This window comes from Diospyros lotus, chromosome 9 (genome assembly GCF_014633365.1).
Source record: "Diospyros lotus cultivar Yz01 chromosome 9, ASM1463336v1, whole genome shotgun sequence".
NCBI classification, from domain to species: Eukaryota; Viridiplantae; Streptophyta; class Magnoliopsida; order Ericales; family Ebenaceae; genus Diospyros; species Diospyros lotus.
In genome coordinates this window covers 10835065-10907153 of record NC_068346.1, presented here as the reverse complement: position 1 = coordinate 10907153, position 72089 = coordinate 10835065, and the positions used below count along the sequence as shown (strand labels likewise).

Sequence of the window (72089 nt, the reverse complement as noted above, 5' to 3'; positions counted from 1 at the left end):
CAGTCCCGGTGTGGTCATGGGGAGCCGGGGATGTGCTTGCATGTTAGTAGTATTTAGATGGGCTTAAGAGGAATACCTCCAAGAGTGACGGATTGCCTATGAGGCACTCTAGGAGATGGTGGGCCTCACGACGGGCTGCCGAAGCAGGGTCCTGGCCTCTATGTAGATTGCCGGGCAAAGCCTAGGGTGGACATGAGATACCTCGAGACACTGTCCCGTAGATCATGAACATAACTCACATAACACAATTAGATTGAAGCAAGACCTCATATAATATTCATGTAACCATTGTATAATAGACATTTCAAAACATGCATGTCGTGTGCCAATTAACATACATGTGACATAATAGCATCATGCTTTGGGAGATAAATAACAGAGATGGGCTCCTTACATTGCATCATGTCTATAATTGTCCAAATGTCATACAGTGGGTATTAGCTCATTAAATAGCCAAACGTATAACTTATATGCTCAATGGACCTAAGGCTTTGGGAGACAATCCTTACAAGAGGAGGGACACATTATAGACTTGGGGAGAAAGATGGGCCTTGTTGCCCATTGTTCTATATACATAATATATGTATCTATGTATTTATGTTACGTGTTGCAGATGCCGCCATTGGAGTAAGAGGAAGCTCACGGAGAGAGGGAGACTAAGAGAGTGATCTCTCTTGAGAAGGATTATTCCCAAGAGGCTTCGGCCCAAAACCTTCCCGAGTGAAAGGTCTCTCTGGAAGGACTTCCCCGAGAATTACTGGCCGAAGGCCTTTTCGAGAGAGAGACTATTGTGAGGGGCACGACCAAGACTTGCTGAGAGCTTGCAGAAAGGCATGGCGAGGGCGCCGCCGAAGGATGGAATTGCCATGGTTACTTTCAAGAGCTCGGTCCTTGCGGAGAGAACGCAACTCTCTCTAAGAGAGCTTGTTCCATTGCTGAGGACCACCGAGAGGGCTGCAGAGAGAAGACGATGCGAGGCTTTGTTGAGAGGCTGCAGAATGGAAGCTTTGTCGAGGGAAGACTGCCACCGCGAGAGAGTTTGTGCCACTACCGAGAGAATTGCAGCTCTCCCCGAGAGAGTTGCTGCCATAATGCTTTTGGGGGCTCGATGCTCATTCTCCAAGTGAAAATAAAAGCTCTCCGAGAGGGACTTGATCTTGCCGAGAGAAATGAGACATCTCCGAGAGGGTGAGAAACCTCTTGGAGAGAGAGGGATTCTCTCTGAGAAAGATCTTTCTCTCTCGGAGAGAGTTTGACAGAGAGCGGGCTAGAAAGAGGGTGCATGAGGGAAAAGGGAGTCTCCCATATACAGTGCCCCATTTGCTTTTGTCTTCTTCCCCTTTTATACTCCTTGGGCTTTTCCTTTATTGCACATTCACCCCTCCCCTAAGTTTGGCCTTATGCCACTTTGGCCCTTTAACTTCTATATTGTTCATTTGAACTTTGATTTAGATAGTTGCTTTTCTGTTCCACCACGGTTTCTTCTAGGGGTTGAAACTTAGGATTGGGACCACTTTCAGGGATTCGCTCGTCTAGATCAAATGACCGAAATGCCTTTAGGTGGACGCTCAGGAATTCTATGGCACAACAACAGCCCCCCAGTCTTTGCTTTCATGACTATTAAGTTGAAGGGAAGAGTAATGCCACTCTCGCGTCCACCTGCCCTGATGGAAGAAATTACTCTCTTAGGATTCATGGCCCCGCACTGACACTAAGATGAGATCACTTACGGAGGTAAGTCTCAACAGCCATACAAAGGCACAACCCACTATACCAAGCGGGTGGTGAGAGATACTAAGGCGCAACTTTAGGCATCTAAGACAAAGAATGCTCCGCTCGAAGGAAAGATTCCGGCACGCCTCTAAGGCGTTATTGAAAGGGCTTGCAGAAGCACGAGCTTTATTGACAACAGGGCACCCGGAAACTAGTCCCAGGGCTTGAGCTTGAGCTAAGGTGGATTTTTCTTGGATCGAAGTGCCTCAGTGGGTCTATCATGAGATGGTGCATTTGCCTATGGCGACTCTCGTCAATGCCTTAGATCCTCGCTCATTCGAACTTGATTTTCTAAACTCCTACAAGTGTCTTATATCGAAGATGAGAAACGATGTTGCCAACCTAAAATCATTGTGCCAAGAGCGTTTCTCTTTCGTGCCATCATCAGTGGCTCTACTTACCCTATCCCAGGGATTCCCTTGGTATTCTGTCATAACAATTGGTGAAATATGGCTGTCCATCTTTAGCCATTCTCCCTGATTTAAACCAGTTCCCTGGGTAGTTGACACCAATGCCTTCTCCACAACGGCCATCTATGCCAAGACAACATTCCATTTTATCTTGCATCATAGGCTAGTAGCTACTGCCTCTTCTTCTCTTACCTAAAGATGTCTTCGAATACATTTCCACATTAGATCCATTCTCTATTCCATTTCTCTTCAGAGAACTGTTATCTTCTGGTCTTTTGACATCTCTATACGAGCTCTTGAAACTCTTAGCATTTATTCCTAGGACATGACTATTTTCCTCAAAAGGAGTTTCTAGTTCGTGTTTAAGATCAAACCTATCTTCATCTCCATGGCTGCAACTTGCAGTCCTTATTGAGATGTCAACTTTTCTTCACTAACTTGCTCCAAGCGATTTAGGATTTCCACATTACCAGCCTCATAGGATAACATCTCCTTCATTGTCATCAGCCTACTCTTTCTATCTCTCACTTCATCTAATCGTTGTTGTCCACTCCATCTTCCTCACCATCATTGTCGGTGTCTTGCTCCCATTAATGGCGGCCACATAGGCTGTTGATCGGAACAAAAAGAATGAAGGGAAAAGACCAAGGTTAAACGATTCAACCGGTCAAGAGGGCGATGCCATGGCCAATGACGCGACAACCACGATCACGATGACATAATGGCCGCAATCACTGGAACGTCAGCCACTGCCATGGCTAGATCCGTGACTTCCTCGTCGCCGCATATTCACTGGTGACACCATCTCCATCAATTTCCTTCTATCTTCATCATCTCCATGCCGAACCCACGAGGAGAAGGAGGCTTCGTCTACAATGTGCAAGTCCGATCGCTAGTTGGTCACGAAAACTATGACTATGACCCACGACAGAAAGGACATCAAAGCCCACGGACATGGCTGATTTCTAATCTCAGCCGGCAACACCAACATCAACCCATGCTCACCTGCGACATGAATGGCGACAGCATACACGGTCGCTAGCGACAGGTTTAGTGATAGCTGGTTAGACGACGTCATTTTACTATCGTGTCTATTATTGGACACGTCAACATACTATATTAGTCGCCACCTAGGGTGAGGTACACGATTGGTAAATTGAGAATAAAATTGAAATAAATGATCAAATTAAAATAAATGTCAAAACTAAATAAAATTAAAAATTAACCTTTTTAAGTCCAGAATGTTGTATTAGCCTATTCCGCATATCCTAGTTCAATTTGCATGAGGATGTGAAGGAAATGTACTTGAGAAGTAGTATTCTGTCTGGTAGTTAGAAAAACAATTAGTTAGTATTATCTCTAAAAATATAGAGTTATTAGTAGCTTTTATGAAATTTAAAGAACAACATATGAGATTTACACTTACATATAAAAGTTGAAAATAATATATTTTTACACTGCGGAAAAACATATGAATTTTGAATGAAAAAATTCATGACACATGCCAAATGTAATTTGCAGCGTCACATTATATGAACGGAGGTGTTGCAGGGTGATTGACACGTCCAAGTGAGATATACAGCCGACTGCGGGTTAGGCCCCATGATCCATGCCGTGGGCTGTGTCGTCGAAGTCGGTTATTAATGGCAATGCCACCACGTCAATTCGGTCTTCTAAATGGCGAGTTAGTGACAGTGACAGACCAGTCAAAGGAGAAAACACTGTACTGCCTGCGCATTGAATACTCTTAACCATAATAATAATGATCTTTCCATTTACGTTTTACATTTTACACTCTCTCTCTCTCTCGTCGCTGTTTTATTACACGTGTATTGGCAAAGAATACAAAAAGTGATATATATATATTTATATATAATCAAGAATCAGCCCTTTTCTAGCTACAATCATCCTGTGCGCAGATTACTTTTTATCTTTCAATTCAAGGCCCCCACCGTGACATAGCTAGAAATGGCAGCCTTTTCATTCCATCATCATTTCCCTTACGTGTTTTCAGACTCGGGCTCCGTGCCTGACACCTCGAACGAAATGCCTGGTGAACCATTGCCGATGCAGCTAGACAACATGTTCTACGACACATTTAAACTCCCCTCCTCCTCCTGCTTCTCCCGCGTCTATTCTCCAATTTCCCAAGCCAAATTTCTTGCCCCCGGCCCCTTGCATGCGCTCATACTGGAAGCCAGCATTTGCATAAAGCGATATTGCCCAGACTCTTCATCCATGGTGGCTGAGCTTGGAGATGGCGATCAGGCCGCTCAGCTGGCTATCCATGTGGGGAAGAAGAGGAAATCCATGGCTTCCAAGGTTGTGCAAAGTAGTTATGTCTTTACATTGAGTTGCTACTTTAATTGGCTTGAAGAGTGCTATGTTCTCATCTTGAGAGCAGACGCTTTCGCAATTTGAGTTCTGTCTCTGGTCCCGTCATGTGGCATCCAGCATTCTGTCATTAAAGCTTGTAGGGGTTTGATCCCTAGCTTTTTGAGAAAAAGAAAGGAGTTTCATGTGGAATTTTAGTGGCTTTCATTTCACGGTGCCTTAATTAATCTCCAGCTGCTTTATATATATATATATATATACATACAAATATATAGGTGGGCAGAGAAGGCAAATGCAAGAATGGAAACAAAAACGGGGAAGGGGTGATGAAGAAGCCCAAAGCTGCAAGGAAGGAGAAGAAGAAGGTCCAGCTGGAGGAGCCTCGAAGTGGTTATGTTCATGTGAGAGCAAGGCGGGGTGAAGCCACAGACAGCCATAGCCTTGCGGAAAGGGTATGATTAAATATTAATTAAATTTGCTTCAACTGAGGAAGCAAAGCGCAATTAATTGCTTTGTTTTCCTGTTGTTGTCTTCTTCTCCTCTTTTGTATCCCCCTCTCAGGTACGAAGACAGAAAATCAGCGAGAGAATGAAGCTTTTGCAGTCCCTTGTTCCTGGGTGTGACAAGGTGAAGCTTTCAAATATCACGTTAATTTGTGAAGCTAGTTAAGCAAAGGCTAGTGGTATTAACACGAACTCAGAACTCAAATGTGAAGTTAGTCCACTAATATATTTGTAAACACAGAAACGCTCTTCTCCTTCTTCCTGCGGCTGTTTTCCCTATGAAAGAAGACTATTTTTTTTTTCAAATATTTTAATACGTTTACATCACTTTTTAATGGTAATAGTGAACCATTTTTGAGGGATTTGTTTGTTAAATGGTGATGGGTGTAGATAACTGGCAAGGCTCTTATATTGGACGAGATTATCAACTACGTGCAGTCCTTGCAGAATCAAGTTGAGGTAATTGTGAGGTTCAAAAGAAAACAAGCAGTAATGTGTGTGTGTGGGTGTGTGATCATAAGTTGTTTAATTCCCTAGTGTTTATTCTTGACTACAGTTCCTCGTGATGAAGCTTGCTTATGTGAACACCCACCCAGTGTTGAGTGATTTAGACGCTAATGCCCCCGGATCAGAGGTGCCTTCAATGCTTTTCCTACTTCTGTTTGTTTGTTACAGTTGGTTTGGGAGAGTGCCATGGAACGAAATTGAATGCAAGATTAGTAAATGGTTATACAATCAAAGTAGATGGTCATTTGATAACATGAATCTTAATAATTTTTTACAAAGTTTGAATTTGCACTTTGATAATTAATATTCTTCAATCATATATATATATATATATATCCATTTCTTTTGCTCCGCTCTTCTATTCCTTTCATTTTCTTTCTATTTTAATACTAATTAATCTCTCCCAAACAAACGAAGCCTTAACTACATTGCATTTGGATTTAGATAACTCTTTCATCCTCATTGAAACTCGAGTTTTATTATTTGTTATATGTTTTTGGGTTTTGTTTGAAGAACTGGTGCTACATGGAACCGCCGCCATTGCCATCGGCCCCACAGCAGTCTGAGTCCATGGAGAGGGGCATCTTTTTCTCTCAGGTGCTCGCCATATTGCCGTCGTCTTCTTTCTAATTTGTGTTTTTGGTCATTCTTGATGGTCCGAATTGATTAAAATAATGATATTAGATATGAAAAAGAAATGAATTTATTCACCATTTTATTGAACTGTGAATTTAGAGTATCAAATAAAACAAAGTGGGATTACGTGGGGATGACGATTTGACACATTGTGTCGTATCTAGGATGATGGAGATCTATCAGGGAACATGGATGATCAGACACGAAATATTGCAAATTATTACGCCCATCATAGCTTGTGATCTTGATTTCCAGTACAGTACAAACTGGTCAGTCAAGCCAACTCAACTCAACTCATTTTGCATCTAATTAATTCCCTGTTTGTTTCTTTTTCTTTTAGCCTGAATTTCCAATCAGAATTATAAAAATAAGATTTTATTTATTCGTTAAAATATCAATTGATAAAATTTGTAAGCTTTTTGCACGGATAATGGAACTGAAATTCATTGAAATAATTGGAGTTAAAAAGGCACGGGTGAATGACTAATTACTGGTTTTGACATAATTCATTGCTAATTAACTAGCCCCTGCTATATGCCTTTTATTTTATTTTTTATTTATTAATAGCTCATAAATTATATGGAATAAGCAAGGACACACATTATTTTATTCCATATAATGACTAATTACTGCTTTTATTTATTCCATTCCCCAGTCAACTCTGAATGGAATCACATTAAGATTTTTATATGTTATATGTAAGTATATCTTGCTTTCTAAAACCTTAATCGATGGCATTAATATTATTTGGCTGCAATATTTTATGAATTTTCTCTTTATATTTTTGTTTCTGCAATGGAAATTAGTTTGTTGCATTAATTTATATGTGTTTTGTAGGCAATGGAAGATCCATAAATTTATATATATATATATATATATGTGCGTGTATGTGTAGCCATGGGGAAGGGAAAGCAGAGACGACAAGCAGGAAGATCCAAGATTAGAACTGCGTGCCTCTTCCAGCTTTCTTCCTCAATGACTATGACTTGTTGATCTCCATTTGTCTCTTTGATTGCAAAGCTCCAAAAGGAGAGAGAGAGAGAGAGAGAGAGAGAGAGAGAGAGAGAGAGAGAGAGTACATGCATGTGCCATGTACTTGTAATGAGAGAGAGAGAGAGAGAGAGAGAGAGAGTATGTATGCATGTACTTGTAATCAGAGTATATATTATATGGTATTGCTTTGCATTGAATGGAGAAGTCTTCTCCAAGTTTCAAGCATTAATTCGTCATTGTTGCATGGGCTGAGCTGATCATGGATGTGTTTACACTTGTCGTTTGCACGTACATTTATACATACCTGTTCACACGGACAATAGATATATAGAACGTCACGGAATGATATTGGGTCGCATCGACTTAACAACCATTATTTTAGCATACTACACGCATGTGACAAAATGCTATTCTTCTATTATGATTGTAGACGCATTAGAGAAACTTGATTAATATAAACTTTGGACTTGGTGAAAATTCCTCCACTCTCTTAAAAATAAGATAAAAGAAACCACTTCTTGCATTAGTTGGATAGTAAGATGTCAAGGCATTGGGACACTCATTGTAAGTTTGACAATCAAGGTGGCCCTTGAGATGCAATGCAATGGGCATGTAGGACCAGTAGTCACGTCCAGCAGGTCCAGGGGCATGACAACACACCCCCAGGAAGACTTCTGCAGCATTTTGATTAATTGATCACCCGCGCCACTGGTTAGCCTTAAATCCCAAGAGTACAGCCAACTGCTGTGGGTTGATGATTTTAATTCTACGACAAATCACAGTCCATGCATGTATTTAAGTTGGCCCGAACCAACCAATGGGCAATAACAGCGACGACAATATCGCAATTCGCAATATGCCCAAGTTAACGATGCACAGACACTGGTGGTCCCAAATGCATTCAAGTTGTTATCCCCAAATGTCTAGTGTTAGAATCCATGTGGAATACGCCTAATCAGATTGAGCTTAGTGTTGCAAATCACAATTATGAATACACAAACAAATAAAAAAGGTGGGTTTGGGTGGGAATCGATATCTTGTCATTTAGTATTGTGTGTGGCATTATGAATTTGGGTACTCATCTACTATATTAAGGTAAGGTGGTGAAATTAATGATATTGATGGCCCATTATTATATACATCATAACTAATGAATGTCAAATTAGCACAACAAAATATATCCTTATTTGCAGAGCCAGCCCAACAGTAAAGTAAGGTAGGCGCCGCCTAAGACCCCCAAATTAGGAAGGCTCCCAATTAAAAAAAAAATGTAATTTACATTTTTTTAATTTTTAATAATAAATATTTTATTAAAAAATTAAATACAAAACACAATATAACCTTTTGTCTTCCGTTCCCCATTCTTTGCCCAATTTTTTTACTGTTGTTGTTCCTATAATAATCGCATTAAACCTACTTTTTCCTTTCCAATTTTTTTCACTTTCCCCTCCCCTTCTTTCTCTCTCTCTGTCGCGTGCGCGCACACTTCAGCAACATTTGTGGTCTTCTTACTCTCGGCCACATATGACTAAGTGGGCACTCTATCATAATAGAGTAGTGGTTCTTCTCCTTTGCTCTCTTGTGTGGTTGATGGTATCTATTCTTTTCTTGTTTTCCCTGACTTGATTTGCTTTATTTTTGGCTCACCAATGAACCATTATCATAACTTTTGATGGCCATGACCAAATGGGGCTTTTGATCTTTGTGATTGAGTGGGCACTCAGTCATGGCATTGCCTCGACTCTTGCTTATTTGGCTCCTTTGTGAGTTTTGTTTTGGGTTGTGTGATGATGCTTCGATTTAGCTAGTTGCTCTTCAATACTGGACTAATGGCAAGCTTTCATTGTCGTGAGCCTTCCATGATTGAGTGCCCACTTGGCCATAGTTTGATCTTTGTGCTTTATCCCTTCTTTGCTCATCTTCTCTTGTATTTTTTATTTTGACTCATTTAGGTATGTGTTTGCCACAAATGTCCTTTTATAGATTTGACCCAATTTTGTCACCTAGATCTGCTCCATCTCCAGGGCATATAAAAAATGTACTGCTTAGTCTTTCCAGGGCATATAAAAAATGCATGTGATAATTTGATTTTGTTGCCTAGATATGACAATAGAATTTAAATATTAGGGAATTATCTTCAAGCCATCAAAACTTTGGAAGAAATAAAATAATTAGAGAGTGTAGGGCATTTTCTAAACAAATACTCTGATATTTAAGTCAGATTTCAGTATTTAAAAGAGATAGCAAAACTCGTTTATGAATAGAAGTGACTTACCTTTAAGGAATAAAGGTCTATCTATTTATGGTTGAGTTGGTGGGTTTGTGATATGCATCCTTAGTATTCTAGGATCAATTAGGATTTAAACTCTTGTGTATAATTCTTATCCTTCGCGAGATTATTGAAGAGATTTTTAGAGTTATCTATTTGCATTTTCTTTACTAGGAATACCCCTTGGGAGACTCTTTTGAAGCTACTTTTGTGAGGGGCTATTGAGGCTCTTTTAGGGACCTCTCAGGTAAGAGTTTGCCATTGCTCTCTTGGAGACCTCGAGTGATTCAAGACTTTCCTAACGAGTTCATGATAGGAAGGGTCTCTTGAGAGATTTGGATCTAAGACTCTTCTTTTGACCCTTATGTTTTATATCTAGCTTTTAACTTTGTTCTTCATAGGCTTCATGATTGATGTGTATTCATTGGGTGGATATTTTTGTCCCTAGTCTTTTTTTTTTTTTTGGGTCTTTCTCTGGATTTTCCTTAAAATTTCTTGTTGGATCTATTAATTGGGATATGGTCCATGTGATATATTATTTATATCACGTTTAATAGATATTCAACCAACATCCACCCATTTGTTTATTGTCTTCATTTAATGTACATCTCATACTAATCAGAGGTAGTAAACCATCTGCTTGTTCATAATCGATAAATCAAAGTCATAATTTGAGAAATTTAAGGACTATGAATATTTTAAGAAATTTTGTATTAACTAACTTCACAAAAATATTCTTAACAACTTATAAATTATGTCTTTTAAGAAGTGATCTAAAAACTTGTTCATTTAAAACTGGAGAAGTATGAATTAAGATATGACCGTTTTATTAATTTGCAAGAATAAATCATATTACCCAACATATGTCATCTAAACCTAGTATTAGACCATATCACTAATAATCTCCTTTGCACTAATGTTAATTTATACATCATTGTTGCATTATCTTCCTTTATCTAATACCCATCTTCTTAAAATAGCGATTTAGTTGCAACTATGTTATGACTTTAGTCAATGGGTTTGCAAGATTCTCCATTGATGTAACTTATCTTGCTATAGCACCCCCTCTCTACCTCTAACTTTATTATGGTGGTTTATTTATATCTATTATGATGGTTTATTTATAATGACAATAACTAACAACCTTGATGGGATTGGTTTGATTGGTTATCCTCTATCTCTATTCATTATAATATTTTAAACTTAATTTCTAAACCTAACGCATAGTCAAAAGAAGTCCGGTTTATGACATAGACAAAAATGATGAATCGGTAGAGATGTTGTTCTTGTATAATCTTGATTGACAAGCTAATATCTCTTGGTTTTCTTTTTTTCTTCTTCTTTATTTTTACCTCTCAAATCATCAATAGGTGTCACTTTTCTTAACTTAAGGATACATGTGGTATTTTTATTTTTAATTAATTTATAATATTAGAATTGTTTATAATTGTTTAAGATTAACTAATGCATCGTTGTCATTTTCTTTTTCTAACATATAAATATAGTTTTTTTTATTAGAAAATGACGTTAAAGAGAGTTTTTGATAAAAATAAAATTATAAAAGAATTAAGTACTTTTAGAAGTTTTAGTAAATTTTAATCTTTTTTTAATGAGGTTGACCACACACTTTAAGTATTTGTTGTAACCATCTTTTTTTTTTTCCTGTAAACTGTGCTCCATATTTCTCTTAGGCATAAGTTGGGTGGTTCGCTTTCTATGATAAACGATTTTTAATTTTCAGAATCGTTCTGATTGTTAAGTTTTCTCCTATAAACAGGGTCGAACACTGTATCTAAGAATTTAAAAAACAATACCCTGGAATATATTCCACATTTCTCTTAGGGGACGTTTGGTATATGAGAAATTTTAAGATTTCTAGGAAAGTAAGGTTGGGAATCTGTATTCCTATGTTTGGTAAAACTTTTTTATAAAAAGAATCCCGAGAAATAGGATTCCAGGAATGATTTTTATGTAACTTTTCCACAAAAAGATTTTTATGGGGGTTGGGAATCCAAGTTTTCCATGGATTTGAGAATGTTTTTAACAAATAAAAAGACCAAAGCACCCCTTACTCTTTTATAACCCCATACAAACATATTATATATATATTATATATGTAATATATTTATATTAAATATATTATATACATATATGTATATATATTTATATTATTTATTATAAAATATTATATATATTAAAGTAGATATTCATACAAACATATATATTATGTATATATATTGTATATATATATACACATGCATATATATACATAATGTGTAAAAAAATAATATTTTTTTATTTTCTAAAGATATTGTGGGTCATAATATTTTATATAGTAGAACAAATTTATTATTTTTAAATAAAAAATTAAATAAGGGTAATTTTGAAAAAAGAACATAAATTTTCAAGAATATTACATTTAAACCAAACATAACAATATAAGATTCTCAGAAAAGAATACTCAACATTCCTGAAAATGTTTAAATCTATCCAAACATAGAATTGCATAAATTCTGAGAATCAAAGATTTCCATGAGCATTTCTAAAAATCATGAATTCTAAGAATTTAAAAACTTCTCTCGTGCTAAATGCCCCTTAAGTATAAGTTGAATGGTTCACGATAATGGTAGTGGTAGTTGCATGTTTGATTGTGGGAGACCACTGTCAAAATATGAAAGTTGCTCTAAATTTGGATAAACATTGAACAAATGAATAGTTAAAAATTAAAAAACAGAATCAGCCCAGCATGGCCCGTGAGAGCAGGCCCTTGGCCCAGGATATCAGGATCCGACCCGATTGACATATATATTGGAAGAATTAATCACGTAGCGCCATGTATAAACGAGCGCACCGCAAACTTCGAGAGAGGGAGCGGAGCAGTGACGGAAGGCCCAATTACATTTTCACTCGTTTTTGCCTACTCTATCTGCACTACATTTTTATAGATTTCCGCTTTCGGATTTTCCTTTGCGCCCTCATTAAATGGCGGAATTACATTCACCGGAAGGCCCAATTCACGATGCTGCCACCCCCGCAGTGACGCCGCCCGCCGCCGCCGCCGCCGCCGCAACAGCAATAGCACCACAACCTACGAACGAGAGCAACCCCGCTCCCACTGGTAACACCAACAATCTCGGCTCGAATTTAGGCCCAAAGCGCCACCGCCGGCCCAGCGTCCGTCTGGGCGAGATCGGGGACCAACCGGCGACTCTCTCCCATGACTCGCATCACCGTCGGCCGAAGGCCTGGAGGTTCCACAAAGACCCTGTTCTCGCTGCCAAAGCTTCCAAGACGAGGCCCCTAACCAACCTTGTCAATGGCGGAGCTGATTGCCATGAAACCCTAGAAACCGAGGACAATCTCGATTTCGGCCACCGGAAGCCTAAACCGAAGCGGCCAACGGCGAAGAGAGTGAGGACGAATTGGACGGTCGCGGCGAAGGTCGACAATGGAGGTGAAGGAGAAAGTAGAGAAGAGAACAAGGAGTTCAGGGATTTCGAACCCGAGGGTTCGGAGAGTCCGATGAAGGAACAGAGTCCCATTCAATCTATTGACAATGTTGCGCTCGATTTCTGGCATGGGCATCGGAGAACGGCTAGGGCTAGGGTTTCAATGAGCAGGGACGATGGATTGCCAGAGTCCGATTCGCGGGATCGGAAGTGGGCGGCTAGTGGAGATAGGAATTTTGGTAGTGATAATGGGGTGAGGAACTGGTTGATTGGACTGGGGCTGAGCCGGTACGCTCCTGTTTTTGAGATACACGAGGTGGATGATGAAGTTTTGCCAATGTTGACCTTGGAGGATCTCAAGGATATGGGTATAAATGCTGTTGGGTCGAGGCGGAAAATGTATTCTGCAATTCAAAAGCTTGGCAAGGGCTATTCCTGAGATTTTGCATGGGTGTAGCAGCTTAAGATTGCGGCCATGGCAGATATGGAACGAATGCATGTCTCGGATGGTTTAAGTACATTTTGTTTTTCTTTAATAATACTAATATTGCATATGGTACTTAGTTTTGGAATTGAATTGTTTCCTTGTTTATTTCTCTCTGTTCCCTCTCACATATCGTTGGTCTCACTTATTTGTGACATAAACATAAAAATTAGTGAAGAAAGAGGCAAAATTTTACTGTCGTTTGGGTGATTGCAATTTTTTCAATTCAACGGTAGAATGCATCTTAGATTGAATGAGCCATGTTTTCTGGATTTGATGCTGTAAACTTCAAAAGACAGAATGCAACTTTTTTCTTTCTTCCCCTCGGTTCTAATAACTTGTTAGAGATTGTGTCCTCCATTAGATTGACAGTATAGTCGAGTTACAACTTCTTCATAACTATGTAGCTAGTTAGGCCTCTTTGTGCTTTTCTCCTTAAATTCTTCTAAAATTGCTAACTCATGAGCTGAATTGGGGATTTCTTATCAATCACTTCTAGAACAAATTATTTTTTCTGTTTCAAACCAACTCAATATGGAAGGTTGGGTTTACATGGGTTCTTGAATTAGTATGTCTTTGTAACTATGTTGTTACTCGAGCCTTTATGTGCTTTCTCCTTAAAATTCTTATAAAACTGCAAAAATTGTCAGCATTCAAGCTGACTGTTGATTTTTTATCATTCTATTAGATATCTAATTATTTTTCTGTTTCCTAACAACTTAATGCAGGATGCCTCCTTTTCCAATTATACTGGTAGGCCTAGATTCTTAACATTTTATCTGTCTTAATGTGCAAGGCTTGCATCACTAAGTGGCAGTGTGTGTTAACATGACCAAACTTGGTAAATATGTAGATAATAGATAATAAATAACTATGGCAAGCCATAATTTTGACACATTAAGCATTTGATAGCTCTGTTCACATCCTTGTAGGATTACTTTCTTTAGTTCTGTTCACATCCTTGTAGGATTACTTTCTTTTAGCACCTAAGCGGAGTTCATGGCACTCCATGTGTAGTGAGTTAACCTAGTGAATTAATGTGCTTTCATTCCTAGTAGCTTTAATTCTGGGTATGAAATGATTTGTTTATTGCAAGGCAAAGTGATATACACATATGCTTTCATTCCTAATCTGGAGTTTTTTTGTTTGACTCTCCTAGTACCCATCAATCCCCATTAGTTTGCCTCTTCTTCCACAATCCAATCTCTTCTGCCATATTTTTTCCATGAAAATGGCTTGTTTTTTACACCTTTAAGCCTAATCATTTGATTCTTTAGTTTCATTTTCTATCCTACTTCATTTTTTGATGTGGACGTCAGGGACCACAAGTCTATGTTGAGTGGCATTTTCTTGATATAATGTTACAGTTCTTGCAACATAAGTTATCTTATAAGACAATAGTCTATTTAGGTAGTTGATAGTCCATTTGTAATGTGACTAGTATTAATCCCATTTCTTAAATGTAGTATTAGCTATGACAAACTCATATCCTGTGGAAAAATCCAAAATAACTTTGCCCCCATTATTTTTCTTCAAATCCATAACTTCCATTTATAACTCTATACCCATTCACTTCCCTACCCACACGAGCAATTAAGTCTTCTCCTATAATGATCTCTGGTCTAGGTATTCATTGAGTCAACCATTCTAAATCCTCCTCAAATTTTCTATATCTATTCTTCCAACCCAACATGTGGTGCATATATACTAACAATACGCATAATTTCTTCTCTTAAAACAACTTTAGCTGCAATATTTTGTCTTCTATTCTCTTCCCATCCACTGTATGATCCGTCAAGTCCTATTGTTAACAATCCTTAGATTCACAACTCCATTCCTTGTCGGTTCCTTCCCTAAGTACCAAAGTTAATATGTAGACTCTTATCAACATTTCGGCCCGTTCTCCAATCCACTTCAATAGATTTCCTGTCAATAGTAAAATTTCTCCTAGTTTTTGCATCCACCACTTCAATAGTCTTTCCTCGCATTCTTCCATGAAAATGTGAGAATCTTTATAAATTTAACAATCAATGCAACGCCCCTAGCTCCACTGAACTTGGCCATACAATGTGTTGCTAAGAACTCTCATGCCTCAATGGTATTCTCATTTGTTTAGAATTCATGATGCTTTATCCAATGAGTCTTATGCTGACTAGTTGCCAGCTACCTACATACGCCCCTCCTCTATCTGGGCTTGAGACTAGCTGTAAATATGAGGAACATCTTCAACACTAGAGGGGATTGCTCAATCCCCAATAGGTGGGAGTGGGATAAAATATTTTTTCTCACTCCATTCCTTGATTCCAAGATTTCCATTTGTTATTTTTTTCTGCTTAAAATGCTGAAATGGAATATAAATTTTAATTCTATCTCTTCCTCTTTTTGGTTCTGCCTTTTTCTTATTATCTTCCCTTTCTTTTTTCTTCTTCTCTTAAATTATATCATATGGGGTTCATGGTGGTGGATTGCATGCGAGTGTGGCTGTGGAGTTGTGGGAGAAGCTAGTTTGAGATCTGGTGGCATTGCATGGGTGTGACACTGCAAAACAGGGCATTTTCTGACCTTGAGAACCTGGTGCTTTAGAAAATTAATCAAATGTTTGCATTTAAGAAAACATAGGAAAATAAAATGGACATCTGGCATCTTGAAGACAAATGCGTGAGATAGGATTAAGATGGTTTGATCATATGATATTGAGACCATAGCATCTCTATAAGGAGAGTAGATGAAATGGAACAAGTCTTTAGTAAAAGAGGTAGAGGAAAGTTTAGAAAAACTTGATGGGAGACTCTTTTGGTATGGTATGAGTTATCTGGACTTCATAAAAACAGGGTCATAGGTAGAAATGATGGGTGAGCTAGAATTCATATGGCTAACCCCAAATGGTGTGATTTAGTTCCAATCTGTTTTTTGTTGTTCTCTGGTTTCTTGAAAAGGCAGGATACCTTGAGGGCCAAAGGATGTTCTTTTGACCTTAGTGCTTATAGAAGTTCCTTTTCCCCCCTTTTTCTTTCTTCTCTTTTCTTTCTCGTTTTTCCTCACGTGTCCCCTCTAGCTGCACCATCTTGGTATGTCAATCTGCCTCATCATGAGTCATCGGATGCCCTCTGTTGATGTCAAATCTTCCTACTTGTGAATGTCTTTCTGTTCTGTTCTTTTTACCCTCTCTCTCTCTCTCTCTGAGCTCTACTAGTTGATTGGTTTTTACTGTCTCCTTGAGTTTTAGATCCTTAGCCCCCCTAGCCAGGAGAGTTACAGACATCTAGAGGAATCGTAGCTGGTAATGAGATACACCCTATCAGATGAATATCTGTGATTTTCAGTTAGCAAATAAGAAATTAGTTTAATGCTTTTCTAGTTGATGCTTTTTTATTTATTTTTATATAATTACATGGATTTTAATTTTGTGTGTGATTAATTGGCCAGTTTTTGGCAATTGCATGTTTCCTGTTGGATAATTGAGTTTGTATTTTTCTTACTAGAGTGGTAAATGCTGTCTGCTTTAACTGAGGAAAAGAAAAGAAAATAATTAAAATGTAAATAGAGGTACAAGAGGGAAAAATGATAGTCTTTGTGCACAACCCAATTTGTTCACCAGCACTGCTTGGTTGAGGAGATGTGCTTGCTTCCCTAGCTTCTCATTCTCTTGCATTAGGTTATAGTTCCCTGTGTACAGCTTTGAGCTCAGCCTTTTCATCGCTGTTCAGCATTCCTTTTATAACCCTGCTGAAACCAAAAAGAAAACCTTAATAACAGAAAAGGATAATTTTGATTGCATTCTCTATATTGCCCTGAGAATTGTAATGCAAAGACAACTTGAGACAATATCAGTATATTTGTACTGTTCAACTGTAGCACAAACCTTATTTTAACTGCAAAATAAACTACAATAAGCCCTATGAAAATTTAAATGCATACATGCACTAACAATGAAGACTAAATTTCAATAATGCAATTAGTGTAACAGTGGTGAAAAATCTATGTTTTCTGGTCAACTGTATGGTTTTATCAAAAACCATATTAAAACAAAAGAGGTAATGTATCCATAAGATTCCAAACTCAAGAGAACCAGATAATCAACCACAGTATGAGCAGAGCCAAACAAATCAATAATAAAAGAGCTGACAACAAATTTAGAAAATTCAAGAACTCAAATTTTCTTCATGTGGGTGTCCTGCTATTCCTCTGCTACCTTTATGTCGAACAGAAGAAAATATTGGTCACTATCAGAAGTGAAGTGAAAATTAAGAAGAAAGCAGGTTGATGGTTGCAGGCAGAGCATTATGCTCTTCTGAACTATAGGCAAAGTAAAAATATATGGGTTTTCTTGATAAGCAAAGGGCTAGTTTATTAGCATATTTGTTGATTTAATGGAGGTGAAGTCAGTGTTCAAAAAGGCGGCCGCCAAGGCGCTGGGCGGCCTTTGGTTGCCACGATTAAGGACAAATCGGCACCCTAAGCGGTTGGTCGCCGCTTTCCCGTTCTTTCTCTCTCTCGTCCTAGGCGGCTGGTTGCCCCTCTCTCTCTCGTTGTTACTCTCTCTCATCGGTCGCTGCTTTCCCGTTCTCTCTCTCGTCCTAGGAGGTCGGTTGCCCCTTTCTCTCTCTCGTCGGTCGCCGCTTTCCCGTTCTCTTTCTCTCGTCACACGTCGCTTGGGTCGTCTCTCTTGGACTACTGATCTCGTCGTTTCTCTCTCTGGTCGCCGATCTGTTGTTTCTCTCTCTCTGGTCGCTAATCTCATCGTTTCTCTCTCTCTGTCCACTGATCTTGTCGTTTCCTTGTTGCTCCATGCTACTTGTTGCACCATCTTCCTCCTTGCAACATTTTTCCTAGGTGCCGCCTAGACGCTAGGCCCCCATCTGGCGCTTGACTAGCGCCTAATGCATTTTAGAACACTGGGTGAAGTACTTGTACTCTAATTGGATTTATTGAGCCTGAAAGAGTGGAATAAATGGACATTGACCAATTTATCTGCATATGTGCCAAGTTGCTTAGGCAGAGTTGGTTATCATTAGTCTACAAGTGCAAGGATTTTGTTTTGTTTTGTTTTTTTTTTTTTTTAAAGTAGAGGTTTTCTTTGGTTCATAATTCTTTGCATTTTGATGAACATGTGCCTGTGCATCAGTGCATGCAATGATTTTGTCATGTGCAACATAGTTCATTTCGACATTATTATTTGATCACCTGTACCTCTCCCTTTTTTATCCCATGGCCAAGCTCTGAGGTATAATTATTTGCTTACATTTTCTTTTCATTTATTTTATATAAGTAGATATGTCAATTTGGTATTTGAATAGGATTATGTAACTTGGAGAGCCTTTCTAACCCTGTGCTTTGTTGTGTACCTCAAGTCTGAGCTGTGGCCAGGTCTGGTTCTGGTAGCAATTTTTTTGTGGGTTTATTTCATAGTAAGGTCTGCAATACTATTTTGTTTTTAATTAATTGCTTACCACATTTGTGGCGTCCCAAAAGAAGCTAGATGGTGGAGGAGCTGGATTTAATATAACCATGGGTGTGGTTGGTTGTATGTAAACTGAACTGGTTTAATTGGAATCATTGGATTCAGAGGTAGCTTAAATTTTGGTCAATTGGAGCTTATAAGCTCTTTTCAAGAGCTTTTTTCTTTTTTTAATCTATTTGGAAAATCATGAAGAGCTTATAAGCTCTTCTAACAGCTTATTCTGTTTGATTTTGATCCTATTTGGCTTTTCTTAAATCATGGGAGCTTCTAAAGCTCTATGGGCTTCCCAGCCAAAAAAAAAAAAAAGGTCTATGAGCTTTTTTGCTAGTGAGCTGTTAAAAGTGTTTGGATAAATTACCTTATTTTAATTAGGGTAATTTGGACATTTAGTCGGTTAACATTAGCTTATTTTGATGAATCTTATAAGCTACAAAAAAAGATTGGGTACTAGCGTAAAAAATAAGCTGGAAGAGCGTACAAGCTCTTCATTATTTGCCAAAAGTAGAAAAATTTTACTCTCTTGAAGTGCTTAAAAATTTCATAATACCAAAATTTAAGCTAAGTTGTATACCCCTTAGCTTAAATTATAGGAGCTTATAAGCTCTAGAGCTTATTTGCTAATAAGTTAAGGTGTTTGGAGGCTGTTTGGCTTACCATTTTTTTATAGCTCATAAGCTTTTCTATTTATAAGTCGTGTAGAGCTTAAAAGCTAGGTAGTGTTAAGTTGATAACATATTTGGATAAATGTATTTTAAGTTGTCATTTATGTAGTTATGTGTTTGATTTGAAAAAGTTAATAAGCTATCAGAATTTAGTAAAAAGATTAAAATAAACATGTTACTGAATAATACAAATAAAATTCTTAAAAAAATAATTTTTAATAAAATAAATTATAAATTGATGTCTAACTGATAAATTGTTACAATTAAATATTGATAAATTATACATAATTATTAAAAAATATATATTTTAAATATATATAGATATACATAGATGGCAGTTGATGGAGGAGGAAGTGGTGGACGATGGAGACGTGGGTGGTGGACGACGACGATAGACATGGAGGAGGCGGCGGATGGGGATGGGTCTAGAGGCAGCAGTTGACGACAACGGAGGAGCTGGAGGCAGTGACGGTGATGATAGAAGCTAGAGGGAGGTGGCGACGGCGACGGAGGAGAGATGAAGGAGATGGGAAGAGGTTAGAAATTAGAAGTTGTTTGAGGGCAAATTTGTTATTTATTTGGTCAACAAAATATGCTACCAAGGGCTTATTTGGAAAAAGGGGGGAGCAGCTTATTGAAAACGCTGTTAAAATAGCTTATAAGCTCAGTAGTTTTAACGAATGTGTAACTAAATAAACTTGATAGCTTATAGGCTGAAGGAGGATCTTTTAAGTGGTCGACACGGAATGCCAAACTCTCTCTGGATACAATATACTATAAGTTATCAGTTATATAGTTACATGTTTAGCAAAAGAAAAACATATATGTTGTAATAATTGTAAAAATGACCAAAAAGAACATTATTATTTTAACAAATAAAGAAATTTCATGCAATTTTCAAGTAACGAGTTTAATTAACTATATTTTGAGACAAATTATAGCATATATTAGGTTTAATATAATACATTTGGTATTTAATTCATAAATTTGTTAAAATTTTAGTTACACGTGTGATATATTAATTTCAAGTATAAAAGATAAATACATAATATAATCCAATAAATGATGAAAAAAGGCAATGAAAATGTTATAAAATATGAAATATTCAAAATGTTAGTCCAAAGTAGATCAAATCTACAATTTTAAGGAAAATAGTAATCATTATTAACTAATGTCTATAGTTATAGTATCATGTACTTCCATCTAATGAATATCATTTTGGTCCATACCATTTTCCACCTAATTGTGAGAACACATTGTACGGTGGGGAGAGACTAGGGATGGATGCCTTTAGGTTAATTCGAAAAGAAATTTGTAACCATGTTCGACGGACATGGTTAAAAATTAACTAAAATGGACACAGACATCGCTAACATTAAAAGAATAGAAAAATAGTCGGTTATGGTTATTAAAAAATAACCATAATCGTAACCGACCATTATATATAATATTAGTTTTTATATATGATATATTATTAGTTTATAAATAATTCGTTTAAATGTATATTCCTTTATAAAATATCCTTAAGTTGTAATTTATTTGCAACAATGCTCACTGAATAAAATTGTGACCTTAGATATATTATAACAATATCCAAAAAAATAATAAAATCATTTCCATAAAATGTATAACATCTATCTATGACATTTTAGAGATATTACTACAATTTTTAAACTATATTATTGCAAAAGTAATGAAAACAAATATAAGCTACCACTTTTAACTGATTATAACGTTCATTGGTGATGGCCTTTTCAGCTAGTTTTTTATTCCATTTTATAAAATATTTGTTTTTGTTTGTTGGCTGCCCATTTTTTACATTAATAAAATTTTTGATTTTTATTGAAAATTTTATTTAATTATGTAATTTGTTAAAATGGTTACAGATTAAGACCATTGATTGGGTTAATCCGTCTATTACCAACGTGTTTATGAAAATTCGTAACCATGTGATTATAGTTACGGATGTGGTTATGGACATAGAAGGACGATTATAGTTATGCTTATCCTAAAAACCATTGTTGAACCAATACGTGCCATCCCTTGGAGGGACAAAGCTTTTAGTCTTAGCTGTAAGGAATGCACTGTTTGCAACACCTTTCTTCCTTGTATATTTATGGATTGCCGTAGTTGCAAGAATTATTTCAAATTGAGTGTGAAATCTATAGTAAGGCATCTCTCCCAAAATTAGAAAATTATGTCTTCCACACTTCAAAAGTGTGCTCAACAATATTTCTTCATGAAGAATGCAAGTAAATTTGTCCTTTAGGTGCATGCAATTGTGGTGTTACAGCATTGTGAAAATCTTTTACACTATATCTTACATTTTTACCTTTATGTGGACCCATTAATGCAATTATATGAGAATAGCCTGCATCAACTAAAACAACAACAACAACAACAACAACATATCCAGTCTTTATCCCACTATGTGGGGTTGGCTACATGAATTCTAAAATTCTATATATTTCTGTCTTTTGTCATATCTTCATTTAGGCCCATACACTTCATATCAAACTTTAATGTCTCTCTCAAAGTCTTCTCGGGTCTGCCTCTGTTTCTTTTTTTGACTAATTGTTCCATTTCATCAACTCTCCTCACATGAGCGTCTCTTGGTCTTCTTCTCACATCACCAAACCATCTTAGTTTAGTTTATTTCATCTTCTCATCGATTGACACTACTCCTACCTTATTACGAATAACATCATTTCTAATTTTATCTTTTTTGTATGATCGCACATCCATCTTAGCATCTTCATGTCCGCTACGCTCGTCTTTTGCTCATACTGGTATTTGACTGCCCAACATTCTGAGCCATATAACAAAACTGGTCTTATAGCTGTCTTATAGAATTTTTCTTTCAGTTCTAATGGGATTTTACCATCACATAACACTCCCGATGCATTCCTCCATTTTAGTCAACCTACCTTAATTCTATCCGTGACATCCTCGTGAATTTCTCCATCTTTTTGAATATTGATCCCAAATATCGAAAATGGTCCTTTCTTTGTATGATTTAGTCTTCCAATTTTATTATAACATTCTCCACTCTTGCATTCTTACTAAATTTACATTCTATATATTCTGTTTTCCTTCTATTTAATTTAAATCCATTAGATTCTAAATTGTTTCTCCACAACTCAAGTTTAGTGTTCACTCCCTCTTTTGTTTCATCCACCAACACTATGTCATATGCAAATAGCATACACAATGGTACCTCTGTCTGAATGTGTTTAGTGAGTTCATCCATTATTAAAGCAAATAAGTATGGACTTAGTGCAGAACCTTGATGCAGTCCCATTGTAATTTTAAACGGTTTAGTGTCCCCTTCGCATGTTCTAACCCTTGTCTCTGTACCATGATACATGTCCTTAAGGGCTTGTATATAGGCTATTCAGACTCCTTTATTCTCTAAAACCCTCCATAATATTTCTCTAAGGATCCTATCATAGGCATTTTCTAGATTTATAAACACCATATGTAGGTCCTTCTGATGATCCCGATACTTTTTCCATTAAGCGCCTCAATAGGTATATAGCTTCCATTGTTGACTTACCAGGCATGAAACCAAACTGATTTTTCTAGACGTCTGTTTCTTTTTTGAGACTCTGCTTTATTACTCTTTCTCAGAGTTTCATGGTATGGCTCATTAACTTAATTTCTCTGTAATTTTCACAGTTTTGAACATCTCTTTTGTTCTTGTATATAGGAACCAATGTACTCTTTCTCCCCTCATCTTGCATATTTTTTGATTTAAGGATTGCGTTAAATAATTTCGTTAGCCAAGAGATGGGCTCTTATCCCATGCATTTCCATGTTTCTATTAGTATATTATCTTGTTCCATCGCCTTATGATTTTTCATCTTTTTTAATGCTTGCCTTATTTCTTTTGAACTTATGCGTCAATAAAATGTATAGCTCACGTTCCCTTCGGAGTTACTAAGATGTCCCAACCTAACTCTTGTGTCCTCACCATCATTGAATAATTTTGTGAAATACTACTTCAATCTCTCCTTAATTGCTCCCTCATTCACTAATACATTTTGGTTTTCATCTTTTATGCATTTCACTTGGTTTAGATCCCTTGTTTTTCTTTCTTTTGCTTTAACTAATTTATATATATTCCTTTTTCCTTTTTTTGTATCAAGTCGTTTATATAGATTCTCATATGCTTTTGACCTTGTTTCACTAATAGGTCTTTTTGTTGTCTTTTTCGCTTTTATAATTCTTTAGGTTTTCTTCATTGCTGCACTTATATACAGCCTTATAGCAAGTTTTCTTCTTTCTAATTTTCAATTGTACCTTTTCATTCCACCACCAAGACTCCTTAAGGTTTATAGCTCTACCATTTGTCTTTCCAAGGACTACCTTTGTCATGCTTCTCAGGGCAATAGCCATTTCCCTCCACATTTGGTTTGCCTGTCCTTCTCTATTCCATTCCCTTCTACCCCTTAATTTTTTTTGAAGATTAATTGTTTCTCCCCTTTTAAATCCCACCACCTAATTCTTGAATTTTGTTTTATGTGATTTTTTCTCTTCCAATTTGTTACTTGGACGTCAAGTACCAAAAATCTATGTTGAGTAGTCAAACACTCCCCTGGTATCACCTTACAATCCCTACAACATAACTGATCCTCTTGTCTCATGAGGAAGTAATCTATTTGGGTGCTTGATGTAACATTTTTATATGTGATTTAAGTGTTTGTCCCGTTTTTTGAACCTAGTATTGGTTATGATGAGCCCATATGTCATAGCAAAATCTAGAATAAACTTACCCTTATTATTAATTTCCTCAAATCCATACCCGCCATGTACCTTTCTATAGCCGCTTTCGTCTCTACCGACGTGACCATTTAAGTCACCTCCTATAATCACTCTCTCCTTTGGTTATCATTTGTATGAGTCCCTCTAGGTCCTTCCAGAATTTTGCTTTTATCTCCTCACTTAACCCCACTTGTGGTGCATATGTACTAAATATATTCATTGTCATTCTTCCTAGACCAACCTTCACCATAATAATCCTATTTCCTATTCTCTTTATCTCCAGTACCTCATCTACTAAGCTTTTATCCATAATAATCCCCACTCCATTTCTTGCTTAATCATTTCCTGTGTACCATATTTTATATCCAATTTTTGATAAAGTTTTTATTTTTTACCTATCCATCTTGTCTCTTGAAGGCACATAATATTAATCTTTCTCTTAATCATCACATCTACCACTTCTATAGTTTTGCCTGTTAATGTTCCTATGTTCCATGACCCAATCCTTAATCTATGATTTTGATTTTGGCTTTGACTTTGACTTTGATTTTGGTTTGGATTTTGGATTAGTTTCTTTACCCATATCCGTCCAAGCAAATGCGAGGACCCTTACTCATTTGTCACTACATCCGGGCACCGATGTAGTGGCCCTAACTCACTTGACACTACATGTGGGCAGTGTAGCGCGTTGCTATGAATGGTTACGCCTCAACGATATTTCATAGTTTGTCTAGAGTTTATGTTTTGGATCCGACTAGGTTTTACGTTGGCTGTCGGCTACCTAACACAATCCTTCTCCTTTATCCGAGCTTGGGACCGGTAGTGGATAATATCCCCAGGCAGAGTTGATAGCCTGCATCAACTAGGTAACTTTTTTCTCTTGGAAGGGGAAAATTCAATTATAGTCCTAGAATGGCTTTACAAAAGATTCAAAAGTATTGTGAGAAGCTCTTTCCTATCCAGCCCATGCAAATGTAAAAGACGTATTAAAATCTATCCCTGCTAGAATATTTTGAGTTGTGTAGCCTTTGTGTCTTATAAATGGTATAACTTGTTTTAGTGGGAATTTAACTTTCGTATACCATCAAGAGCTTCAATACAATTCTAAGAAAAGGTAGTGTCAAGAAAGAGTGGAACAAGGCTATCAATCTTATTTTCTTTGAAGGATTACACTAAGTTATATACAAAACTTCCTGCTACATTAGGAAGTTTCTAAAAAACAAAATTAGAAAGTTTCCAAATATGATTTTGGAAACTGTTCAATTTAGGGTACAACAATTATTTAGAAAGATACAACAATAATACACTCTTATTCTAGGAAGGAAAGATCAATAATTAATGCTGATTGCTAATCTAATCTTGCCTGAGATGCTGATTGCTAATCTGATCTTGTAATCAACTCCTTAATCGTTGACACTCCCCCTCAAAATTGTGAGTGGATTTCATCCATCTCAATCTTGCTCATTAACCTGTGGAATACAGCTGGAGGTAATCCTTTTGTAAGCACATCTGCCAATTGATCACTTGAGGAGACTTATGGGGTACAAATTACGCCACTGTCCAATTTCTCCTTAATGAAATGTCTATCCATTTCAATACTTATTGCTGTCTTGTTATCATAGTAAAGCCTCATAGGAAATTGTCCACTTGATTTTAAGATCATCCAACAATATTTTTAGCCATAATAACTCACACATCCCTAAGGCCATAGATCTGAATTCAACTTTTGCACTTGATCGAGACACTACACTTTGTTTTTTGTTTCTCCATGTTACAAGATTGCTTTCTAGAAAAGTGCCATAGCCCGATGTGGACCTCCTATCCACTATGGATCCTGCATAATCGGAATTCGTGCATGCCTCAAGAGTCATAGTTTCTCATTTCCAGTGTTCTAAAAATCGACCTAAGCGGCCGCCTAGGCGTCATCGAGGTGTTAGTCGTCGTGAATATAGGCTAATCAGCCTCTCTAGGCGCTGATTTGATTAATCGGTCATCGGTAGCGCCTAGGCCTATTTCTCTCTCTCGTCGTCGTCGCCAATTGCCTCTTCGAAAGCTCTCTCTTATCGTTGCCGCTGTCAGTCGTCTCTCTTGGCCTCTGATTTCCCTATTTCCTTTGGCCGTCGCTCCAGTCATCTATCTTGACCTCGATTTCTCTTGGTCCCTTGCCCGCCGCCAATTGTCTTTCTTGCTATTGGCTGTTCTTCCTCCACCTTAGCCATCGCCCCAGTTTTTATATATATATATATATAAGTTTCTGTTTATATATATAAATAGATATATATAAGTTTTTGATTTATATATATATAAGTTTCATTTGTCTTTTTAATTTTGATTTACCTGAAAATAACATGAAATTACATTAAAAACTTAAAAAAAAAAAAGTAGCCTACCTAGGCATCCTAGGCTCTAGACCCCAGTGTGACACCCAACTAGCGCCCAACGCGTTTTAGAACACTGCTCATTTCTTAAAAAATATACCTTTCCCGGGTGTTCCCTTCAAGTAATGTAGTATCCTATATACTGCCCTATGAGCTAGATAAATCAACTTCCCAACCAGCCTTTGATAGGATCTCTTTTCAACCGTACTATCTATCGGAACTTCCCCTAACTTGTGATTAGGTTCAATAGGAGTGTCCACTTCCTTGCAACCAAGCATTCCCGTCTCAGTCAGGAGGGCTATTATATATTTTTGTTGGGAAATAAAGATTTCCTCTTTTGAATGCGTCACTTCTATACCCCAAAAATACTTCAATCGCTCCAAGTCTTTAATCTCAAACTCATTGATTAAACACTCCCTTAGCTTATGCATGCCTTCCTTATCATTGTCGGTGACTACAATATCATCAACATATACTATGAGTACTGTCACTCCCACTGTAGCTGAGTGTTGGATAGATAAGGTATGGTCCTCTTGGCATTGCTTATATGCCAAACCAGACATGGCTTGTTCAGTTTGCACACCACCTTCTCCTGTTTTGTTGGGTTGTAACTTGGTGGTAATTCTATGCAGACCTCCTCTTCAAGATCCCCATGCAAGAATGCATTCTTTACATCATATTGTTGCAACGACCAGCCTAGGTTAGCAGCCAAAGATAAAAGGACCCTAACTGTATTCAACTTAACAACTGGTGCAAAAGTGTTTAAATAATCTACCCCATACACTTGTGTATATCCTTTAGCTACCAGCTTTGCTTTGTATTTATCCAATGATCCATTAGACTTATATTTCACTGTATAAATCCACTTGCATTCCACTGGGTGTTTCCCTTTAGGCAACGGAACAAGCCATGTCTGGCTCTTTTCTAGGGCTGCCATCTCAGCCTCCATGGCATGCTTCCAATTCTTATCCCCTATTGGTGAGAAAGGCTTTATGTGGGGATGATAATTTAGAATAGGATAAGAACAAGTGTAGGGGATGTTTGGTGCAAGCCCTAACGCTCTTTTTGATTGCAATAGGCTAATCATGGTCACATTTAGAGACTTCTATTTTAGGTATGGGTTCAATAGTCTCAGTGGGCTTATCATTAGGTATTAAAGGTTTAGCAATTGGATTACCTTGTGATGCATGAGGAAGGCTGACTGGATTTTCAGTGCTGTCAGTAGCAGGATTAGGGCTTGATTCAGATGTTGTGACTTGCATAGGGGAAGAGGCTAGCCTCTTTTTCCTTGAGTAAACTTGCAGTGGACGTGGAGTATTTGGTAAAGGCTTCTGATGTTAACCTGATGAATCCTTTGGAATGGTGGATGGAAGAGGGAAGAATGATAGACCATGATCTCGTAGGATAAGGAGCTGATTTTTATCAATCAAAGATGAACTTTGCCTCTAAGAATTAGGATTGGCAAAATAAGGATCATTCTCTACAAAGGTTACATTGGCGACACAAAATATCTCTTGGTAGGAGGGTGATAGCACGAGTAGCCTTTTTGAGTAGAGTATTAAAGGAATATGCACTTTAAAGCACGAGGGTCCAATTTACCTCTATTAACAGTAGGAATGTGAACGAATGATACACATTCAAACACCTTGGGTTTCCAACAGCTAGACACATGAATATCAGGAAATTGCTTTGTTAACAATTGAATTGGGCTTTGGGATTCAAGAGTTTGTGAGGGCGGTTTGTTGATAAGAACGGTAGCTGTTAGAGCTACTTCTCTCCAATAATGTTTTGAAACATTATGATGGAATAGAAGAGCTCTGATAACAGCAAGGAGGTGTCCATTTTCCTCTCGACCACTCCATTTTGTTGAAGAGAGTAAGGGTAGGAAGATTCGTGGATAATGCCCTCCTGTTGAAAGAAAACAGATAAGGATTGGTTGAAGAAATCCTTGGCATTATCAGACCTAAATCTTTTTAATTCTACCCCAAATTGATTCCTAATCATCATAGTTCTGAAAGGCGTGAGGCGCAGCAAGGCGCAAAAGGTCCTGGAGCCTAAGGCGCGAGACGCACGAGGCGAGGCACGCCTTTGCGAAGCGAGGCGCACCTTTTAGGAAAAAAACTCAAAATCTTGTAAAATCATAAACAACTATCAAATTATCAATAATAACACATTCATATCATTCATGATTCATTATCTTCAAATTCTATAAACTAACAATATCAAAGTTAATTCATTCATCATGCAAATTCTAAACTAGAAACATCATCAAAGTTCAAACTTAAAGTCTCGAACTTTACTAAGTACCAATTATAATGCAAAGTTCTAAACAAACACATAAACACTACAAGTCCACAATCAATATAAAGAAGTTTTTTAATCAATCATCATCAAGGAGATCATCAACATCAAGGTCAATATCTTCATCATCCCTTTCAATCACCCCTTCATCTTCTTCTTCATCTCTCAATTCTTCTCCCTCTTCCAAGTCTTCATCATCTTCAGTCCCTGCCTCACTTTCCTCCTCCTCTTCAATCTCCTAAGTTACTCGCCGGTTTGAAGTCGAAGCCGAAGTTGATTCCAATTGTGATTGAGTTTGTTTAGCTCTAAATTGATAACTAGGCTCTCCAACTCCTGCAGCCATAGCAACATTACTCCATGTCAACCCATCCCCAACGTCATCTGGAAAAACAGTTTCATCATCTTTATCATTCTCTTCATCAAGTTTTCCAGTTAACCATTCATTGCTTTCATCAATGTTGGTCAATATGATAGGGTCAATGGTATCATGCATTTGATACCGACGCCTCAATGCTCTATTGTATTTCACAAAGACCAAGTTGTTTAAACGAAGTTGATCAAGTCTGTTTCTCCGTTTAGTATGAAGCTGCAACAATTTATGCAAAAACATACTAAGAATAAGCTACATAAAACAAAGCAACTACTAATAAAAATTGTAAGTGTTATATGTACAATGCACTTACATTTTCAAACACACTCCAACTACGTTCACACCCAAATGAACTACAAGTCAAGCTAAGAATTTTAATTGCAAATTTTTGCAACGTGGGTGTTGACATTCCATATGAAGCCCACCATTCAGCTGTCCAATAAAATTCATGGGTTAGTTATTATCTATTATCTAGAATGATTATATATATAATATAATATATATATATATATGTGTACTTGGTGATATAGAGAAATTTGATGGTTAGAATGATTTTGGGTTATGGAAAATGAAAATGAGGGCTTTGATAGGGAATTTATGACTAGAAGAAGCATTAGAAGGGGAAACCAAAATGCCTGCCACTTATTCTGTTGAAAAGAAGAAAGAAATTGGTAAGAAGGCTTTTAATACATTGATATTAAGTCTTGGTGATAAGGTGTTGCGAGAAGTGTCAAAAATGAAGACAACAACAGAACTATGGCTTAAACTAGAGAGTCTTTACATAACCAAATCACTATCTAGTAAATTGTATTTAAAAGCTAAGTTTTTTACCATTAAAATGAATGAAGGGAAAAGGTTGAAAGATCACATACATGATTTCAATAAGCCATGTTTAGATTTTGAAAATATTGAAGTCAAATATGATGACGAGGATAAGGCCTTTGTACTGCTGCATTCCTTACCAAAATCATATGAAACTTTTGTAGACATCTTGAAACATGACAGGGATACCTTAATACTACATGATGTGATAGGAGCCTTAAATTCAAAAGAATTGCAGCAAAAGGTAGAAGGAAAGAACACAACTGGTGATGTTCCTTTGGTTAAATCAAGACCCGATAGGAGAGACCCTAGACAAAGGGGGCAATCTAGGTCTAGATCCAAGAATAGCAGAAAAATTATAAAATGCTCACTGTCATGAGGAAGGACATATCAAAAAGAATTTCCCTAAGAGAAAGAAAGAATTTCTAGAAAGAAATAATTCTGAAATCTTATTCATTTGTGAGTTTGATTATGATAGTGTCGATGCCCTAGTTGTGTATGAAAAGGCTGATAGAGAAGTATGGATTTTAGATTCAGGTTGTTCTTTTTGCATGTCACCACATAGGCAATGGTTCTTGAACTTTAAAGACATGGCTGGTGGTAAGGTTTTGTTAGGTAAGGACCAAGAATGTAGGATCAAGGGAATTAGAGATATAAGGATCAAATTACATGATGGTTCTATCAAAACTTTTAACTTCTGTAAGATATGTTCCAAATTTAAAGAGAAACCTAATTTTCCTCAGTGAGTTAGATAGAAATGGCTATTTCTATAGAGGAGATGGTGGAGTCCTAAGAGTATCTAGAGGATCACTAATAAGTATGAAAGCAATCCTTAAAAATGGTATTTATGTGTTGCAAGCCTCCACATTGTGTGGAGAAGCTGCAGTCAGTGGAGGAAAAGCCTACGATCAAACTAGGTTATGGCATTTTAGGATGGCCCATATTAGTGAGCTAGGTCTTAGGGAGTTATCTAAGCAAGGGATATTAGGAGATGGAAAAGTTTCAGAATTAGACAAGTGTGAATCATGTATATTTGGTAAAGCTGCTAAAGAGAAATTCTCCAAAAAGAGCATCCATTCCTGTAAGGCCCCTTTAGATTACATACATTTTGATTTATGGGACCTTATCCAATCCTTATCTGATGATGGAGCTAGATATTTCTTGTCTATTATTGATGACTTTTCTAGAATGGTTTGGGTATGTGTTAAAATCTAAAGACCATACATTTGGAGCTTTCAAAAGCTGGAAAACCATGATAGAAAACCAAAAAGACAGCAAAATTAAAATCATTAGAACAAATAATGGTTTGGAATTTTGTAATAAGGAATTCTCTCATCTTTGTAAAGAAAATGGAATCCTAAGACACCTAACAGCCCCAGGTAATCCTAAGCAAAATGGGCTTGCTGAAAGAATGAATAGGATCTTGCTAGAAAGGGTAAGATGCATGATTTTTTATGCTAAGTTATCAAAATCTTTTTGGGGAGAAGCCGTAGCAACAACAGCTTATGTGATCAACCAGTCACCCTCGGTTGCTATAGGATTTAAAACCCCTTGTGAAATGTGGTCAGGTCACAAGCCTAGCTTAGACCATTTAAGGGTGTTTGGATGCTTAGCTTATGCCCATGTTAAGCAAGGAAAGCAAGAGCCTAGGGCAAAGAGGTGCTTGTTTATAGGATATGCCACTGGTGTGAAGGGTTATAAGCTCTGGAGTTTGGAATCAGGTATGCCTAGGACTATAATAACTAGGGATGTTACCTTTGATGAAAATTCCACTATTAAAGACATTAAAATAGATGATTCAAAGGACGAGGAAGGGTATCTGAAGGCTGTGGAAGTTGAACAGCAAGAAGAACCCTTTGAAAATGTCTTAGACAACCCTATTGACCAGGATCCAAATTATCAAAGAGAGAGTGAAGGGTCATCTAGTATAGACGGTGAGCAAGGCCATGAGATATACAATGTTGCTAGGGATAGGCAAAGAAGAATTAGTAGGCTACCGGTGAGGTATGGACATTCGGACTTAGTCTCCCATGCACTATCAAGTGCAGTGGAAGAAGTTGGTGAGGAGCCTCTTACCTATGAAAAGGAAATGTACTCAAAAGACTCCAATAAATGGCTGGCAGCCATGCAATTTGAAATGGAGCCACTTAGAAAAAATAAAACTTGGACTTTGGTGGATAGACCCTTAGGGGGCGTTTGGTACGGGAGAAATTTTTAAATTCCTTGGATTCATGATTATTGTGAATACTTTTGGAAATCTTTGATTCCCAGGATTTATGCAATTCTATGTTTGGTTAGGTTTAAACATTTTCAAGAATGTTGAGTATTCTTTTCTGAGAATCTTACATTCCTATGTTTGGTTTAAATGCAATATTCTTGGGAATTCATGTTCTTTTTCTAAAATTACCCTTATTTAATTTTTTATTTAAAAATGATAAATTCCTTCTACTATATAAAATACTGGGACCCACATCTTTAGAAAGTCAAAAAAATATCATTTTTTTACACATTATGTATATATATGCATGTATATATATAATATATATACATAATATATATATTTGTATGAATATTTACCTTAATATATATATATAATATTTTATAATAAATAATATAAATATATTATAATATATATTTTTATATTTAATATAAATATATTACATATATATAATATATATAATATGTTTGTATGGGGTTATAAAAGGGTAAGGGGTGTTTTAGTCTTTTTCTTTGTTAAAAACATTCTTAAGTCCATGGGAAATTTGGATTCCCAACCCCCATGAAAATTTTTTTGTGGGAAAGTTGCTTAAAAATCATTCTCGGGAATCCTATTTCCTAGGATTCTTTTTATAAAAAAATTGTACCAAACATGGGAATATAGATTTCCAACCTAACATTCTCAGGAATCTTAAAATTTTTCTTGTACCAAATGCCCCCTTAGGGAAAAGGGTTGTAGGCTGCAAGTAGTTATTTAAAATCATGGAAGGTTCTGGAAATGATTGTAAACCTAGTTATAAATCTAGGTTAGTGTCAAGGGGCTTCACTCAAATGCTCGGAATAGATTTTAGTGAAGTATTCTTACCTCTGGCAAGACATACTTCAATTAGAATCTTACTTGCCATAACAACACATCTTAACCTTAGCCTAGATCAAATCTATGTCACCACTGTCTTTCTTCATGGTAAATTAGAAGAAAGCATTCTAATGGAGCAACCAAAGGGGTTTGAAGTTAGATGAAAAAGGGAACAAGTATGCTTGCTAAAGAAATCCCTCTATGGATTGAAGCAATCCCCTAGGCAGTGGTATATAAAATTTAATTCATTTATGTTAGTCCAAGGTTTTAAAAGAAGTGCATTTGATTGCTGTGTGTATTTCAAACATATGCCTAATGAGATATCTATATATCTTCTTTTATATGTGGATGGTATGTTGATTGCAAGCCAATCAGTTATAGAAATTCAGAATTTAAAGCTGAGATTGAAATCAGTCTTTGAAATGAAGGAATCAGGAGAAGCTAAAAAGATTTTAGGTATAGAAATAAGCAGCAAAGAAAGCTTGTGTTGTCCCAAAAATCCTACCTAGATAAGCTGGTTAAGAAGTTCAATATGCTTGATGCAAAGGATGTATCACTCCCCTTTGCTGAGCATTTTAAATTGTCCCATGAGCAGTCACCCATCGATGAAGTGGGCATTAGGGAAATGAGTAAGATTCCTTACTCAAATGCAGTTGGAAGCTAATGTCATAGTTTTGAAAGGCGAGAGGCGCAGCGAGGTGCAAAGGGTCCTAGAGCTTGAGGCGCGAAGCGCGCCTTTGCGAAGCGAGGCACACATTTTAGAAAAAAAACTCAAAATATTGTAAAATCATAAACAACTATCAAATTATCAATAATAACACATTGATATCATTCATGATTCATTATCTTCAAATTCTAGACTAACAACATCAAAATTGATTCATTCATCATGAAAATTCTAAACTAGAAATATCATCAAAGTTCAAATTTAAAGTCTCAAACTCAAACAAGTACTAATCATAATGTAAAGTTCTAAACAAACGCATTAACACAACAAGTCCACAATCAATATAAAGAAGTTTTAATCAATCATCATCAATGAGATCATCAACATCAAGGTCAATATCTTCATCATCCCCTTCAATCACCCCCTCATCTTCTTCTTCATCTCCCAATTCTTCTCCCTCTTCCAAGTCTTCATCATCTTCGGTCTCTGCCTCACTTTCCTCCTCTTCTTCAATGTCCTGAGTTACTCGTCGCTTTGAAGTCGAAGTCGAAGTTGAACCCGATTGTGATTGAGTTTGTTTAATTCTAAATCGATAACTAGGCTCTCCAACTCCTGCAGCCGTAGCGAGCCACAGCGACATTACTCCATGTCAACCCATCCCCAACGTCATCTGGAAAAACAGTTTCATCATCTTTATCATTCTCCTCATCAAGTTTTCCAGTCAACCATTCATTGTTGTCATCAATGTGGGTCAATATGATAGGGTCAATGGTATCGCGCATTTGATATCGACGCTTCAATGCTCTATTGTATTTCACAAACACCAAGTCGTTTAAACGAAGTTGATCAAGCCTGTTTCTCCGTTTAGTATGAAGCTGCAACAATTTATGCAAAAACATACTAAGAATAAGCTACATAAAACAAACCAACTACTAATAAAAATTGTAAGTGTTATATGTACAATGCACTTACATTTTCAAACACATTCCAATTACGTTCACACTTTGATGAACTACAAGTCAAGCTAAGAATTTTAATTGCAAAATTTTGCAACATGGGTGTTGACATTCCATATGAAGCCCACTATTCAGCTGTCCAATAAAATTCATGGGTTAATTATTATCTATTATCTGGAATGATTATATATATAATGTAATATATATGTGTGTACCTGGTGATTTCTCAGCTCTCTTTCTAATAGCCATATAGTTTTCAAAGAACCCATCTGCCTTGCTATACATCGAAAGCTCCGCATCAATTTGGTCTTGAATCTTTACATCTGGACTTAACTTTCTAATGCATTCATATAAGCCAGTTATGATCTCTGGATCTATACGTTTAGCCTTGTAGAAATATTCTGGGTTCAAGTACCAACCAACAGCGTGCAGGGGGCGGTGAAGCTGAACATCCCATCGATTATCAATGATCTGAAAAATGGGTGCATACTTCTTTTCATCCCCATTAAAAGAGTTAGCAATCGCTTCTTTGGCCCTATCCATGGCCTCATATATGTATCCCATAGCCGGCTTCTTCTCACCATCCACTAAGCGCAATACATGCACCAATGGACCAGCCACCTTTAAAGCAAATACAACATTGTTCCAAAATGAAGACATGAAAATCACTTTTACAACCTTTTTAGCCCCCGTTTCTTTTACCCACTTGCTTGTCATCCACTCCTCGGAGGTAAACATCCTTTTAAGGTTGCTTTTCAGACTATGCATCCTGCCCAAAGTGATAAAGGCAGTTGCAAATCATGTTTTTGCAGGCCTTAACAACTCTTTCTTGTCAGTAAACTTTTTAAGCATGTTTACTAGACCCGAACGAGTATAGATGTAGCTATTCACGATAACAGCTCTCTCAAATGTTTTCTTCATATTAGGCAACTTGAGAATATCTTCCAACATTAAATCCAAGCAGTGCGCTGCACATGGTGTCCAAAACAACGTAGGATATTTTGCCTCCAAAAATCTTCCTGTTATTATTTAGAGTGAAATTAACAAGATATTAGTAAATAATAAATATTTAATGAATATTCAAATTGTTCTATTTATAAACATAATACAAATTACAAAAAATGAATTTCATACCTACTAAAACATTGTTTTAAGCACTATCGGTGACCACTTGCACCACATTTCTTACTCTAACCTTTTCCACACATTTACTTAATAATTGAAACATCTTTTCCCCAATCTTTGAATAGCTAGAACCATCAACAGACTCCAAAAACATACTTCCTTTAGGAGAATTGACTAAAAAGTTAATCAATGTCCTTTCCTTCTTGTCTTTCCAGCCATATGACAAAATGGAACATCCATCTTTGGCCCACGCCTCTTCATGATATTTCATCATTTCAGGAGTGGCTTCCACCTCTTGTTTGAGAAGGGAAACCCTGACTTCATGGTAACTAGGCGACTTCACACCCGGACCATACTGACCAACTGCTTCTATAAATACTTTAAAACTATCATATGTCACTGCATTGAATGGAATGCCTGCATCATACATCCATCGTGCAAAGCTTCTACAAACTCGAGCTCTTAACTCTTTTTTTGCAAAATCATTCTCACCCAACCTTGTTTGTTTTCCTTTGCCCTTGTTTTTCAACACATTAACTTCTGGATCTTTAAGAAAAACATCAAGTGGACCCTTTTGTGTTGGCCCTCTAACACTACCAACACTACCAGTACCGCTTCCACTTCTGGTAGATACATTGGGTCTTTTTTTACTTTGAGGCGGCGGCTCATCATTATCATCATACCCTTCACCAAATTGAAGATCAGTATCTAACGGTGCCATGTTTCGCTCATCTTTGTTATTTTTCTTCTTTTGCATGTACTTTTCAATTTCTTCTTTTACTGATGGAGGACATTTTGGACAAGTTTTAGTATTCCTAAAACCACCCACTGGATGTTGTTTCGCCCGAAATATACCACCTTTTGTTACCTTACGACAAAATTTACATGTGGTGGTATTTCTATCATTAGGATTAGCTTCAAAATAATTCCATGCCGAGTTAGTTTTGGAAGTGGTTGATGATATTTATTGGGCTGTTGCAACACAATTCCAACTTCCATAAAATTCTCCAATCAAACACGAAAACAACAATAGTATAAACTATAAAGAGAGAGCAGCAACCAGCAAGAGAAATTAAGCAAGAATGCAAGAAATAATCAAATAAAAAACAAGTAAATAACTCACAAGATAGGAGGCAAACTCACAAGAAGAGGGGAGGCTGGAATGGAACCGAGCTTGGCAGCTACTGCTTAACAACTTGGACTTGAAGAGCAGCAGACTACTTAACAACTTGAGAGGAAATTAACAAGATAGGAGGCTGGTCGAGTTGGAGAGGAAATTAACAAGATAGGAGGTGGGCTTGGCTGGGGAGGAGAGGAAGCGAGGAGGCAGGCGCGGCTGGAGAGGAAAGGAAGAGGAAGATCAGGCTGAACTAGAGAGGAGAGGAGGGGGTCGCGGCTGGAGAGGAGAGGAAGAAGAAGATCGGGCCGAGCTGGAAAGGAGAGGAATAGAGGAGGGGGTCGTGGCTGGAGAGGAGAGGAAGAAGAAGATCGAGCCGAGCTGGAGAGGAGGAAAAGAGGAGGGGGTCGCGGCTGGAGAGGAGAGGAAGAAGAGGATCGGGCTGAGCTGGAGAGGAGGAAGAGAGGAGGGGGTCGCGGCTGGAGAGGAAGAAGAAGATCGGAGAGGCCGGAGAGGATGCGGGCGAGGAAGAAGAAGATTGGGAGAGGCTGAAGATGATGCAGGTGAGGAAGAAGAAGATCAGGAGAGGCTAGAGAGGATGTAAGCGCTGCTGGATTCTGGAATTGGGAGAGGCTGGACAAATTGGGCTGCTATTTTTAATTAAAAGATGTAAGTTTCATGTGGCGTGCCTAGGCACGCCTCACGCCCCAGCGCCTAGGCGCGCAAGGTGAGGGCCTCGCCAAAATCGCCTCGCCTCGACCCAGGCGAGGCGCCAAACTGGCGCCTTGCGCCTAGGCGCGCCTTTGATAACTATGGCTAATGTACAATATGGTCTCTATTAGGCTGGATTTAGCTCATGCTATGAGTGTTTCTAACAGGTTTATGGAAAATCTGGGTAAGGCTCATTGGAATGCTGCAAAATGGATATTCAGATATTGTAAAGGAACAATCAATATGTCTTTGGTTTATGGTGGAACAAAATTAGAAGAAGAGCTGTTAAAAGGTTGTTTTGAGTATAGGATAAGAAGACCTAGAAAGATTAGTGAAGATAGTAAGTGGAAGCAGTGCTCTTGAGGTCCTTTGAAGAATTAAATAGAAGTTGTAACCCAAAATTGTAATTAGTAAAAGTTATGGGGTAAAACTATAAATATTGTATATCTTCATTGGGATACTCGCCCTTGTTTATTTATAGAAGGCAAGGGGGTGTGCGAGAGAGAAAAATTAGTCTTTTTCTATTGTAACGAGTGTTGTATGTTCTCTAAGAGGAAAAGCTAGATCTTGTGGTAGCTTTTGTAATCTTGAGAGAGAACAAAGTGCTGGGTGTACTCGGAAATAGGGGAGGATGTTTCTTGCTACTATACTGATTGATTCTTTGTAATAAAAACTGTTCTCGGTGGGGTTTTGAAGGCTAGATGTAGGGTTGCATCACATGCAACCTGAACCAGGATATATCTTGTGCCTATTGTTTGGTTTGTGGTTTGATTATTTTTGTTTTCATTTATTTAAATTCTGTTCTCGTTTTTCTGGTTATATTTCTATCCAATTGCATTGCAATTGAGTGTGTTGAGGGAGTGCGAATTGGCAAGAACCGATCCTATTGTGCTCCTAATTTCTAACAAGAGCCTTACATTTTAGGGTTCACAGATGTTGACTATGCAGCAGATTTGGATAAGAGAAGGTCAGGTTATGTTTTTCAGCTATGGAATTCAACCATAAGATGGAAGACAAATTTGTAGTCTGTGGTGGTTCTTTCAACCACCGAGGCTGAGTATATAGCTGTCACCGAAGCTATTAAGGAAACCCTTTGGCTGAAAGGTATTGTTAGTGAACTTCTAGGAAGAGATGTGAAGGCTAATCTTATGTGTGATAGCTAAAGTGCTATTCACTTGGCCAAGAATCAATCTCACCATGAAAAATTCAAACATATAGATGTAAGATATCATTTCATCCAAGAAACTCTTGAGAAGAAAGAAGTTAACTTAATTTAAGTTGTAGAAGAAGAAAATGCAGCAGATATGTTTACCAAGGCTATTCCCTTATCTAAATTGCAACATTGTTTGAAGCTTCTTAATGTGTGTTTGTGTGAATGATTAGGTTAATCATGCAAGACCTAAGGAGAGCAAGATTAATTTTGCTGGTTGGATTGTGCTCAAGGCAAATGGTGGAGATTTGTTAGCAAGTTTGCATCGAGTAAGCCTTAGGAGTCAGTGAAGCAGTAAATGTGTCAAGCGGTTGGTTTAGTTAGGCAGTTTTGTTCCAATAATAATTCGTTTATTTGGGGGTAAAACTGGTAATATCTAACCAGGTTATGATATATAGATCAGTCTGCCCTTTTTAGCCTATAAATAAGAGGGTAGGGGTTAGTCGTTTGACAGCATAATTAGATGAGTGCATTCTGTTGTGAGAGGAAAGGCTAGAAAAGTGATAGTTCTTTGTAATCTCGGAAAGATCAAGAAGTGTACTCGTGTGTAAGGCTGTGTACTAATTCATTCAATTCAAAGGAAGACTACTCTTGAGGGGCTTGAAGGCTGGATGTAGGATCATTCAATTGAATGATCTGAACTAGGATAAATCAGTTGTCTCCGTGTGGTTTGGTTTTGAGTATTTTTCATTATAGTCTTCTTGTTCTTAATTTATCCAATACATCTATGTGTGCGCGCGCGCGCGCGTTTTTAAGTCAGTCTAATTGCAATTCCCTAGCATCTAGACTCTTATAGATAATTTTGGAAACATCACCCTATGAGTAAGAAAAGAAGGATGACCGAATTGGTAATGATGCGGCCACAATTGATCTTTGTTGGACTGAGCCAAGCATGACACAAGAGGAGTCTTTCCCTTTTTGTCATGCTCACCCAATTCCTCAAGGTAGAAAAGCGTAGCCCTAGCTTTAGCAAGCCCAATTATCCTCTTCATGCCTTATTCTTGTATCTCACAATAGGTTGAATAAAAGATAACACTGCAATTACTGTTCAAGATAAGCTCTTGAATGAAGATGAGGTTAGTGAACAATTTAGGAACATGAGGCACATGTTTGAGGGTGAGATGTTCATTAAGAAGAACATCGTCTTGGCCAACAACAGTGGTTAAAGAACTATCTACTAATGTAATTTTTCTAGAGATTGAACAAGGGCTATAGGTGATAAAAAGATGTGAGAAAGGGGTCATATGATCCGTAGCCCCAGAGTCTAGGATGCAAGAATTAGAATGGACTTTCTCTAAAGCATGTAGAGCAAAAGAAAGGGAAGAAATACTTGTGAGAGCAAGATAACATGCACCTTTTTTAGTGTTTTTGTTGAGAGATCCCAAGAAACTCCTCAATCTTTCAATCTCCGCCTTGTAAGCTCTAGGCCTTCTCCTCATTCAGGATCCTTCTATTTCGGTTGTTGGTGGTTGCTAGCCCATGTGCACCTTTGCTTTCCCTTGGCTCCTCGATTGTCCTCCTTTGGGAGGATTTTCATGGAGCTTCCAACACTTATTTATGGTGTGCCTAGGCTTCTTGCAATAGGTACACAATAGAGAATTTCTGTCTACAACCTTCTTCTCCTCTCTTCCCTTACTCTTATTATAGCCTTTCAGAGATACCAGGGTCGAGGTTTCCACCAGGGAATTTTCCAACATGACTCCCCTCTTTCCTTCTTTTGCGTGAACTATAGAAATAACCTTATTTAATGTAGGAAAATCCTCCTTATCGAGGATTTGTATCCTCACCGCATCAAACTCCATGTTGAGGTCGGCTAGGAAGTCATATGTTCTTTCTTTTTCCACAAACTTTTTGTGTAATGCAGCATCCTCACTGCACTTCATCTTCAAGCACTGGTAATGGTCTAGTTCTTGCCACTGAGTTTGCAGCAAGTTCACATACTCTGTAATAGATTTGGTACCTTGCTTTGTGGCTGCCACCTTCGTCCTTATCTCATAGATTTGGGTTGCATCACGAACCTTGGGTTAGGTAAGCTTGATTGCCTCCCAAATATTTTTGGCTATTATTAGAAACATCATCGTGTCACTAATCTTGGGGATCATGGAGTTACATAGCGAATAAATTACAAGGGAATCCTCCTCATCCCAATGCTGCAAACGCGGGATCTCCCTCCTTAGGACTAGTTCCCAATAGGTGACTTAGTTTTCCTTTTCCCTTTAAGGACGTGCGGATCAGTTGGGACCACTTCAAGTAGTTCTTACCGTTCAACCGGTAAGCTACTTGAAGGTTCCGTAATTCTCCTCTTGAGCCTCCACTATTGATTCCAGCAAACAGAATTTCTGTTGTACTGCTGGAATTGGCCAAATTGGGTAGAGGGTTTTGAGTGTTAGACATATTGCCTTATGAAGAAGATTGATGAAGGCCACAATAGTCCCAAAGAAGCAGTGACTATCGTCTATGGCTCTGATACCATGTCAAGAAAGACGTGGAACAAGGCTATCAATCTTATTTTCTTTGAAGGATTGCATTAAGTTATGTACAAAACTTTCTGCTACATTAGGAAGTTTCTAAAAAAAGACACAATAAGAAGGTTTCCAAATCTGATTTTGGAAACTTTACAATATAGGATACAACAATTATTTAGAAAGATACAGCAATAATATACTCTTATTCTAGGAAGGAAAGATCAATAATTAATGCTGATTGCTAATCTAATCTTGCCCGAGATGCTGATTGCTAATCAGATCTTGCAATCAGCTCCTTAATCATTGAAAGGTATGATATTATGGAATTAATATATGTTAATAAAAATGTAGTTGCTAAATGTTAAGAGTAGAACACAACAATCCCAATAATTCTCTCAACTCAATTACTCACTGAAATCACTCACCACCTCCAAGAACACAAACGATATAAGTGAATCAAACAAGACTAATGAAAACAATAAAGAACAAAAGAGATTTATCCTGGTTCGGTCTCAAAAATGAGATCTACGTTTAGACTGAAACTGCTTCCTTCTTATCCACTATCTTGAAACAAACTTTAGGATGATTACCTAGAGTACCTGAATCCACACCCATCCCATATACCCTGAAAGGTAACTAGATTCCCGAGATTACAAGACTTATTCCCAGCCTTACTCTCAGCCTCGCAATTGATCCCAACCCACAAGATAGAAACTGGAAACCTTCTCGGAATGAAGCACGCTTTTCTGTCTTGCCCCACGATCCCTATTTGTAGACTATAGGGTCGGGAGTTACAATACACTAACTGACTAACCCCCTGACCGGTAACTAACTAAATAACTAAATCGGTCAGCTATCCTTCTAAAAACATGCCTTCTAGAAGTATACTTATTCTACCCCTAAAACAGAAAAGGAAAAATACAAATGTAGTCATACAGAATATTCATTTACACATAACTCTTAATCTAATACAAATGTCATAACACTAAAAGACAAATATCATTGAAAATATTTTGATTATGAAATAGATTAAATTTATTTACATTAAAGAAAGGAAAATATCATGGGTTTTGAGGCCTGTGGTATTTGGCCCTATCATTGTAGGTGGGATGGGGTCTAATGATATCGCTAGCTAACCTGCTCACAACGTTCAACTCTATGGAAATGCTTAGTAATGGTTTCACCGGAATTATGGGGTCCAATAAGTATTTGGTAAGCTGGTGTTGACCAAGTAAATGTCCAAATTAGCCTTAGTAAAATCTTAAAATTCTAAGAGAAATCCCTAAATGCCTAATACCCATTGACTGATCCTCCATACCCACTTTGAGTATAGTACAACCCTTGCTCTCTCTTTTTCCCTTGTGAACGCTCTGCCCTGCCTGCCCCTCCTCACATTTGATCTCCAATCTCTAATAACTGGTCGTTGTGTTGTACTAATGACAAGTCTATACAGATTGTGGTACTTGGTCGAGCAGAAGATTAGGTAGCCCATATCCTGTTCATTCTTCATTTTTGCTTAAAAGTAGGTAAATAAATAAAGGATGATTGATTTTTGTTTTAACCACACCAACAGGAATTGATATTTGGGGATCAGGCTCTTTTTGATTTAAAATAGGGGATATTTGTTGCCTCTTTGTGCTTGGTGGTGCTTGAAGAACCTTTTTCTCAACGAATGGAGGTCGCCCCTCTTCTTGTAGATCACAGAAGGAAGCGTGATTAAGCATTTGAAGTGTGTGATTTTTCCTTTCCTTACTTTTTGGAAAGCTTAACCTAACTCATGTTAGCATATAGGCATAACTTACTAAAGAAATACTAATGTCCTGTTTTTGCTGTGCTGTGGTGAAGGGGAAAAGTTGTTTTTTTTTTATGGCGATAGTGCTTTTGTCAATTTTTTGTGCTTTTCGGCCAAAATTTAAAACTGTTTTTGATAACAGCAAAAGCATTCTGTTTTTTTTTTTTTGCTATACAGCAGAAGCAGAAATTTGGAGCTTTTGTTGCACAATAAGAGTAGAAACGGAAAGTTAAAATTATAATGGACAAAATTAATCTCAATAAACATTTTAATTTACAACTGCATATATATGTTCGATATATATATTTAAAAATATATTTTATATGTATATATACATATATATATATAAATTTTAAAAAGATATAACAGCAGTGGTGGCAGCCGGCGCAGTGGAACCCCTATGGCTGGTGTGGTTTCTTCAACCCCCAGCAATGGGGGCAACCCCTAGTGATTAGGGGGTTCCATGGTAACTGTGACTGGTGAACTACTAATTGTTGTTGCTCTACTTTTTCTTAACATATATATATGTGCGCATATATATACATAAAATATGTTTTTTAATGAAAAATGCAATAAATCTTTTATTGTAGAGAAAAATGAAACAAGTTGAGAAAATTTTAGATACTTGCTTGATTGATTCTTGAGTAGTGGGTATTTAGGCACAACAATTAGTTTATCTCCTATATTTTAGGAACATATTTGAATATGTTTTGAAGATAAAAATACAAGAAGAATTTTAAAAATCGCTGAGATATTTTGAATTATTCTGCTGCTTTTATGCCTTTCTTCTTGGAGTTTTCCAATCTCCAAATCACCTTATGACTTTATCCTTTCTTCTCCTATTTTTCAGACCATAAGATTAGGAGAACAATCAATCCTTGTTTGAGAAAATTGTTATTTTATTTCTACAATATCTTTGTGATATTTTCAACACTCCACCTCAAACTGGTGAGTGGATATTCTCCATTCCCTGCTTGCATGTAATTTTTTCAAATCTAGTTGTAGGAAGACCTTTTGTAATGACATCTGCCCATTGATTGTTTGAAGAGACTTATGGTATGGTGATGAGACCATTGTCTAATTTCTCTTTGATGAAATGTCAGTTAATCCCTATATGTTTAGTTTGATCATATTGCACTGGGTTATATGCTATGCTTGTTGTTGATTTGTTGTCGCAATATAATCTCATAGATTCTACTCCTTTTAATCCCAAACCGTTGAGAATGATTCTCAACAACAACCACCCACAAATTCCATGAGTCATTGCTCTTAGTTATGCCTCAACACTAGATCTGGATACTACTGATTGTTTTTTACTCTGTCATGAAACAATGTTTCCTCCAAGAAATATACAATAACATATAGTAGATCTCCTATTTGTCAAGGATTCAGCATAATCAACATTTGTATAAGCTTCAATAGTCAATTTTCTTTCTCTTTTAAACAAAATTCCTCTCCCTGGTGTGGCTTTCAAATACTGTAAGATTATGTGAACAACTTGCATATGCTTTTCTCTAGGATCATGCATAAATTTGCTAACAACCCTTACTGGGTAGGCAACATCATGTTGTGTATGAGATATATAATTAACCTTCCTACTAGTTTTTGATATTGACCTTTATCTACAACACTTCCATCTTCTTGTCCTCCCAATTTGTGAATTTGCTCAATTGGTGTACTGAAAGGTCGACATCCTAGCTACCCTATTTCTTTGAGCAAATCAAGAACATGTTTCATTTGGGAAATAAATTTGCCTTGTTTTGAGTAGGCAACTTCAATCCCTAGGAAATATCTTAACCTTACCAAATCTTTAATTTCAAACTCTTTAGCTAGCTGAATCTTCAATTTTCCTTTTTCAATATCATCATCCCTTGTCACAATTATATCATCAACATATACTAGGAGGATAGTGAGTTTACCTTCTTTTGAGTGTTTGATGAAGAGAGTGTAATCTCCTTGGCTTTGTCGATATCCCATCCTTAGCATAGCTTCAATAAATTTGCCAACTCGTGCTTTAGGGGACTGCTTTAGTCTGTAGAGAGCTTTTCTCTGCTTGCACACTCTATTTGGTCCAAATTTATTCTCAAAACTTGGTGGTAATTCCATGAAGACCTCTTCTTTTAAATCTCCTTGTAGGAAGGCGTTTTTAACATCAAACTATTGTAGATCCTAGTCAAAGCAAGTTGCAAGAGATAATAGGATTCTAACATTATTCATTTTAGTTACAGGTGCAAAAGTTCTTGGTAGTTGATCCCATAGGTTTGTGTATGGCCTTTTGCAACTAATCGATCATTATACCTTTCCAACGACCCATTAGCTTTGATTTGAGCGTATTAACCCACTTATAGCCTACTGCCCTATTTCCTTTTGGTTGATCAACCACCTCCCAAGTCTTGTTTTTTTCTAGGGCATTCATTTCATCTATCATAGCAAGAGTCCAGCTCGTATCTTTTAATGCTTCATGAACAATCCTTGGGATAGTCATGGAGTCAAGATTTAAAAGAAAGATTGAATGTTGCAAAGTTAAACAGTGAGAGGAAACAAATTGAGAAATAGGGTGTTGAGTACACTTACGGGTATCTTTCCTCAATGCAATAGGCCACTTAAGATTAATAGGATTTTAATAGTTAGAATCACCAGGCTTTAAAATTTCATTACCTGACATTGGGCTGGAAATGGGGAGTAGCTCTTGGTCCAAATTAGGTTGTGGTCTTCTTGAGTATACAAGTGTAGGCTTTTTATGCTTCCTTGTCTCTTTCTAATTTAGTGATTTTAATGGTGCGGCTAGCATAGACTAGTCATTGACTACAGGGTGGTCGTCATTGGTTGTAGATTGGTCATGATTAGTGGCTATAGGCAAAGTCCAAGGTTGGTATTGGGTTGCTATAGGCAGGGGTTGGTCATGGTCAGTTGCCTTAGGTAAAGGCCACAATAATTGATGATGGTCAATGGTTGTAGGTAAAGGCTGCAAGGGTTGATCATGGTCAATTGTTGCAGGGAAAGGAAGGAGAAGAGTAGCTTCATCTTTTGAAGTGGAATAGTGCTCCCCCTGAAGATGAAGATTGGGAGAAGGGAAAAGTGGTTGATCTTCATGAAAAGAGACATCAAGAGAGATAAAGAACTTTCAAGAAGGGGAATGATAACACTTGTATCCCTTTTTAGTATTAGAATAACCAAGAAATAGGCATTTAAGCACTCTAGGGTCAAGTTTAGTGTAGTTAATTTTGTGAATATGGACAAAAGCGGTGCAACCAAAGACCTTGAGAGATAAATCAGTCAAATATGGTAGGTGAGGGTAGGAAATAGAGAGTTTTTGAAGGGGACTTTGTTGGTCAAGGATTCGAGAGGAGGTTTAGTTTATAAGTTGTGTAGCGGTTAATACTGCTTCCCTCCAAAAATAAGATGAAACATGAGTGTCAAAGAGAAGGGCTTGAGTCACATTTAGAAGGTGATGGTTCTTCCTCTCAGTAACCCCATTTTGTTAAGTGTCAACATAAGAGGACTCATGAATGACCCTATAGGATTGAAAGAATTTGTGTAGGATATGATTAAAATATTCCATCCCATTGTTTGTCTGAATATGCTTTATGTGAACCCCAAATTGTGTATGAATGATTTGAAAGAAAAGTTAAAGGATCTTTGGAACTTTAGATTTTTCTTTCAGCAAAAATAGCTAGGTAACTCGAGTATAGTCATCAATAAAACTAATGAACCACTTAGCCCCATTTAGATTAGAGACTTTGGGAGGACCCCATACATCGAAATGAATTAAATCAAAAGGAGCTGAAATTTTTATTGATGAAGATGGAAAAGATACACAATGATGTTTAGCTAGCTCACACACTTCACAATGAAAATCAAAACTAGATACATTTAGGAATAAAGAAGTGTTGAGTAGTGAATCACTTCCCTTAATATACAATCTCACACTCTCGCACCAAGAATAGAATTAATAACAAGAAAAACAATAAAATAGAAAGTACAAAAGGTCAAGAACTTATCCTGGTTCAGATCATCAATGACTTGATGATCCTACATCCAGACTGAAGAAGCCGACAAAGTCCACTAACCTAAGAACACAATCGGTACATGCACTCACAGCTCTATTCTCACGAACTATTCTTTCCGAGATTACAAAGACTAAATTCTAGACTTTTCTCTCCGATATGATAAAGAAGAGAAATAACATAAGCCAACCCTCTATTTATAGAGGATAGGGGCGACTTTTACAAGGAATATAACAAAAACATAAAAAACTAACAGAACTAACCGTTACATGGTAGTTACCTGTTACAACCATTACAAATTCATAAAACATAAAATAAAAATACAAACTTCTTGTCTCTTCTATGCGTATTAGCATCGCTTGATGACTTAACTAAATGCAAACTCAACAATTTCTCCACTATTTGCATAAGTTGAGTCTTCAATGTCTTCAACCTTGAGTAGATACTTGTCTCTCCTTCTTTAACACACTAAGCTTTAATTGCTTAGTCATGATGGGGCTACTTGGAGTAGCTCCAAGCAATGCCTCATCTTGGCTATGGGAATTGCCTTAGTGAATGTTCATTGCATTATCATTCCCAACAACCTTTATCAAATTGATTTCCTTTCTGTCCAAGACCTCCCTGATGAAATGGTGTTGCACATCAATGTGCTTGGTTCGCTCATGATGTGCTTGGTTTTTAAATAGATGTATGGCACTCTGGCTCTCACACATTAGTGTCGTTTCTATAGAAGTCCCAAGTAATTCCCCTATCAGTCCTTTCAACCATAAGGCTTCTTTTTTTGTGTCCGAAATCGCTATGTATTCTGCCTTAGTGGTTGATAAAGCTATTACATGTTGTAGACTTGCTTTCCAACTCACTGTTGAGTCCCATAATTTAAAAACATAATCGGTTGTGGACCTTCTTCTATCTAGATCGGCTACATAGTCGGCATCTGAATATCCTATAATACTTGATGTACCTCCTTCCTTAGCTCCTCCATAGACCAAAACTGTATTAATTGTTCTGTTTAGATATTTGAACACCCATTTTACTGTACTCCTGTGTGGCTTTCCTGGGTTTGCCATAAACGTACCGATAACGATCATTGCATGAGCTAGGTCAGGCTGAGTACATACCATATTGTACATCAGGCTGTCTACTGCACTTGAGTAGGGTATATTCCTCATTTCTTCCAAACTTTCCTTGTCTGTAGGGGACTAATCTAATGACAACTTAAATTGTTGAGCGAATGAAACATTTACAGCTTTTACCTCTACCATTCCAAACTTTCTAGTTAGTTTTTCTAGATAAGTTTTCTGAGATAGGCAAAGCATTCCCTACTTCTTATTCTTGGTAATTTCTATACCCAATATTTTCCTGCCTCACCTAGCTCCTTCATTTCAAATGTTGATTTTAGATCCGGCTTTAGTTACTGTATTTCTTTCCCTGATTGGCTAGCAATCAACATGTCATTAAGATATAATAGGAGATAGATCGAAATGCTATTGGATACATGCTTAAAATACACACAACAGTCATATGAGCTCTTAGCAAATCCCTGACTAAACATAAACGTATCAAATTTTTTATACCATTGACGTGGGGATTGCTTGAGTCCATATAGGGATTTTTTTTTTTTTTTTTTTAAGAAACAAACTTGTTCTACCTTTTCTTTTGATTAGAAACCTTTTGGCTTCTCCATAAGGATTCTTTCGTCTAATTCCCCATGTAGAAAAGATGTTGTAACATCTATTTGCTCCAATTGGTTTAATTTGGCTATCATAGCAAGTAGAACCCTGATAGAGGTATATCTAACAACTAGTGAGAATACCTCGTTGAAGTCCACTCCAGGGACTTGAGTGAAGCCTCTTGCCACCAACCTAGCCTTGTACCTAGGTTTGGCATTGCCTCCAATCCCTTCTTTTATCTTGAATAACCACTTACATCCTACAATTATTTGTCCTTGAGGCCTATCAATCAGAGTCCAAGTTTGATTCTTTCTTAAGGAATCTATTTTGGACTTCATGGCTTCAATCCACTTACTTGAATTCTTAGAGTGAACAGCCTCTTCATAAGTCAAAGGCTCATCTCCAGTTACCTCTGATGCACTTGTTAGTGCATACGATACCAGATCTAAAAATCCATACCTTTTAGGTGGTTTGCTTTGTCTCATTTGCCTAGGGCTGGCAATAAGCTGAGCTGAGCCGAGCTAGGCCCAGCTCGAGCTCAGCTCGATTGATTATAGCTTGGCTCATAGCTCGGCTTGAGCTTGATATGAGCTGATTTTTTTAGCTCGAGCTTGGCTCTATGATGACTACGAGCTGGCTCGGCTCGACTCAACTCGAAATTGACTATTACCTTACTTTTATGTATATATATATTTAAATAATATATGCAATATATATACTATATATTTAAATAATATATTTATAAAATTATTAAGTATATATTTATATTATTGAGTATTAAGTAATAAATATTTTTTTATTTAATAAATTTATAAAATTAATATATATATATATATAAATATGTCGAGCTAGCTCGTGAGCCAAATGAGTCAAGTTAATGATAGCTCAAGCTCGGCTCATTTACTAAATGAGCCAAATATTTGAGCTCAAACTTGGCTCTTTTGTATCATGAGCCAGCTTATTGAGCCAATTTTCGAGTCGAGTTTTGAGCCAGCTCACGAGTAGCTCGGTTCATTGCCAGTCCTACCTTTGCCTGTCCCTTGCAACATTATATCTTTGCAAATCAAGTTGATTTTTTGTATTTGGCCCATCCACTCTCTCCTCTCGAGGATCAAAATCCTGATCATCCCCTATGTCCTCACTCCCTTCTTGCTGATCAAATTCCTGATTAGGTGAAGTGCCAAAGTCATATTCTCAGACTCTACCTTGCCACTCAACATCTACTAATTTTTATGTAGACATTGGTTTTCCTTGATCATCTTCCTTAAGACCCTTAGCAGATGAGTTCTCATCAAAGGCAACATCTTAGCTTACTAATATCCTTTGATGTCTAGGTTTTAGGTTCCAAAGTTTATACCCTTTTACTCCTTATGGATAACAAATGAAAATACATTTCTTTGCCTGGGGTTCCAATTTTCCTTATTTTATATGCGCATATGCAATACACCCAAATACCCTCAAATGCTCTAGGTTAGGTTTTTATCCTGTCCACATTTTGTAAGGAGTCTTAAATGCAATTGTTGCAGATGGTAATTTGTTTATCATGTGTGCAACAGTTGTCACGGCTTCCCCCCAGAATGCCTTAGATAGGTTTGCATGAAATAGCATACACCTCACTCTTTTTAGAAGTGTTCTATTAATCTTTTTTGCCATGCCATTTTGTCTAGGGTTGCCTGGGGCAGTTAGGTGTCTAATTATCCTATTTTCCTTGCATAATTCTGTGAATTCCCTATTGCAGAATTCGAGACCATTGTTTGTCCTGATTGTCTTAATGCTTCTTCCTTTCTGATTTTCAATCATGGTTTTCCATGTCTTGAAAGCCTAAAATGTATGATCTTTTGACTTTAAGACATATATCCAAACCATTCTTGAGAAGTCATCAATAATGGACAAAAAATGCCTAGATCCTCCATGGGTTAGGGTCTGGGCAGGTCCCCATAGGTCATTGTGGATATAATCTAATGGAGCTTTAGAGGAGTGTATTGCCTTTTTACTGAATTTGACCTTAGTGGTTTTCCCATAACTGCAAGACTCACACTTGTTAAGTCCTGCCACCTGATCTTTTTTCAGAATTCATTGGTTTGACAATTCCTTTAGCCCTAGTTCACTGATGTGATACATCCTAAGATGCCATAATCTTGATTGTGTGATAGCCTTTCCTCCTGCCACTGTAGCTTCTCCATTGAAGGTAGTGCCTTGCAGCATATATATCCCATTTTGCAATAAGGCTTTCATACAAACTAGAGACTCTTTAGAAACTTTTAGAACTCCACCCTCGCCCTTAAAATTGTGACCTTGCTTATCTAGTTCTCCGAGAGAAACCAAGTTTCTCCTTAACTTAGGGACATGCCTCACAGATTGTAGAGTCCTATAAGTATTATTCTGTATCTTTAGCCTTATGTCTCCAACACCAAGCACCCTGCACTCATGATCATTTTATAGTAGTACTTTGCCTCTATTTATTTCCTGATAGTTCAAGAACCAGTGCTTATTTGGTGTCATGTGATATGAACATCCTGAGTCCATAATCCACACTTCACTTTTTGATTTTTCTTACACAACTAAAGCGTTTGAACTATCATACCCAAATTCATAAATTGAGGCTCCACCATGAGTGTTATTTCTTTCTTGAAAGTCCTTTTTCCTTTTAGGACAATTCCTCTTAATGTGTCCTTCATGGCAATAATAACATTTTACCACTTCTAGATTTAGATCTTGATCTACCTCTCACCTTTGGTTCTCTTTTATCCGACCTAAGTTTATTGTGAGAGCATCACCTGATGAATGTTTTCCCTCTACTTTGTACTACAATTCTTTAGATATAAGTGCACCTATCACATCATCAAGAAGATACAACCCATTTTGGACTTTAGTAGCTCCAATCTTCTTCCTCGATATTCGGTTCTAAAATACACAACAGTTATCAACAAAGGTAATAATGCAGTCCAGATCTTTGGTCAGTTTAGAAATAGAGGTGAGATTAGTAGTGAGTTTTAGTACATGGAGGACATTAGTTAAATGAAGAGAAGGTGTTAAGGTGATATGGCCTTCACCAGCAACAGTAAGAGAAGATCCATTGGCAACTGTGATTTTGTGATGCCCTGAACTTGGTTTATAGGTAATAAATGAAGTAGACTCATGGGTCATATGATCAGTAGCACCCGAATCAAGTATCCAGCAGTTAGGTGGAGATGTTCCAAAAGCATTAAAAAAAAGATGAAATAAGACACTTACCATCTCGGGCAGATGAACAAGAATTAGAGGACTTGGAAAGTGTATCAAGGGGACCTTTCATTCGTTTAATCTCTCCTTGATATTAGTTCTTGATGAGGAAGTTTGCTCTGGCTGAGAGTTGTCTTGATTAGTGAGATTAGCCCGGCCATTGAGAATTCCTTTTAAAGCCTCCCATTTGCTGAGTTCTTGTTCTTTTCCATGAAGTTTTAAACAATTTTCTTTTGTGTCTTGATTTCTTGCAATAGCTACACAATAAACCATCTTTGTTAGGGTTAGATCTTGGTTTAGCCACAACTAGAATGGTCTTGTTTACTGCCATAGTAGATCCAACAGGTGTTGGTGGATCAAGCATGGTAGAGCATTGCATCTCTTCTCCTCGAACAATAGAGAATACCTCTGCAACAGGAGGCACAAGATCCTTTCCCAAAATCTGCACTCTTACTTGGTCATACTCTAGGTTAAGACCAGCAAGAAAATCAAAGGTTCAATTGCTCTCCACAAATGTAGTGTGTGATGTAGTATCTTCAGGGTAGATCATTGTCACATTCTGGTAATGATCGATCTCAGACCAAATATCAGTAAGTGTGTTGTAATAATCAGGCACTGTCATCCCTCCTTCCTTCATAGCAGCAGCCTTGGTCCGAAGCTCATAGTTATCTGCTGCATCTTGCTTCATGGAATAGCTTTTGCTGAGTGTCTCCCAAATGTCATGAGATGAAGATAGAAACATGCAATTTCTATGTATTTCTGATAACATGGAGTTCCAAAGCCATGACATAATCATGGCATCTTCTTCATCCCATGCCCGAAACCTTGGATTGGTAGAACTGGAACCCTTACCAGTTAGGTGAGACAGTTTTCCACACCCTTTTAGATAGGTAGAGACTACTTGGGGCCATTGGAGATAATTCTTTCCATGAAGTTGATAAGCTGGGATGAAGATCACTATGACTAGGAGAGCTAGGTGTATGTTCAGTAGGCTAAAGATCACTCGAGAGATTAGTGGGTTGATCCCCTGATGAAAGATCAGAAGGATTTGAGGTGTCTGCATCAGAAACTGTAGACAAGGTAGTGGTAATATCGGCTAAATAGACGCAACAATGAAGATTGAAAAAGGGAGAGAGTTGAGGGTAGCGGTTGAATAGGAATGAAGGCTATAACAGCACACAAAAAACACTCCTAAAGATGGTGGCGGGAAAAGAATTAGGGTTCTAAGAAAGGAGGTTTTGATACCATGTAGAGAAAAATGAAACAATTTAAGAAAATTGTTGATATTTGCTCGATTGATTCTCAAGTAGTATAGGGTATTTATACACAACAACTAGTTTATATTCTATATTTTAGGAACATATTTGAATATGTTTTGAAGATAAAATACAAAAAGAATTTAAAAAAATGCTAAGATATCTTGAATTATTCTGCTGCCTTATCTGTTGTTTTTATCCCTTTATTCTTGGAGGTTTTCAATCTCCAAATCACCTTATCACTTTATCCTTTCATCTCCTATTCTTCGGGCCATAAGATTAGGAGAACAATCCAGCTATTACTGGAGTCCTTCTTTGAGGAAACTGCTATTTTATTTCCACAATATCTTTGGGAAAATTCCAACATTTATCATTAGATAATGTTTAATCATGAAAATTGAAATAATATTTAAAGTATTTTTATATCGAAACAGTATGAACTATAAAAGCATTTTTGTCAATATCCTTTTTGGTAATTTGATTATTAAAAACCATTTTTTCATTCATTGGCCAAATACATATAACAACATTAAAATCATTTTCAAGTAATTTGGCCAAATGCTAAACTACTTTTTATAAAAATTGATTCTTGTGAAAGCACTTCTCACAACAGAAATTTCACAGCAATACCAAACAGAGCCAAAAAAGGAAGGAAAGTCATTGCCACCAAGATTCTTGCTTGAAAGGGTTGGATTTCTTCGGTTTTTGTCATGACTAACAAAAAAAATGATTTGATACCATGCAAGGAATGTTAATTGGGTATCTTTTTGATGACTTGTGCTCATGGTGCTAGGAATCTATTGATTCAAGAGATTCCAGTGAAACAATTAGTTGGCATTTGGGTAGTGAGATTATTAGATCCCTTCCCAACTATACTGATCGAACCAATACTACAAGCCTCAAAACCCATAATAATTTCCTTTCTTTAAGGTAAATAAATTTAATTAACTGTAGAATCTAAATATTTTCAATGATATTTGTCTTTCTAGCAATTACATTTTTTTTAGTTCACATAATCTCATAATATCATACTTTATTTTCTTGAATTGTATTGAAGCTATTGATGGTACCTATGTGAAAGTTAGATTGCCATGAAGACAAGATATACCTTTAAGAGGACGGAAAAGATATGCAATTTGCATTGATAGATATAAAATATATGTTTTACATTTGCATCGGTTGGATGGAAGGGAGCTTCCCAAGTTCCAACTATAGTCCAATCCTTGGTGACGCCATTCATAGACTGGAATTGAATTTTCCCCTTCCAAAAGGAGAAAAATATTACCTAGATAATGTAGGTTATTCTCATATAATTGAATTCATGGGTCTGTATAAAGGTATGAGTAGAAGATTTCATTATACTAGAACACCATAATTGCACACACCTTGAGGACTAAAGATCAATTTCAGTTATCGGCATTCTTCATGCAGAAATATTGTTGAGTGCACTTATACACCGTGAAAGGCTCAGTTTCTAATTTTGGAAGATATGCATTAATGTCGCTTTAACATTCAACAAGAAATAGTTCTTGCAATTATCGCAATCCATAATTATATATGGGAGAAGATGAGAATGAAAGCTTTGTCTTTCCCCATTTAGAGTGTTTTCTCACAATTATGTGGACAATGCTATGGACTGAAGTGATGATACCCTTGAGTGGAAGTGCGTGATGCTGTAGCTACAAATATTAGTTAAGAATGATTTGTATTTTACTTAAATTTGTTTATTTTATTTGATTTGATATTTTGGATACTTCATATTTTATAATGTTTTCATTGCCTTACCCATCATTTTATTGGATTATATCACGTGTAATAAAAAATTTAACAAATTAATGAATTAAATATCAAAATTATTATATTAAACCTAATATATGTTATAATTTGTCTCAAAAGTAGAATTAATTAAACTCCTTATCTAAAGGTTGCATTTTTATAACTTTATTTGTTAAAATAATGATTTTTCGTTTATGGTTTAACAGTTCTGACAGTATATAAGTTTCTCTTTTACTAAATGTATAACTATATAATTGACAACTTGTAGCACATTTTTTCCAAACACTTTTAAAGGCATATTGGCAAATAAGCTCTTTGAAGTCAAAAGAGTTATAAGTCAACATTTTCATCATCTTAGTAGTTACTCTATTTGATTCAAATAGATCTGAACTTGTTCATGTAAGGATGAGCTTTCATCTCATAAACTCATGTTCATTCAGCTGGAAGTATTAAGACTTTAAGATTTGAACCTCTTCCTGCTAAAAAAAAAAGAACAGTGTAAGAGGTGACAAAGTGATGCCAAAGAAATGTCTTGAGAGTTTGTTAATGTTGAATGCCATTGTTCTACTCTTTGGTCTGCCACAAAATCTTTTGAAATCCTAAAATTAATGATAGGAAGGATTGAAGTACCATTGTGCCTAATGATGATATATCATGTTACCATGCTGGATTCCTGAATGGCCTTGTATCCTACCTGCTATTGCTCCAGGTGTGTGGTGTGTGTGTGTGTGTGATGGTGGGGTTGATTCAATGGAATAAAATAAAGAGGTATATGTTTACTTGCCTCTATATTTTAGTACACATTACAAAACCTAATTTTCCAAGCTTGCTTATCGTACTTAACAACCAAGGTCTTGGCGTCATTTCTCTTATTTTTGCAAGTACTATGTGGATATGAGATGTTATTTTTAGATATATGATTTATTATAATTTCTTCAAGAGTTTGGACTTTTTTCCTTGATTATTGGTTTGTACCATTTATAGCTGTCAAAGGCACGCCTAGGCTCAAGGCTCAGCTGAGGGCACCTCGCTTTATGAAGCACATGCCTAGGTGCAAAGGCACACCTCACACAAAGGTGCAAGGCTCACACCTTCTGCTCCTATGTAATTTTTTTCTAGTTGTTTGGACTTTGTAAAATCTAACCAGTAATAACTAGAAAAAATTAAAAGACATTTGAAAAAACAAGAAAACACCCTCATATGTAGTTAAATACTGTTGGTCATTCGTGATTTATGATTTTGTAAGTTTACACTTACCTCTTTATAGGTATATATTTTAAGCAATGAATGCATAAGTACTTTTGTACAGATTTTTTAAATGTGAGCCTTACATCCAAAAGGCTTGTGCCTACGCTTTGCTCCTAGGATCCAAGCACTCTTGTGCCTTAGTGCACCTTGAGCCTTTGACAACCATTGTACCACTAAGACACAGATTATCATTGAGCTCTCATCTGACTCTGTAACTGAGTTATTATCTGGTATGCTCTTTGGTTCTTCCCATTGAGCCTGAAACTGTCTTTATGCTTTCTGCCAGAAAAAAGAAAAAAAGGCAATGAAGAAAAAAAAAAAGGAAACAAAAACAGAAAAAACAAGAAAAAATTACTTCTACTTTTAAATTATGCAGTTATCAATTAGCTGACTATAAAATAATCAAGTTCAAATGCTAGCCAATTCCCCTGCCGGTTTAACACCAGTTTTACTTTCTTTTTGAGTGTTACTCTGCTTAAATATATCTATCCCTCAGTAGAATACTAAACAACCCAGTATTGACAATCTCTTGCATTTAGATGCTTGGTTCCTTTTAATGGAAGGTCTTGCATTCTAGGTCACTGAGCAAGTTTAGGAATTGACTGGCAAGTTCTATACTAAGCTCCTCTGTATTCTAGTTTCCCCATTAAATACTTATATATGTTTCTTTTTTGTTTTCTTGGTATGGTGATGAATAAATCATTTACCAATGGAGCTCCTTTATTTAACAAACTTTTTTATATGATGCCTTGGGAACTATTAGCCTTACATTTTCTTAGAAGCACACGTACCTAAAGGATCAATTTTGTTCAATCTTTCCAATAGCATTATGGTAACTTGGATTAGATGTCCCAGAATAAAACTCTTATCTTCTACCTGCCCATATGCTGGAAAATAATTCCATCACCATCGTACAACATTTCTCCCATAATTATCCACAGTGCTCATAGTACAAGAGAAATATTATTGGCCTTTGGAAAATACTAACTGGTTTTGTTCATGAGTTGTGCATTTCCATTTCAGCTTTCAACCTCAATTTATTGGATGTATCAAACATAAGAACTATTGGTCAATCAGAGGAGATATTTACTGGAGCTGTTAAGAGAAGTGAGAGGAAACTGGTGTAAGCACTTCATGCCTAGGACGCTTTGTCTGTAACTGTACTACTGTATTTTTACCAACTGGTGCAAGGACTTCATACCTAATAAATTTTGGCCGTAATTCTTGATGAATATTCACTCTTTTTTTTGGTTTTTCTATGGCAGGTTATACTAATTTTCTTGAGGTCATAGATTTCAGGTAAATTTTACATATTTTTGCACTCTAAATGCTGATCCAAGTGAACACAGAATCCATGGAACATTACACATAACTATCATGTCAGTTAAAAGAGATGCTTATTTATTTCGCACCTGTCATTATAACGGTTAGTAGGCTTGGGTGGGAGTATTATTGTAGTAGAAACATGTTTGGGTTTCTTTCGAGATGTTATTCAAATAAAAGTGTACCTTTAATATAGCTAACATGCATTATTAAGAACTGAATGATGAGGAAGGTTTCAGATATTATGTGTGGATTAAAGTGAAAAATTGTGAAGTAATTGTTTCTTCTCCAAGTCATGTCCTTTTAATTTTACTTGGCTGTCACAGAAAAATATGTTTCTGGATTGACATTTTCTGTTAATGAGTAGGTACTGGCAAAGTAATTGATTTTCTGATTAGTTGTTTTTGGTTCTAATGTTTGGTTAGTTTTTGAGCTTAAATGGGAGTCTGCCTTCTATCTAAGTCCTAATCCTAACCCTAATACGAGTTCAAGTTATCATGTTCTAGTGGCTACATCCTGAACTTTGTATTTTAGTTATCATTTACTTAGTTGTTATTACATTTGTTGTTTTCTTTTAAACATAAAACTCTTTTGATCGTTGTAGGGGTGATCTTAGAGAAACAGGAAGATGTTGCTTCTTTATCCTGTTGCCATTCATCATGGGAGTTTGTCTGTAAGAACAAATTTAAATGATGTTTTGGTTTTCTTTTTTCTTGCTGAGTAAGAATCCAATTTTGGTTGCTAATTATAGAATGTTGAGTTAAGATCCTTCTGTTGGATAATGATATTTTCCAAGAGTTGGGCTGTTTTGGATTAGTTGTTTTGTCTGCCCCTTGATGGTGGATGTTTGGATTATTCTTTGACTATGTTTTTGGAAAGTGTCAATAGTTGGAGGATGCTGGGCTTGTTTTCTGTGGATATCTGGATATCTGGATGATTGTTTTCTGTGGATGATGCTGGGCTTTGTTTTTGGAAGTTTCTGAAAGATGGATTTTTCTGGTGTTAGCCTGTATAGAGAGCATTGGGAATCTAGGAATTGCTTCTTGAGTTGATGATTCTATTTCAGCTGGGAAGCACAGAGAATAAAGAACATGCACATTCTTCTTGGTAGTGGGGTGGGAAAGAATCATGTTTGTATGTTAATATTTGACAATTGACATGCTCTTCTCCTAAGCCAAGTAACTTTTCTTAATCCTACATTTAAGAGATTATTGTTGATTAAACTTTGATGCTCCTTGTGGATTGCTTTCTATTTCTGAGGTCATTCTGAAGGACTCATAAGTCATTAGCACCTAGATTTCGAGCATTATTACTGACGAGTAACATCTCATTAAGGCACAGGTAGTCAAGTATTGGTAGCGAGATTACATGGCCGACAGACTTCTATTCATGTTTCTCATTTTGTGTATTAGATCCGTCTGCTCTAATTTGGATACAATATAAGAGTCTGTTTTTGTATGGAGAGTACAATTATATGGATATAGAGGGATGTAAATGGAGGATTCCCCAATTAACCCTATTTCCAATTCTCCCCCAATTATGAATTTTACCTCCATGTTTTTATGTCTTATATGGATATCCTTGCTTGTTTTAATTGAGGGATTTTAAATTAGGTTAATTAGGAAACTCAGATACATTTACAAACGGAGCATTTGACTCTTAATTGTCTTTTGATATCCATTGGTATCAACAGGATTCTCTGTCGTGAATCAGACGATGTATGTTTAACATTTTGTTATTATATATTGTGACTTGGTAGTCATGGTGTTTCCTAGTCTCGACTTAATAGAAATATGGACTATTCATCGTGTTTTCTAGTCTTCCTCTTCCTGCTTTTTCTCCAGTAACGTTTGGTGAAGAGAAAGAGAAGGGTGTTTTTGTTTTTTTAAACATTCTGATTTGTTAAACATCAGTTTTAGGCTTGCCGATACCACCACCAAGAATGCCAAGTAGTTTTGAGATGATGTTAAACATCTAAATTTTAAGTGTTAACTGTAGTTTTATCAGTTATGGCTGTTTGGGATTGAGTTTCCCTCTCAAAAACATCACTAGTTTTTCAACTCAACCTCATGAATTGGGGAGGTTGAGGTGAGTCGTATTTTTATGAATTAAGGGAGACATGATGTGAACCAGCCCTCGAGTATGCCACAAGCAATCTTTTATGAGAATCGTGGGATTTTTTCCTTTTATATATTACCTCATTTTTGTTTTGTTTTGTTTTTTTTTTCTTAATCACTGTTTCCACTTATCACTAGCCATAGGCAAGTTAACCTCACTAGGGTTAACTCAACCTTATAGGTACCTGACGTTTCTAAGGTTTACCTAGCCATACTAGAGTCCTCCGCTTAACTACCTTGGAATAATGTATCCTCCTAGCTCGCTCTAGTTCGTTAAGTTAGTCCTGGGTAAATCAGCTTAGTAAACTTCTTGGCCTCATTTGAAGTATTCGAATCATATCCATTATTATCCAATTTAGTAGACATTCAGTAATTTCCCCCAAGGTCTTAGTCCCTCTATACGTTATGGACCCCACTTGCTACTTAACGGAACTCACTAGGCCCAATTAATATATTTGGGCCTACCTCATATTTTAATATTTCTCTGGCTCCTAAATGAAAAGAAAGTCATAAATAATTGCCTTTAGCCATTACTTGTAAGAGAAAGAAAATATAGTAAATGCGCATTGTTTTGAATAATGTACACTTATTATGTATTATGTGTATTTATTTTATATTATTTTTTGTTACAAAATATTTTTATTGACTGATAAAATATTGTGAAAAAATAGTACATTTATTATTAACTAATAAGAGTCTTGTAATTAAAAATGATATTTAATAAATATAAATTATGTAAAAATAAAATATATTTATTCCACGTTAAGCCTACCATTGTTCTATGCACCTAAATGGCTTGGAGACACTATTTTAGTGTTTTTGAAATATTTTTTGTTTTGAAAATGTTGAAAATGGTCAAAACCAATTGTAGGAAAAAAATAGCCAAAAACCTTTTTTTTTGGGTCAGTTCTAAATTTCAAAAATATTTTGTGGGGGCGTTTTAAAATATGTTTCCAATGTCAGATGTCGATTAGAGACAACTTCTAGCAACTATATTTTTTCCATTTCTATTTTAGTTTTCACGCCTTAATCCAAAATTTAATTTCTTTAAAGTTTGAATTAGAGTTTGACTGAATCCTCTCGTCTCTAATCATCCCTTTATTGTTGATGCAGCTTAGTGCTTGGCGTAATACCTAGTAATCCTAGTATTATGAGAATGAGAAAAGAAGTAAGAAAATTTTTAAAAATGTATTGAGAAGGTGTTAGATCCTTGAGAATATTGATGCTCTATGAGGGGTATTTTGGTAATTTGGATAGTGAAGTCCAATAAAATGGTATTTTGGTGAATTGGAAATAATTTCTATGTGAAGTTAGGTGTGTAAGTGAATTAAATCTCAATTTTGTATTTATGTGGAGATATATGGGATTAATAAATTCACAAAGAGTATTTTGAGAATTTTGAAATTTATTTTCATAAAGGAATTTAATTATGAAAAATAGAGAAAATAGGTGGATATTGAATTATTTGAGAAAATAATTAATTTTTCTTATATTGGAGAATAAATGTGATGATGCCACGTGGATGAAGGAGATTAGAACTTAGAAGCCAATGTGAGTGTATTGGAGTGACACGTGGCTTAAAGTGGTCCAAGTTAAAAGAGGGAATTTAATTAAATTCAAAAGAAATTTTAATTAGTCTTTCAAGTATTTAATGTAGAGTATGATTATGAAGAATTAAATAAATCTAAAGGAAAATGAGAAATTAGTCTTTCATTAATGATGGAAAATTGTGAGATTTATTAAATGGGAAATAAATGTTTTATGTCTTTTAAATGTGATGGGTTGAAAATAGTCTCATTTAAGTAAATGAGAAATAAATGAATAAAAGAATCCCGATGGATGAGATCTATTCTTGAAAAGAGAATGAATCAAAAGGTGGGGATTTAAAGAGAAGAAATGGCATGGATTGCCAAATATTAAGAGATGAGTGGTTGAGATTAGAGATTTCAAAAGCACTTGGATTATGCTTTTAATTGAATGTTGAGATCTTCTTTTGAAAAGTGAATAAAATTCAATGGATGAAATTAATCAAGACAAAAGCACATGGATTGTGCTTTCTTGTGTGGTTGGGATTTTCTCTCAAAAGGCAAATGGAAATCAATGGTTAAGATGAAGTCTTGAAATTGAGATTTCAAGACAAGAGTAGAATAAAAAAGAAAAGAGTGTTTTAGTCTCAAATTTTTGCCATTTGAAGAGCCTTGAAGGAAGAAAAAAGAGAGATAATAGGAAAGAGTCTCTCATGGAGGAAAGAAATGAAGAAGAAAAGAAGTAGGAGTCAAGGTAAGCTTTGTTCTTCTTCTCTTTATTTTAGTATACTTGAATGTAAAGTAAGAGGCTTGTTGGAATGTCATTTTAGATGGGAGAAGATGATGAAAGCTCTCTTGAGATGAAGATTTAAAGCTTCAAAGAATGAATAGAAGTAAGGGATGGCCTCATAGGAGGGTGGCCTTGCAATGTGTTGTAAGTATGGTTCATAAATGTGTATGTTGCATCGGCATGCTCTATTATGTTCATGAGACTTATGGTCATAGGATAGTTTGGGAACATGATTGAAATGGTGAGTTGATGCCTCTAACCTTAGTGGGTTGTGAGGGCAAAGAGACCTAACCACACTTGCATGCATTTGACATCATATAATCTTGTTATGTTCATATTTATTTTGCATTGCACCTTTATTGAGCTTAATAACTCATAAAGTTTTTACCCTCACATATAGGTTGTGAAAGCATGAGAAAAATCAAGACAAAGTGGATGCATGAGAATAAAGATCCAAGAGCTTTTTATGGCTTATGGAAGCATATGTTGTGCAGTTGATTCATGTAATGCAATTTGTTTTGTTGGTTAAGGTTTGTTAAAAACTAAGTCCATAGGTGTATTTTGGTTTTGGAATGTATGATTCTATTTTGAAAACGAGATTTGGCTTATGGCTTGAAGAGGCCTATGTATGGATGTAAATATCACATTTGGCTGAGTTTTTATGGAAACATTAAGAGTATTGTTTAAGCTTTAATTATGGAGAAATAGAGGCAAAAATTGAATGAATGTGAAGTATATTTATTTTATTTAATTTTTGAAAAATTTGGGTTACGAAACCCAAATAAAAAAAAAAAAGGAAAAGTAGTGGAGGCAATAGCAGTAGCTGTCAGGGCCCGTGAGTGGCCTACAGGGGGCCACAGTAGGCGCGGGCGCATGAGCGTGTTGGGGTGCGGGCGAGCGGGAGTGCGGCTGGTGTGGCAGGCGTGCGGCCAGTGCACCGCTGGGCCCGCAGCAGGCTCTCCCGGCCAATTTTTTTCAAAAATTTGAAATTTTGGGGTATTTCTTAATTGATTTTGGGTCCTGGAGAAATTTTCTAAATAAATGGATTTTTTGGGCATTTTTGGAGATAAATGTCGAATTTTGAAAAATAAAAATTTTTATGTTTTCTTTCAAAAATTGATAATCAATCAATATATGGATTGAAATGGTGAATTTTTGAAGCTCGGTGAAATTCTTGGATGGAAAAAGAATTTGATATAAATACGAGAATGGTGATTAGGCATCACAATGAGATTTCTTTTCAGTCAAGCATGGTGTGGTTAACCCCAATTCTATTAGTGAATCATGGGGTTGAGAGAAAGGAAGGACGGGCCTAATTTCTACCTAGGGCGTTTCGTTTTGAAATATGGTCCGCCCTTCACAAAAGGCCGGACAAGTGGACAATTCGGGTAATTGTTCACGAGTGACACTTGTAAGTGGGAACGGGACGTCACACTTGGTGCCACCGTTGATTTAGTTGCTCGATGCAATTACTTGCGAGGTCGTTTTTCCAACCTTGATTGCTTGGTTCCTTCTAGTCGCCAATTGCTTGGTGCTCGTGCCGTCATCGATTTAGTTGCCCAATGTCCTCCTACTCGGTTGAACGATGCGATTGCTCGCGAGGTTATCATTTCCAACTTCAATTGCTTGCTTCTCCCTTGTTGATGCTCAGTGCCACCATTGATTCACATTTTCATAGTTTCGGTTGCACGTTTGCTCGTTTTCGTGATCAATTGCATGTTTGTTTATTATGAAACTTATATTTATATTTATTTGAATATATTATAGATTTTATGTTTATATTTGTTTGATAGCAATGTATGAAGAAATTTATATTTATATTTGTTTGAATGTATCATAGAAGGAATTTATATTTATTTTTAAGTTAAATAATTATTTTTTATATTAAAAATTATGTTTATAAAAAAGTTTTTATATTTATTTTACTTACACTTTTATCTTCCGTTTCCGTAAATAGAGCTTATATTAATTTTCCATGGGGAGATTTGCTCTTTAGGTCACCTTAGGCCTATTTAACTAACATTTGGGCCTGAACTTTAAAATACGGTTGACCTACCCACATTAAAACCCTCCATAGAACACAAATGGGTTCTAACATACACACCTATGCCTCAAATAATTGAAGACTGGGCCTAGAATTCCTTCAAATTTGTTGGGCCCAATCAATCCTCATATAGGCCTAAGCTTTTAAAATACATTCTTCTACTTATTCAAAATATTCTTTTCAAAAAAAAACCATTGATACTTTATAATAATTTTTTTTTAAAAAAAAAACCTAACATTTGTGTTTTAAAACTTAAAACAATTGCCACTTTTTAGTAACATTTGTTAATTAAGATATAAAATGAAAAATGTGAGATATGAAAAATATTTCGAACAAAAATATTTTCTATTATGTTTATTAAATTTTCTTAAAAAAATCACATGATTTTTTATCTTCAATTTTCAAGATAAATTTATTTATTCTTTCTTTCGGATAACTTCCTTTAAACTTGATAGGTAAATTATTTTAATAGAATTTTATTTTATTTATTTTAACAAACATTACTTAAGTAAATATCAGATTTCATGTGTTAAAGTCAGAATATGTGAGGAGAATAGAATAAGAATAATTTTATAAGATTATCTTTTTAAGATTATCATTAGTCTCCCATCGCTCGTACTTTTGATTTCAGCAAAAGAAATAAATCGCAAATCGAAGTTTTGATTCATTATGCAGGGTAAGAAATTGAATATATGATCTACGGATATAAATTTTAATTTATCATGATTTAATTACTTGATCTGCCTACGTAGGAATTATATATCCTTTTTATCTCTATTTATGCCATGGTGAGATTAAATTTAATCTGGAATTTGATAACTTCAACTTAGCTTATGAACCATATTATCATACATAATAATTCATAAATAAAAGGGGAACAAAATTGAGGTGCCATGAAAGGGAGATAGTCCAAGGGCATGTGTAGTGGGGCCCACCACGCTGGAAGAAACAAAAGTAAACTTCGATTGGCTGAAAGTTGATTACTTCATGATGTCCTAACCTAAAATATGTATGTAGAAGGGGACGATGACGATGAGGTGTCAATATATATCTATATATATATATGTAATTAATTAAACTTAATTATTAATGAATGAATTAGTATGACATACGTGGGCAGGAGAAAGTGGGAAGGCGGGCCCACAGTAGAGCCCGCCCATGAACTTCGGCTTTGCACGCGTAGTCAGTAGTCAGTAGTCAGCAGTCAGTAGTGAGTCAGACTACTTCATTAAAATATAACTCCCCTAAAGCCCAATCGAAGCCCAAGCCACGTCCATTCGGTGGTGCCTGCAATTTTCATATTGTTTAATAATTTAATAATATTAATTATTATTTTAAAGATAATGTTTAAAATGTAATATATTTTATTTTATTTTAAATAATTTATTATTTATTATTATATCAGTACTAAAACAACTTCTTTTTATTGATGATTGATGATGATAAATGTATCGTATTTCATGAATTAATAAAATTATTTTTAAATTAAAAATAAAACACAATAAATACATACCTATATAAAAATAACATACATTTAGTACATCTTACTCTTAATTCTATGTTATTATTAAGGACAGTGGTTGACATTATACTTTAATAGTATGTTATTCAATAATGATAATCATTCATGTTTATTATTGTCTCAAGGGAAATGATTAAGGTATAATAAATATTTTAAAATAAATACATTTTATTTTATGATAAAAGGGAATGGTTAGAGCATCACCCTATGGTACTATATATTTTATATTTTAAATTAATTTATCAAAATGATTAATTGTCATTTTCATAACTTGAATACATAGATATAGATTTAATGGGATTATCACTTTAATACAATAAATAATGTAGTATTACAATTGGATTATTATCTTTTTTTTTTTTTTTTTATATGTGTATTTGGATTTGGATCTTTTTCTGATGATTAATGCTTCTTGACGAGCTCTTTATAAAAAGGATTGGTGATAAATAGCTAGCTTGGTTTGATTATAAATTAAATTGTTAAGTGCTTCAAGGTACAGAAGTTTAAATATAGTACTGTTATATAGTTATTTAAAATTTGAGATATGATTGATATTTAAAGATAATAAAAAGATCAAATATTAATGATGGGCTCAAATAACCATGTAAATTAAAAGGCACTCTAATCAAGATAATTTTTATTTTTACTTTTTTTATTATTAACCATGGCATCTGAGGTGGTTGAACCATCACTGCATGAATTAACATTATACTTTCTTGCCTTAATATGACAAAGCATCGGCACATTAATTAGATCGCTGAAAATGGCTGTCAAATTTCAACATAGAAACTGTAACTGTTGGTTGTAAGATAATAATTGACTAACAACAGTACTTTGTTTCGACGAATTAATGAGCTTTTGCATGTTTCAAGCCATTATAATTCATTACTGTTTAGCCCATTCCTTGGAGATAATGGCATGCATTTGGCAAGAGAAGGAAAACAACGGCTGCTAAAGCAAGAGCGATAATTAACTTATAATGACACTTTATTCTAGGTTCTGTGTGATTTTTTTTTTAATCATAGTTTATTAAACCTAAAAGATGATGAAAGAGTTAACACGTTATCCCAAAAACTCAGGACTTAGCAAAGCATCATTAAATTCATAAGCAACACCCACCTATCCCTTGATTATCGTCTCGGCCACAGCTAGCCCAATAGCCGTCCAACAATATTACAGAACCTAATTAATCATAAATAAATGGATCTGTATGTGTCTTCTATTGCATGGGTCATTTTCCGTGCATTTAATCGGATCCTTTACGTTTGTCGGATATCGTGACCAGTCACTCCATGCATTGGGACCATGAAGACACTAGCAGCTAGGGTTTTGAGAGTGAGAGAGAGATGGAAAAAAGGAAGTAAGAGAAAAGGAAAAGGTGAGTTTGGGAGTCAATATGAGTTTAATTGCAAGTACACTTTATGGTAGTAAAACTAATAATCAAAGTAATAATCAAAAGGGAGAAAGAAAGTAGTGGGTGGGGGGGGGAGGGATTGAAAATTTCTTCAAATTGTTGGGTGGTGTGAAGAAACATCAACCTGTGGAGAAGCCAGGCAGGCAGCCAGCCATGGAAAAGCAGAAAAAAGGAATGAGCTGTTTTTTTAAGAAAACATGGAATCGGAAATGATGAGGTTGTGGTAATGATGGGGGCACTGGGGGAAACCAAAAAGAGAATTTTATTACAAACTATATTGGAATATTTAGGTTTTGGTGACATGCAAAAGGCTTGCTTGCTTGCGGCAGTCCCTCTGCCCTCTCCCAGTCTTCCCTGTTCCCTTTCTACGACTGTGCACATATTTATATTTATATATATATATATATGCATGTGTGTGTGTGCTTTGATTATTGGATCAAGCGTGCCTGTGCTCTGCCTTCTCATGAACACCAACCCCTCTGCCCATCTCCACCATTAACTCTATCTATATATTGGAAACGTTGCTTTGCTTTAATCTTAAATTCCCATAAAAAAAAAATCGCATGTGGATTAAACATTTTTTGCTTATTTATATTTACTGTTTTACTTTTAGTTGTGAGAACTCATGAGAGACAGACACAAACGGCGCCAAAACAAAGTGCCTGCAGGTAAATAATTAATGAGGAATATTTTAAAATGATCTATATTTACATATATATATTTATTAAAAAGTTTTAAATATCCTCGGCATGTATGTCATGGTATCTTCTTTAGTTTATCACTAAATTATATAATATTATATTAGTATATTTTATAATATGATAAATATAGAGATAAAATTAAAATAATGTAATTCCAAAGGATAGTCTGGTCGGCGTAAAAATCGAAAGGACATAATTTTAATCTTCACTTGCTATTTTTAAGTGGCATGAATATATATATATAAAACTCTTTAATTGATGTCAATTATGTGCATGAAATTAATTGGGGAAAACTTAAAGCCCCTTTGTTATAAAAACAAATAATATTAAAAACAATGGTAGCAAATGCATCGACAAACGTAATTGAAAGGGGCAGAATATACCGAAGACGTGAGATATCTGTTTGCTGGATCTCACAACTCATGATGAAAAAGGGAACATGCAACGCAGAAACTAAACAAAAAATACAAAAGAAAGAAAGAAAGAAAGAAAGAAAGAGGGCTCATGGGAAAGTTGGCCCCCTTTCTAACGTTGGAATGATAGAAAAGCAAATGCTAACCCCACAATCCACTATCCATATGTATGTATAATACATTAATTTATTATGTTAAAAAAAAGGGGGGGCCATGAGCATGCTGACATATATGTCAACGAAACTATATATAAAACCTGCAATTGCAGCCCATCTATCTATCAATCTATTCATCACTCAAAAGCCCTTTCAGCTTCCTCCCCATAAATTCATTCTCCCACCATATATATCAGACTGAACACACACATCCCCACCTCTCTCTCTTCAAGCCTAGTCCGTCTCTGCCACAAGATATAAATCCGATCCAAAGCAAGCATGCCATGGGAGACATCCAATTTCAAACTCCACTATTATTACTTGTGTTTCATAATGTTGTTTTCTTTTTTATTTTTTTTCTGAAAAAATAATCTTGTTAATTTAGCTAGGGCCTTATACTCCTATTTCCACTTCTTCTCCCACAACAATGTTATATATAGTCAGTTTAAAATAGGAGTGTTAAAAACTTTAATTCCATGTTTTTCAAAATTATTGCGAGGTTATAAATTTTATGAATTTGTCCCCATATAAAATCATTACAAAGATCGAGTTCTATGATGCAACAAAAAGAAGATGAAGAAATTAAATAACATAGCCAATAACATACAACCCACAACTAATACAATAAGCAAACAAAAGAGGATATAACTAATATCAAAAGCAACCTAGGATTAGAAAGAATGATAAGCTTGTAGATCGGCTCATTTTTAGTTGTAGTTCATCACATGGCTCTTTAATCCTACCCACGGATCTTGGACAAATATCCATGAAGGAGAGCTACAAATAACTTTTTAGTCCTAGAATGGGATGATAATGACCTAAGAAGATTGGTGCCCTTTCTAGGAAAGGCTAATACTTATCATTCTAGCTAGCTAGGTGGGGGATATTTTAAAGTCACTAATAATGACATATTCTAGGAGGATTATACTTGTTTGCTTAGTGAGTGTCACTAATTGTTGATGTTGGTTTGAACTCTTAGGATCGATAATAGTACTATCTAGGTTGGGGCTTTGAGAGTGGAGATTAAATTAAGGCCATCTCTAGATCTTGGTTCTATCACTTGAATGAAACTAGCATCCTAATAAATCGAACACCTTTCCTCTCCTGATACCTAAGTCACCTGGCATGTTGAATAGCAGGTAACTGCCAAAATCATTTAGTGAGGGATCAAAAATGTTTTTTGTGCATAATGGATGAACATGATTATCTTATATTTAAACCCTAAATCCCATTCATAGTGGGGCAATTCTCATGCAGTGGCCTCCTAAGCCTTTGCCCATCTCCATCATGACTTAGTAATGACTCATGACGTACATATTTGTCATAAAGATCGTGCTCAATGGAAACTAAATTTTGATGCATCATAGAGATAATCATTTTTGTCATTAATTAAATGAACATAAAATTTAAATCGAGTTTCAAGGGAGAATAACTAACCTTGATGTGTTTTAATCTTAAATCAATTTTCTTGAATCGTGTGCTATCGTGGATCAACGTACTTAACAATTGAAAATTGTCCAAAATTAATTCTAAACTTTTCTTGATTTTTTTCATGTTTTTTTTTTTCTTTTTTCCATTTTTCCCCTTGCCTCAAATGCTTAGCCTATCGGGTGTGTTAATCTCACCCGCTTGACTTGTTGGGCTTTCGAATTATCTTTTCAAGCTAGTACTTGTCTCACCACCGATGACTTTGATGACCTATTTCCTTTTTTCCTTTGCTTATTTTTTTTTCCCCCTTTCTTCTTCCTTTCATCTTCCCTTTCCTTCTATCCTCCTTTTCCAACCCCGAAAGTACTAGACTCCTATGACAAACTAACAAGCTCATGATTTTCTAGTCAACTTCAGAATCTACTCAAACGAACTCCAAAATCCCTCCAACTAGTACTAATCTCACCCTTTTGACCCCAAGAACTAAAACTCCATACGCAAACCTCCTGTTTTGGCCTCAATCTCTTTGATTTCTTTACTTAAAATCTTTGAACCTTAACCTCTATATATACTTCAAACATATGTTTGAATCTCCAAATCTTCCATATCTAGAGCGTACTTGTTGTTAAAGACAACATAGGTCATCGAGGTCCCATTTGACCTCAAGCTTGCTAGTAGTATAGTTGATTAGCTAGGCTGTAACTAGAAGTTTCTTCTTAACTCACCATATACAATGGAAGCATGACATAACATATAGTCAATCCTTATACATAACATTCGGGCTCATCTACTCATAAGATACCAAACAATATAATTCAACAATATATAACAGTGCCCTCCTTAGACACAACACACAAAGAACCGCCCAAGACATTTTTTGGTCAGGAGACCTCTATACACATCAACTGCCCATGAAGGATAAGATTCAGCTGGATCCATCCTCAACGATCACTTTACCTTTACTTGGAATAATGTAAAGCAAGAGTAAATCATAAGACTCAGCAAGCATAAAGAACAAAAGGATAATAGAGCTGAGGGAATAACCTAAACTACTCGCACAACAAGTGCATATACATATACACATCCATACCATGAACACTCAACCATGCAATATACGCATAAGTAAACATGCACCTAATGGTCCTTGGGGTTCACATAAAGACACACAGGCACCCAAGTCCCTAAATCCAAACTTGCTTGCTGCCATGAACTGGTAAGCAAATCAACATGAGTCGTTACTCTAAAATCCGCACCATGTGCTCCAATCCTCATACCAACACACTGAGCCAAATTAAGCTCCCACAACAATAAATCGAGCCAAAGCTCCCACACTAATATACGGAGTCGAGGCTCTATCGGGATGGCCCTCTCGTCACCTGAGCCCTCAGGATGGTCATCTCGTCACCCGAGCATGTGGATGTATATCCCACAAATAAATTCGCCGAGCGCTCCAGAACCAAGCAATGCAACACATAGAAAATGCAATGTAGTAAGCATAAACGTGATACAAGGCCTCTATAAAATTAGACATCAAGCCATGTTTCGCCCACATAGTAATACACACACAATGCAATACTCGTGCATAACCTTAATCATTCTAACATACCCGTGCCCAAGCATTCATAGCATGTGATCCCCAAATGATGCAAACTTGAACCCCAACATCACGTTAACATAAATAAAAGTTGTAAAATACAAACAAGGCAAGATCGATTAACAGATTCCAAGTATCGGTTGACAGCTTGCTAGTCTTCGGTTGACAGTTCCCTCCCATAACACTAAACGATCAACAACCATGCCTAATCAGTCAACAGCTCCTGCACCCAATAACCCGAATAGCATACAAAGACACCAAAATTCACCAACCAGCCAACCATCTACCCATCTAGAACTTACCCCCAATAAGGTAAGGCATCATTCCACAAGAATTGAAGGGTGATACAAGCCCTTCTCAACCAAATTAAAAATGTAAAACTTTAGTGATGGGGGTTAAACCTGTCGCTAAGAAAGAAAAAAAAAAATTAAAAATTAAAAATTTAGCGATGGAACAAAATCCGTAGCTAAAAAAGAAAAGAATTAAATTAAAAATGTAAAAATTTAGTGACAACAAAAATTTGTCACTAAAAAAGAAAAAAATAAATTCAAAATGTAAAACTTTAGCAACAGGGGTTATACCTGTCGTTAAAAAAGAAAAAAATTAAATTAAAAATTTAAAACTTTAGCCACAGTACAAATCCATTGCTAA

The 72089-nt window shown here is 36.2% G+C and overlaps 2 protein-coding genes and 1 pseudogene across 11 annotated transcripts; 2 read left to right on the top strand and 1 right to left on the bottom strand.

Annotated features, from left to right (window-relative positions):
* Positions 1 to 4182: 4182 nt before the first annotated feature.
* LOC127810184 (transcription factor BHLH089-like) lies at positions 4183 to 7353 on the top strand. 4 transcript variants are annotated; one of them, XR_008025380.1, is made up of 9 exons: positions 4183 to 4505; positions 4793 to 4969; positions 5079 to 5144; positions 5411 to 5479; positions 5577 to 5654; positions 6041 to 6124; positions 6328 to 6432; positions 6819 to 6854; positions 7001 to 7353. XR_008025380.1 is itself a non-coding variant. In XM_052349509.1 (8 exons), exons 1-7 carry the CDS (start codon positions 4230 to 4232, stop codon positions 6403 to 6405), a joined length of 828 nt encoding a protein of 275 aa, XP_052205469.1. In that variant the 5' UTR covers positions 4183 to 4229; the 3' UTR covers positions 6406 to 6432; positions 7059 to 7353. The 4 variants fall into 4 exon arrangements, 3 of the variants coding, with proteins under 3 accessions (XP_052205469.1, XP_052205467.1, XP_052205468.1); XM_052349509.1 differs by lacking the exon at positions 6819 to 6854 and having other exon boundaries at positions 7059 to 7353; XM_052349507.1 differs by lacking the exon at positions 6819 to 6854.
* A 4919-nt stretch (positions 7354 to 12272) lies between these two features.
* On the top strand, positions 12273 to 62864 carry LOC127809490 (uncharacterized). 7 transcript variants are annotated; one of them, XM_052348321.1, is made up of 6 exons: positions 12273 to 13389; positions 56148 to 56239; positions 57435 to 57534; positions 57677 to 57710; positions 58339 to 58407; positions 62568 to 62864. In XM_052348321.1, the coding sequence occupies exon 1, from the start codon at positions 12408 to 12410 to the stop codon at positions 13311 to 13313; it is 906 nt and encodes a 301-aa protein (XP_052204281.1). In that variant the 5' UTR covers positions 12273 to 12407; the 3' UTR covers positions 13314 to 13389; positions 56148 to 56239; positions 57435 to 57534; positions 57677 to 57710; positions 58339 to 58407; positions 62568 to 62864. The 7 variants fall into 7 exon arrangements, 6 of the variants coding, with proteins under 6 accessions (XP_052204281.1, XP_052204282.1, XP_052204280.1 ...); XM_052348322.1 differs by lacking the exon at positions 62568 to 62864 and adding an exon at positions 58741 to 60666; XM_052348320.1 differs by lacking the exon at positions 62568 to 62864 and adding an exon at positions 14087 to 14111 and having other exon boundaries at positions 58339 to 58550.
* Positions 34453 to 35763, bottom strand: LOC127809244 (uncharacterized; annotated as a pseudogene).
* Positions 62865 to 72089: the final 9225 nt, after the last annotated feature.

Bases quoted from the DNA above. Each gene is read 5' to 3' on its own strand.
- LOC127810184 (XM_052349509.1), top strand. From the start codon at position 4,230: ATGCCTGGTGAACCATTGCCGATGCAGCTAGACAACATGTTCTACGAC. The intron at 4,970-5,078 runs GTATGATTAAAT...TCCCCCTCTCAG, and splicing joins GCCATAGCCTTGCGGAAAGG to GTACGAAGACAGAAAATCAG. The intron at 5,480-5,576 runs GTAATTGTGAGG...TCTTGACTACAG, and splicing joins CCTTGCAGAATCAAGTTGAG to TTCCTCGTGATGAAGCTTGC.
- LOC127809490 (XM_052348324.1), top strand. From the start codon at position 12,408: ATGGCGGAATTACATTCACCGGAAGGCCCAATTCACGATGCTGCCACC.